At 34.1% G+C, this 70,501-nt stretch overlaps 8 protein-coding genes across 9 annotated transcripts; all 8 read right to left on the bottom strand.

Annotated features, from left to right (window-relative positions):
* Positions 1–5,781: 5,781 nt before the first annotated feature.
* On the bottom strand, positions 5,782–8,380 carry LOC123898805 (L-tryptophan--pyruvate aminotransferase 1-like). Its single transcript, XM_045949820.1, has 5 exons — positions 7,851–8,380; positions 7,409–7,715; positions 6,826–7,109; positions 6,351–6,655; positions 5,782–6,129 (listed from the first exon to the last, which is right to left on the bottom strand). Exons 1-5 carry the CDS (start codon positions 7,952–7,954, stop codon positions 5,942–5,944), a joined length of 1,188 nt encoding a protein of 395 aa, XP_045805776.1. The 5' UTR covers positions 7,955–8,380; the 3' UTR covers positions 5,782–5,941.
* Positions 8,381–10,222: 1,842 nt separating this feature from the next.
* LOC123898730 (L-tryptophan--pyruvate aminotransferase 1-like) lies at positions 10,223–12,730 on the bottom strand. The gene is made up of 5 exons (XM_045949745.1): positions 12,202–12,730; positions 11,735–12,041; positions 11,152–11,435; positions 10,677–10,981; positions 10,223–10,456 (listed from the first exon to the last, which is right to left on the bottom strand). Exons 1-5 carry the CDS (start codon positions 12,303–12,305, stop codon positions 10,269–10,271), a joined length of 1,188 nt encoding a protein of 395 aa, XP_045805701.1. The 5' UTR covers positions 12,306–12,730; the 3' UTR covers positions 10,223–10,268.
* Positions 12,731–14,205: 1,475 nt separating this feature from the next.
* On the bottom strand, positions 14,206–16,718 carry LOC123898719 (L-tryptophan--pyruvate aminotransferase 1-like). The gene is made up of 5 exons (XM_045949734.1): positions 16,433–16,718; positions 15,991–16,297; positions 15,408–15,691; positions 14,933–15,237; positions 14,206–14,713 (listed from the first exon to the last, which is right to left on the bottom strand). Exons 1-5 carry the CDS (start codon positions 16,534–16,536, stop codon positions 14,526–14,528), a joined length of 1,188 nt encoding a protein of 395 aa, XP_045805690.1. The 5' UTR covers positions 16,537–16,718; the 3' UTR covers positions 14,206–14,525.
* Positions 16,719–18,639: 1,921 nt separating this feature from the next.
* LOC123898778 (L-tryptophan--pyruvate aminotransferase 1-like) lies at positions 18,640–20,993 on the bottom strand. Its single transcript, XM_045949791.1, has 5 exons — positions 20,708–20,993; positions 20,266–20,572; positions 19,683–19,966; positions 19,208–19,512; positions 18,640–18,987 (listed from the first exon to the last, which is right to left on the bottom strand). The coding sequence occupies exons 1-5, from the start codon at positions 20,809–20,811 to the stop codon at positions 18,800–18,802; spliced, it is 1,188 nt and encodes a 395-aa protein (XP_045805747.1). The 5' UTR covers positions 20,812–20,993; the 3' UTR covers positions 18,640–18,799.
* Positions 20,994–22,866: 1,873 nt separating this feature from the next.
* Positions 22,867–25,473, bottom strand: LOC123898839 (L-tryptophan--pyruvate aminotransferase 1-like). The gene is made up of 5 exons (XM_045949861.1): positions 24,944–25,473; positions 24,493–24,799; positions 23,910–24,193; positions 23,435–23,739; positions 22,867–23,214 (listed from the first exon to the last, which is right to left on the bottom strand). The coding sequence occupies exons 1-5, from the start codon at positions 25,045–25,047 to the stop codon at positions 23,027–23,029; spliced, it is 1,188 nt and encodes a 395-aa protein (XP_045805817.1). The 5' UTR covers positions 25,048–25,473; the 3' UTR covers positions 22,867–23,026.
* Positions 25,474–38,207: 12,734 nt separating this feature from the next.
* Positions 38,208–40,719, bottom strand: LOC123898905 (L-tryptophan--pyruvate aminotransferase 1-like). The gene is made up of 5 exons (XM_045949943.1): positions 40,276–40,719; positions 39,835–40,140; positions 39,251–39,535; positions 38,776–39,080; positions 38,208–38,555 (listed from the first exon to the last, which is right to left on the bottom strand). The coding sequence occupies exons 1-5, from the start codon at positions 40,377–40,379 to the stop codon at positions 38,368–38,370; spliced, it is 1,188 nt and encodes a 395-aa protein (XP_045805899.1). The 5' UTR covers positions 40,380–40,719; the 3' UTR covers positions 38,208–38,367.
* A 1,868-nt stretch (positions 40,720–42,587) lies between these two features.
* Positions 42,588–43,128, bottom strand: LOC123894327 (L-tryptophan--pyruvate aminotransferase 1-like). Its single transcript, XM_045944295.1, has 2 exons — positions 42,999–43,128; positions 42,588–42,781 (listed from the first exon to the last, which is right to left on the bottom strand). Exons 1-2 carry the CDS (start codon positions 43,114–43,116, stop codon positions 42,594–42,596), a joined length of 306 nt encoding a protein of 101 aa, XP_045800251.1. The 5' UTR covers positions 43,117–43,128; the 3' UTR covers positions 42,588–42,593.
* A 16,865-nt stretch (positions 43,129–59,993) lies between these two features.
* LOC123898993 (kinesin-like protein KIN-14Q) lies at positions 59,994–65,687 on the bottom strand. 2 transcript variants are annotated; one of them, XM_045950048.1, is made up of 15 exons: positions 65,420–65,629; positions 65,207–65,287; positions 65,022–65,099; positions 64,597–64,929; positions 64,404–64,465; positions 64,106–64,316; positions 63,764–63,840; positions 63,573–63,672; positions 63,116–63,391; positions 62,732–63,017; positions 62,132–62,506; positions 61,815–61,852; positions 61,557–61,720; positions 61,321–61,446; positions 59,994–61,030 (listed from the first exon to the last, which is right to left on the bottom strand). In XM_045950048.1, the coding sequence occupies exons 1-15, from the start codon at positions 65,499–65,501 to the stop codon at positions 60,266–60,268; spliced, it is 3,054 nt and encodes a 1,017-aa protein (XP_045806004.1). In that variant the 5' UTR covers positions 65,502–65,629; the 3' UTR covers positions 59,994–60,265. The 2 variants fall into 2 exon arrangements, with proteins under 2 accessions (XP_045806004.1, XP_045806005.1); XM_045950049.1 differs by lacking the exon at positions 65,207–65,287 and having other exon boundaries at positions 65,420–65,687.
* Positions 65,688–70,501: the final 4,814 nt, after the last annotated feature.

The raw sequence follows: 70,501 nt of genomic DNA, 5'->3' as shown, positions 1-70,501 counted from the left end.
AAATGTTGTTACTCATGTTAAAGGTTTTGTCAGTTCAAATGTTGTGGGTAGTGTTGGAACATCTGTCAGATGTACCTCTGAAACTTTCAATCTGGTATGAATGTTGTTGTTGATGACACTATTGTTGAAATCGTGCATGTGTCATCTTCCAAGGTTGTTGGTTCTGACACTTTGTCATCCCTCACTAAAGTTGTGGTTGAGTCCCCCAAAGGAACCTAACATAAGTCTAATGTCATATCGGATGTTGAAACATCCTGGACCAACCAGTTAGTGTTGTTGAAACCTGTTCTGCAATCCCCCAAACTTATGCTGATATGGTTCTGAGAGTCCTCAATCTAATGAGGTTGAAGATCAACTAATGGTGGTTTGGAGTATTAAGGTTTTGAATTTGGTAGAAGAAACTGATCTTGAAGATCTTCCACTTGACCAAAGATGTTGCTGAAAGTGTGACTAAAAGAGAACTAGCATGGTACGATTGTTTGGATGTGCATTCTGCTGAGAAGTATTATATGTGTTCAAATGTGTTATGATCAGATGCGATAATGCTCAGATATGTGATGATCAAAGGTGATTACTACTATGGTAAGTGATTGTTTCAGACCTGTTTCTGAAACCTCTAGTTTGATGTTCTTATGTGATTGTTGAAGATGCTTTTGGTATATGTCTCTTGAGATTGACACTGAATAATACTCATCTGTGTTGAATAACTTGTCTGTTCTGGTACGAGATGTTGTAACATCTGTCTCAACATCGTGTTATCTCAAGTGTTCCAACATTGTGTACAACATCTGTCACCCAAATGCCAGAATGTGGTTGACTATGAGCCAAATATTGAGGATGATGTTCTGGGCATCATGTCACTTGACAGGAAGAAAGTTGACATCTCTTCTGTCCTCTTAGAGAATGTTTTATTCATTTTGAAGAAAATGTCTAGAAATAGAAACTTGTGTTTTAAAAGAGATAATGCTATGAGAAGCTGGATTTTTGGTAAGTATATTTTTAACTATGAAGCAAGCTACAACGTTTATGGTGAAGCTACCAATAACCTTTATGGGTGTAATCTCTAAGAGTATTATGAGACAACTCTTTGAGATTGAAAGATCAGAAGCACTCCAAAGCCAAAAAGGGAGTGTCTTTGTCTTCTGACTATAGATTTCTTTTGTCGGACCACATGTTCCTAACATTGTTTTCTCTGCCGGTTGGTACATGTTGTTTCCAAGAACAATGGTTTCTCATGCTCTTGTCATGTTGTGGAAACAAGGGGAAAATGTCTATTTTATGAGTGTTGACTATGGAGTTTGATGTGGTGGATATGATATGGTTCCTCCACTACTGATTTATATATGATAAGGTATGTATCCCATGGTGTTATCTTCAGTAGTAGTAGCTCTGTGCACTTTGTGGTTGATGTGATGAAGATAGTATAAGTTTATACCTTATGACTTATGATCTTCATGCTATACTGTTGGAGTTTGGTTATGGTATTGTGGATGAAAGTTCGCATGTTCTCTTTCCACTACTTTTGTTCTCCGTATCTTTTGTGGGCTAGGCCATGGATTTCTAGCACCTGTATGTGCCTATGGTCTGGAATATCTGCACTCTGGATATTTCTGTTTTTGCTACTCTGTGTTCTGATATGTATGATGTTTGTCAAAATTATGACTAAAAAGGGGGAGTAGTGTGTGTGTGTGACAAGTGTGTAAACAGATATTCTCACATCTGGTGACTGTTTCTGTGCTAATGCTTCTATGCTCGTATTGATGTTTTTATGCTTCTATGCTCGTATTGAGGGGGAGTGTGAGTTATATATATGCATATGTTGAGGGGGAGTAATGCTATTCAGGAGGAGTAGTAGTGTGTAGCTAGCCTGATAATGCTAGCTTATGCTCTGATAGTGTGCTTGATGGTTGTGGGAGTGTTATGTTCCTGATGTGTGATGTCATGTCTGATGTCTAGACATCCTGATCTGATGTGTGAGAATTTATTTTTCTCAGTATGTGGGAGTTTATTTCTCCCTGTGTGGTTCTTTTGTGAGAGTTTAGTTCTCTCTGTTATGTAACTTGCACTTCTGATACTGCTATGGTACCTCTTTGCCTCTATTCTTTTGTTTAATGCACACTGACTTTATTTGTCAGAATTTGTGGCTAAAAAGGGGGAGTAGTGATCTGTGATATATAAGATCTATCTGTGTGGACAGATGTGCTGACATCTGGTATCTGCGTGATGTGTGGACAGATGTGCTGACATCTGGTGTGTATGTTGTTGCGGTTCTTTCTGCGATGTGTTAATCTTCTAGGCCTATGTCTGAGTGGAGTAAATGTTACCTTCAGCTCTGTGTGATGTGTTGCAAGAATTCCAAAAAGCATTTAAATTTGTAGCATAGGGCATGATCATAATCATAGTCATAGAAATATGGATGATTCATCGTGCTTAGTCATAATCATAGAAATATGGATGACTTTTATGCTTAGGATCACAGTCATAGAAATATGGGTGATTTAGGTCACATTCATAGCAATATGGGTGACTTAGTTAGTTACATTCATAGAAATATGGGTAACTTGTACATGCTTATTTATGAATGCACACATGTGTGTCTACAACAACTATTAAGCGTTAATCACTCTGATTGAATGCTTCTGCTATTACAAGGATGTTGTAGTTCCTATGGTTGATTACATTGTATGCTTGTGCTCTGTCATGCATAAATTCAGGGGGAGTGGTAGTATGAATAAGTGACAAGTGTGATGCCAGATGCTGAGACATCTTGGCTTTATTCTCTGGTGGCTGGGAATTTATTTTTCCTAGTTCTATGTTTGTAGGAATTTATTTTTCCCTGGTGATCTTTTGTTGAATGGATGTACTCTGATTATAGGAGTTTATTTCTCCTATCTTTGAATCCACTATGAGAGTTTATTTCTCTCTATCTGCTCTGTGAGGCTATATGTGTTTATTCCTGCTATTGCATGCCTCTGATGGTACTCACCTCTCTTGGAAGTAGTCTTACTATGTGTTACTTTCTTTCCTAGTTGTGTGATCATGTTGACTCGAAGGAAAGGTAATACTGTATCTCTCTATATACTGGTCTAATATTGTTTTAGCCAAAATTTGCCAAAGGGGGAGATTGTTGGGTTTTTGTATGTTGGCTACATTTTGCAAAAACATCTTTTAGCCAAGTGTTGAGACATATGTGCTTACGCCAAGTGTTGCGACAGATGTAACAACACTTGTATGTCTGATTGTTCGCGCCAGCTAGCGGTTTTAATTTCTACTCAATCTTTTGAAGATTTGATTGAAGAATTGTTTCAAGGTTTCTTACAGAGGAAGGCGCACGTGTTTAATGTGTTTCAGGAGGCAGCCGAAACCCTAGTTATATTTTCTAAAGGAATTATATTTTTGGAAAATATATTCTTGTGTTTCAAAAATAGAACTATTATTTTCAAAAATATATCTTGTGAAGATTGCTGCAGAAAATATAAAAGATTTATTTCAAATAAATCTTTGTGCTTCCAGAAGATTAGAAGATTTAATTTTAAAATATATTTACAACAAATATATTTATGGGAGGAATATTTGATGCAAATAAAGATTTGGTAAAAATATATATTTTGCATCTAGAAGATTTATTGGAGCTGAAGCATTATGAAAAGCCCACGAGGCTCTGCTATTTAAAGGGTGCTGCTAACCCTTATTATTAACCGAAACTTGAAGCTAAAATAGAATATCAAAGATGTAGTCTTTTAAGGGTTTCGTGTCTTTAAGCCACTCTCTAGGAGAGTTGGTGTAAAGTGAACCACTCGGATTGTGAGATGGTCACTATGTCCTCACTCAGAAACCTGTAGGTAATGAGTTGAGTATTGTCTTGGAGGAAGATTTTAAGCAACTCCAAATTGTGAACTTAGTCGTTGGCTAGGTGGTGATGTTATTGAAGTGTGTCGACTTCATCTTTGTCAAGGAGAGTGTCTCCATTATGTTGTTATTGAAATCCTTACTGGTTGTAAGGTTGAGGGGAGTGAGAAGGGGTCTCATATCTAGGAGTTCCTAGGTAGAAGTTGCATTGGGTAGGGATTAAGTGAGGAGTTGTAAACGGGGGAGTTTAGCTCCGAATTAATACTGCTGATAGTGAATTTCCTCCTGGATTGGTATCCCCCAGATTAGGCTGTTAGGCTGAACTGGGTTAACAATTATGTGTGTCGTTTATGCTTTTCAGTATATGTTTTTAATGCTCTGTTTTATTGTTCTTACTGCTAAGACAAGTGTTGCGACAAGTGTCTGCACATCGTGGACAACACTTGTCTACTGTGTACCAGAATTTCATATATGATTAGCAACATCCCCTCTAATATGTTGATCCATCTTCTTCTTTAATAAGTAATTTTATTCAATTATATTAAATTAATTAAATTGTGGGCATTTAGAAGTATTTCTTAATTTATTAAAGAATTGTAAATTTCATTTAATGAATGTGTTTGGTTTTGTAAGAATATAAGTAGTAAAACATCATTAATTTCGTGTTGGTTTTTTAAAAGAATCAAAATTTTAGGATGGAATTAAAAAGTTAAAAGAACCAAAGATTAGAGACCGAGAGCAATATCTCGTCATTATCCCATCTCTATACCACTGCATACGACAGTTGGTATTGTAATCATTTTTTTTTTTTTGATAAGTTAAGAGCATCTAGGCTTCAAGAAATGAGTAGACGTCTCAACTAAGTTGGCACCCCCAAACATTCTTATACCAAACCTATAGCTCATAATAATATATATATATAAATAGAAAAAGATATTTACAAAAGAGGGGGGCTAGGCCTGACCCTAGAAGAAATAACTGAGACTAAGCAAAACGATAATGGGGGAGTCTGAATTTTTCATTGATGAAAGCTCCCCTGAGAAATTGTGGCAAAGAGTTCCACCAAGTAAAGTCTAAAATAGAATGTCCATGGTTAGCAAGTCGATCCGCACATGTGTTTTAATCAATCAAAATTAGACATAACATTATAATAACACTGTAGCATCATTCACTTTAATTTATAACTTATCTTGGCAACTCCTGTCGAGGCACTCTCTGGAAAACTCTTATTTGCCTTTGCTGACTAATAATCAAAAGTTTCTGCATAATTTGGTAGAGTTATTTGTGATAGATAGTGAATCATTTGCTATTGGGAGACATTGGTGATTGTAGAGCTTATTTTTTGGAGTAAAAGTGGGAAGGGTGATGAAGAAGTTTATAATGCATCAGTTGTTAGTAACATAGTGTAGCTAGATGAATCCATCGTTGTTGGTACTGCAAATGGGATTAGTTTGATTTTGTCTGTTACTGAGTGGACATATAGTATAATTATCTTAATTTTTAACTTTTTTTAAAATAAAATAAAAAATGGCTTTTTGAGTTTTCTAAGTTTGTAATGAATTATTTTAATATGTTAATTTACTAATTTTCAATGTGGCCAAATGAGATAATGCCACATTATAAAACTTTTAAGATCATTTGAGTATTAGTTATTGCAAAAATATAGAGGAATGCATCAGCAACACTTCGGAAGCTATTAATCTTTTTGATAGAAAATGTTTTTGGGGAAATTTTGCTCTTAAAATTGATTTCAATAATGTCATGTTATTAACAATTCAATATTCGGTAAAATTTTGTAAAGAAAACATAAACTATGAATTTAAAACATATAAATCATTCTTGTCAAAAAAAAGAAAGAAAAAAAAAACATATAAATCATTGACTATGAACTCACTTTAGGCCAAAATTAAATTCTATATAAATGATTTCTATCAAAATTGAACTAATAATTAAGATCCACGACTCCTATCTATGATGTTTAATCATCAAACATCCTCTATCTTAATAGCAGAAATGATGTATTTTTATATATTTTGATGAAACTCAAGCTATCTAGCTAACACTACATATGACATTTTTTATGGTTCCAACATCATTCCCTTTTAGCATTTGACAATCTTGTACATAATTCAATGAACTCGTCCTCTGTACCAATCATGCTAACCCTAACATACTTTGCATCGACACCAAATCTCCCCCCTCCTCTTGTACGAATCTTCAATTTTTCCAAATAACTCTCGCCATCTTTTATGCCCTCCAAGCACTTCAACCATGCAAAAGCTGTATAGGAATTTAAAAAAAAAAAAATTAGTGAAAAACAAAAATCAACAAAACACTAATAACTAGTGGAAATATGTAACTCATGCATTTTTAATCGAAAGTGTTGTCAGATGGCTAATATTGACATGACACAGAAACATGTAACACATTTAATAAATTCATTTTCAGATTTACTATTGGTGTCCATGTGTTTTCAGATTTCATAGGTGAAAATATATTACCTGGGTATTGCTCAGATAAGTCCTTGTTGAAGTGACAATAGGAAGTTGGGTATTTGGTCAAGGTAAAAACCTTGCTTTTCTCAATAGCTCCCTTAAATTTCTCCCACCTTTCTTTCATGAGTCTTTTGCTATAATCAAAAAAGAGGTGATCAGATTCAATGGACTTTAAATTTTTGTAACCATCACAAATCACTCCAATCATCTTAGCAGCTCGAATTTGGGATTCTCTTGACACGCCAATGGAGTTTAACTGTACGAATCTTATCATCTTTTTAGCAACTTCAATGTCTTTTACAAATGCCCACCTGCGTCACAAAATAAAATAAAATGAACCAATTAGCAAATACATTGCAATAGTAATTGTGGCTATATAGACCGTATTTTCTCCCATTTTATCTCGATATAAAAGTTTGTTGCAAGATTGCAAATGCAACAGCAAGCGTTACATAGAATATGGTCGATATCACGAACTCACCCGATACGCGAACCAGCATGACCGGTGCATTTGGAGAATGTGAAGACCATAACATCATGGTCAAGCTGATCAGTAATGGGAGTGTATTGCGGCCAGTAATAGGCCAAGTCATAAATGATTTTCCCTTCAACTCCAGAGTTCACTACCGGTACACGAAGAGTCCCATCAGGGTTGTTTGGGGAGGTCACAACCTCTACGTAAGGTTCATCTTTATCATACAGAGCAGCATCACCGGTCCATTGAAATAGCCTTGATTGCAAGATATCAGTTGCGTCTTTGTATTCCTGCAAATTAAACACAAGCGGCGTTCTTAGTAAACCTTTCAATCAAACACTAATAAGTCATGATTTATATGTAGGATTAGATCAAGCCATTTCATGAAGTAATTTCGAAATTGAAAAATATATTTTAAATATTTTTTATTCATAAAAAAATTCAGCGAGACTCAAACTACATATCTTTTGTATTTTCAAAGGACAAAGTGAAAAGTAGAATTTGTAGGAACAAATATTTTTTAAAATGAATAAATTGTTTGTAAATAAATCTTACTCAGCTAAAATAATTGAAACTAAAGAAAAATTACCGAATAATAAGGTGCAGCAGCAACAACATTAATGGGACGATGAGAGGATTCTGAAGGAGAGAGTGCATAAAGAAGAGCTTGGTAGAGTTGAGAAGAACCTGTCCCTAATACTAAGAACTTATCTTTTGTGACAGCATTACCGACCACATTGTGGAGCCTCAAAATTGCATCCCTCATTTGTGGCACCATATACCAACATAAGTTGTTTGTATCACCAAGGTAACTCATCCATTCGTCACCTTTGATCTCTACCGTACATTCATCTCTCACCTTCTCCCAATATGGCCGGAATGCCACTGGATCACCCCTGCCAAATTTTGCCCCTTAAATAATTAACTTGTGTCTAAAAATAAAAAAAACAATAATAATATATAATAATAATAATAATTGCATAGTAAAATAATACGACTTGTAAATGGAGGTGGAAATAAAGATAATTTACTTCTCAACATTGACAAAGGAATTGCGTGAGAAAGTAGAGAGGGGTATTGTTGTGCCATTGGAATGTGACAAAGGTGAAGTACCATTAATAGTAGAGACCACCATTCTTTAATATATTAATATGCTTTTTGTTTTGTTGATGACGATGTGTGTTTATATCTTTCACTCTTGGTTGTTTTTTGTTTTTATTTAGTTGTTATAGTTTGCATTCATATATATAGTGAGAGGAAAAACATTATGTGAAGGAGATGAATAATAATATCTCCTTTATTTGTCTCCCTAATTCATTCTCCCTTTTATATAATGTTATTCTTTTTTTGTTCTTAACATATTTAACCATTGCGATGGTTCATAAAAAAAAAAACTTGACTATTTTGTGTTCTTGCCATATTTGACCATTGCGTTGGTTCATAAAAAAATTGACATTTGCGTTGCAATGAGGATGAATCAACACGCCGACATCTAAGGTTTAAAAAACATCTAAATGCATTGAATGTGTATAGTAATATTCAGCAAAAAAAATATAGTGATAATATAAGCAAAAAACAATCAGATAAGCAAAATAAAAATTACATTAGCAGATAATATTCCTATATTTATTAACAAAATTCATTGTATATGATTAGGAACCTCCCCCTCTAATCCATCGTATATGATCCATTAGCAGATAATATTATTTTATATTTTTAACAGAATACGTGGTATATGATTAGCAACATCCCCTCTAATATGTTGATCCATCTTCTTCTTTAATAAGTAATTTTATTCAATTATATTAAATTAATTAAATTGTGGGCATTTAGAAGTATTTCTTAATTTATTAAAGAATTGTAAATTTCATTTAATGAATGTGTTTGGTTTTTGTAAGAATATAAGTAGTAAAACATCATTAATTTCGTGTTGGTTTTTTAAAAGAATCAAAATTTTAGGATGGAATTAAAAAGTTAAAAGAACCAAAGATTAGAGACCGAGAGCAATATCTCGTCATTATCCCATCTCTATACCACTGCATACGACAGTTGGTGTTGTAATCAATTTTTTTTTTTGATAAGTTAAGAGCATCTAGGCTTCAAGAAATGAGTAGACGTCTCAACTAAGTTGGCACCCCCAAACATTCTTATACCAAACCTATAGCTCATAATATATATATATATATATATATATATATATATATATATATATATATATATATATATATATATATATATATATATAAATAGAAAAAGATATTTACAAAAGAGGGGGGCTAGGCCTGACCCTAGAAGAAATAACTGAGACTAAGCAAAACGATAATGGGGGAGTCTGAATTTTTCATTGATGAAAGCTCCCCTGAGAAATTGTGGCAAAGAGTTCCACCAAGTAAAGTCTAAAATAGAATGTCCATGGTTAGCAAGTCGATCCGCACATGTGTTTTAATCAATCAAAATTAGACATAACATTATAATAACACTGTAGCATCGTTCACTTTAATTTATAACTTATCTTGGCAACTCCTGTCGAGGCACTCTCTGGAAAACTCTTATTTGCCTTTGCTGACTAATAATCAAAAGTTTCTGCATAATTTGGTAGAGTTATTTGTGATAGATAGTGAATCATTTGCTATTGGGAGACATTGGTGATTGCAGAGCTTATTTTTTGGAGTAAAAGTGGGAAGGGTGATGAAGAAGTTTATAATGCATCAGTTGTTAGTAACATAGTGTAGCTAGATGAATCCATCGTTGTTGGTACTGCAAATGGGATTAGTTTGATTTTGTCTGTTATTGAGTGGACATATAGTATAATTATCTTAATTTTTAACTTTTTTTAAAATAAAATAAAAAATGTCTTTTTGAGTTTTCTAAGTTTGTAATGAATTATTTTAATATGTTAATTTACTAATTTTCAATGTGGCCAAATGACATAATGCCACATTATAAAACTTTTAAGATCATTTGAGTATTAGTTATTGCAAAAATATAGAGGAATGCATCAGCAACACTTCGGAAGCTATTAATCTTTTTGATAGAAAATGTTTTTGGGGAAATTTTGCTCTTAAAATTGATTTCAATAATGTCATGTTATTAACAATTCAATATTCGGTAAAATTTTGTAAAGAAAACATAAACTATGAATTTAAAACATATAAATCATTCTTGTCAAAAAAAAAGAAAGAAAAAAAAACATATAAATCATTGACTATGAACTCACTTTAGGCCAAAATTAAATTCTATATAAATGATTTCTATCAAAATTGAACTAATAATTAAGATCCACGACTCCTATCTATGATGTTTAATCATCAAACATCCTCTATCTTAATAGCAGAAATGAAATGATGTATTTTTATATATTTTGACCAATTTTCCCTTATATTTTGGGACAGAGTGAAACTCAAGCTATCTAGCTAACACTACATATGACATTTTTTATGGTTCCAACATCATTCCCTTTTAGCATTTGACAATCTTGTACATAATTCAATGAACTCGTCCTCTGTACCAATCATGCTAACCCTAACATACTTTGCATCGACACCAAATCTCCCCCCTCCTCTTGTACGAATCTTCAATTTTTCCAAATAACTCTCGCCATCTTTTATGCCCTCCAAGCACTTCAACCATGCAAAAGCTGTATAGGAATTTTAAAAAAAAAAATTAGTGAAAAACAAAAATCAACAAAACACTAATAACTAGTGGAAATATGTAACTCATGCATTTTTAATCGAAAGTGTTGTCAGATGGCTAATATTGACATGACACAGAAACATGTAACACATTTAATAAATTCATTTTCAGATTTACTATTGGTGTCCATGTGTTTTCAGATTTCATAGGTGAAAATATATTACCTGGGTATTGCTCAGATAAGTCCTTGTTGAAGTGACAATAGGAAGTTGGGTATTTGGTCAAGGTAAAAACCTTGCTTTTCTCAATAGCTCCCTTAAATTTCTCCCACCTTTCTTTCATGAGTCTTTTGCTATAATCAAAAAAGAGGTGATCAGATTCAATGGACTTTAAATTTTTGTAACCATCACAAATCACTCCAATCATCTTAGCAGCTCGAATTTGGGATTCTCTTGACACGCCAATGGAGTTTAACTGTACGAATCTTATCATCTTTTTAGCAACTTCAATGTCTTTTACAAATGCCCACCTGCGTCACAAAATAAAATAAAATGAACCAATTAGCAAATACATTGCAATAGTAATTGTGGCTATATAGACCGTATTTTCTCCCATTTTATCTCGATATAAAAGTTTGTTGCAAGATTGCAAATGCAACAGCAAGCGTTACATAGAATATGGTCGATATCACGAACTCACCCGATACGCGAACCAGCATGACCGGTGCATTTGGAGAATGTGAAGACCATAACATCATGGTCAAGCTGATCAGTAATGGGAGTGTATTGCGGCCAGTAATAGGCCAAGTCATAAATGATTTTCCCTTCAACTCCAGAGTTCACTACCGGTACACGAAGAGTCCCATCAGGGTTGTTTGGGGAGGTCACAACCTCTATGTAAGGTTCATCTTTATCATACAGAGCAGCATCACCGGTCCATTGAAATAGCCTTGATTGCAAGATATCAGTTGCGTCTTTGTATTCCTGCAAATTAAACACAAGCGGCGTTCTTAGTAAACCTTTCAATCAAACACTAATAAGTCATGATTTATATGTAGGATTAGATCAAGCCATTTCATGAAGTAATTTCGAAATTGAAAAATATATTTTAAATATTTTTTATTCATAAAAAAATTCAGCGAGACTCAAACTACATATCTTTTGTATTTTCAAAGGACAAAGTGAAAAGTAGAATTTGTAGGAACAAATATTTTTTAAAATGAATAAATTGTTTGTAAATAAATCTTACTCAGCTAAAATAATTGAAACTAAAGAAAAATTACCGAATAATAAGGTGCAGCAGCAACAACATTAATGGGACGATGAGAGGATTCTGAAGGAGAGAGTGCATAAAGAAGAGCTTGGTAGAGTTGAGAAGAACCTGTCCCTAATACTAAGAACTTATCTTTTGTGACAGCATTACCGACCACATTGTGGAGCCTCAAAATTGCATCCCTCATTTGTGGCACCATATACCAACATAAGTTGTTTGTATCACCAAGGTAACTCATCCATTCGTCACCTTTGATCTCTACCGTACATTCATCTCTCACCTTCTCCCAATATGGCCGGAATGCCACTGGATCACCCCTGCCAAATTTTTGCCCCTTAAATAATTAACTTGTGTCTAAAAATAAAAATAACAATAATAATATATAATAATAATAATAATAATAATAATAATAATAATAATAATTGCATAGTAAAATAATACGACTTGTAAATGGAGGTGGAAATAAAGATAATTTACTTCTCAACATTGACAAAGGAATTGCGTGAGAAAGTAGAGAGGGGTATTGTTGTGCCATTGGAATGTGACAAAGGTGAAGTACCATTAATAGTAGAGACCACCATTCTTTAATATATTAATATGCTTTTTGTTTTGTTGATGACGATGTGTGTTTATATCTTTCACTCTTGGTTGTTTTTTGTTTTTATTTAGTTGTTATAGTTTGCATTCATATATATAGTGAGAGGAAAAACATTATGTGAAGGAGATGAATAATAATATCTCCTTTATTTGTCTCCCTAATTCATTCTCCCTTTTATATAATGTTATTCTTTTTTTGTTCTTAACATATTTAACCATTGCGATGGTTCATAAAAAAAAAACTTGACTATTTTGTGTTCTTGCCATATTTGACCATTGCGTTGGTTCATAAAAAAATTGACATTTGCGTTGCAATGAGGATGAATCAACACGCCGACATCTAAGGTTTAAAAAACATCTAAATGCATTGAATGTGTATAGTAATATTCAGCAAAAAAAATATAGTGATAATATAAGCAAAAAACAATCAGATAAGCAAAATAAAAATTACATTAGCAGATAATATTCCTATATTTATTAACAAAATTCATTGTATATGATTAGGAACCTCCCCCTCTAATCCATCGTATATGATCCATTAGCAGATAATATTATTTTATATTTTTAACAGAATACGTGGTATATGATTAGCAACATCCCCTCTAATATGTTGATCCATCTTCTTCTTTAATAAGTAATTTTATTCAATTATATTAAATTAATTAAATTGTGGGCATTTAGAAGTATTTCTTAATTTATTAAAGAATTGTAAATTTCATTTAATGAATGTGTTTGGTTTTTGTAAGAATATAAGTAGTAAAACATCATTAATTTCGTGTTGGTTTTTTAAAAGAATCAAAATTTTAGGATGGAATTAAAAAGTTAAAAGAACCAAAGATTAGAGACCGAGAGCAATATCTCGTCATTATCCCATCTCTATACCACTGCATACGACAGTTGGTGTTGTAATCAATTTTTTTTTTTGATAAGTTAAGAGCATCTAGGCTTCAAGAAATGAGTAGACGTCTCAACTAAGTTGGCACCCCCAAACATTCTTATACCAAACCTATAGCTCATAATAATATATATATATATAAATAGAAAAAGATATTTACAAAAGAGGGGGGCTAGGCCTGACCCTAGAAGAAATAACTGAGACTAAGCAAAACGATAATGGGGGAGTCTGAATTTTTCATTGATGAAAGCTCCCCTGAGAAATTGTGGCAAAGAGTTCCACCAAGTAAAGTCTAAAATAGAATGTCCATGGTTAGCAAGTCGATCCGCACATGTGTTTTAATCAATCAAAATTAGACATAACATTATAATAACACTGTAGCATCGTTCACTTTAATTTATAACTTATCTTGGCAACTCCTGTCGAGGCACTCTCTGGAAAACTCTTATTTGCCTTTGCTGACTAATAATCAAAAGTTTCTGCATAATTTGGTAGAGTTATTTGTGATAGATAGTGAATCATTTGCTATTGGGAGACATTGGTGATTGCAGAGCTTATTTTTTGGAGTAAAAGTGGGAAGGGTGATGAAGAAGTTTATAATGCATCAGTTGTTAGTAACATAGTGTAGCTAGATGAATCCATCGTTGTTGGTACTGCAAATGGGATTAGTTTGATTTTGTCTGTTATTGAGTGGACATATAGTATAATTATCTTAATTTTTAACTTTTTTTAAAATAAAATAAAAAATGTCTTTTTGAGTTTTCTAAGTTTGTAATGAATTATTTTAATATGTTAATTTACTAATTTTCAATGTGGCCAAATGACATAATGCCACATTATAAAACTTTTAAGATCATTTGAGTATTAGTTATTGCAAAAATATAGAGGAATGCATCAGCAACACTTCGGAAGCTATTAATCTTTTTGATAGAAAATGTTTTTGGGGAAATTTTGCTCTTAAAATTGATTTCAATAATGTCATGTTATTAACAATTCAATATTCGGTAAAATTTTGTAAAGAAAACATAAACTATGAATTTAAAACATATAAATCATTCTTGTCAAAAAAAAGAAAGAAAAAAAACATATAAATCATTGACTATGAACTCACTTTAGGCCAAAATTAAATTCTATATAAATGATTTCTATCAAAATTGAACTAATAATTAAGATCCACGACTCCTATCTATGATGTTTAATCATCAAACATCCTCTATCTTAATAGCATAAATGATGTATTTTTATATATTTTGATGAAACTCAAGCTATCTAGCTAACACTACATATGACATTTTTTATGGTTCCAACATCATTCCCTTTTAGCATTTGACAATCTTGTACATAATTCAATGAACTCGTCCTCTGTACCAATCATGCTAACCCTAACATACTTTGCATCGACACCAAATCTCCCCCCTCCTCTTGTACGAATCTTCAATTTTTCCAAATAACTCTCGCCATCTTTTATGCCCTCCAAGCACTTCAACCATGCAAAAGCTGTATAGGAATTTTAAAAAAAAAATTAGTGAAAAACAAAAATCAACAAAACACTAATAACTAGTGGAAATATGTAACTCATGCATTTTTAATCGAAAGTGTTGTCAGATGGCTAATATTGACATGACACGGAAACATGTAACACATTTAATAAATTCATTTTCAGATTTACTATTGGTGTCCATGTGTTTTCAGATTTCATAGGTGAAAATATATTACCTGGGTATTGCTCAGATAAGTCCTTGTTGAAGTGACAATAGGAAGTTGGGTATTTGGTCAAGGTAAAAACCTTGCTTTTCTCAATAGCTCCCTTAAATTTCTCCCACCTTTCTTTCATGAGTCTTTTGCTATAATCAAAAAAGAGGTGATCAGATTCAATGGACTTTAAATTTTTGTAACCATCACAAATCACTCCAATCATCTTAGCAGCTCGAATTTGGGATTCTCTTGACACGCCAATGGAGTTTAACTGTACGAATCTTATCATCTTTTTAGCAACTTCAATGTCTTTTACAAATGCCCACCTGCGTCACAAAATAAAATAAAATGAACCAATTAGCAAATACATTGCAATAGTAATTGTGGCTATATAGACCGTATTTTCTCCCATTTTATCTCGATATAAAAGTTTGTTGCAAGATTGCAAATGCAACAGCAAGCGTTACATAGAATATGGTCGATATCACGAACTCACCCGATACGCGAACCAGCATGACCGGTGCATTTGGAGAATGTGAAGACCATAACATCATGGTCAAGCTGATCAGTAATGGGAGTGTATTGCGGCCAGTAATAGGCCAAGTCATAAATGATTTTCCCTTCAACTCCAGAGTTCACTACCGGTACACGAAGAGTCCCATCAGGGTTGTTTGGGGAGGTCACAACCTCTATGTAAGGTTCATCTTTATCATACAGAGCAGCATCACCGGTCCATTGAAATAGCCTTGATTGCAAGATATCAGTTGCGTCTTTGTATTCCTGCAAATTAAACACAAGCGGCGTTCTTAGTAAACCTTTCAATCAAACACTAATAAGTCATGATTTATATGTAGGATTAGATCAAGCCATTTCATGAAGTAATTTCGAAATTGAAAAATATATTTTAAATATTTTTTATTCATAAAAAAATTCAGCGAGACTCAAACTACATATCTTTTGTATTTTCAAAGGACAAAGTGAAAAGTAGAATTTGTAGGAACAAATATTTTTTAAAATGAATAAATTGTTTGTAAATAAATCTTACTCAGCTAAAATAATTGAAACTAAAGAAAAATTACCGAATAATAAGGTGCAGCAGCAACAACATTAATGGGACGATGAGAGGATTCTGAAGGAGAGAGTGCATAAAGAAGAGCTTGGTAGAGTTGAGAAGAACCTGTCCCTAATACTAAGAACTTATCTTTTGTGACAGCATTACCGACCACATTGTGGAGCCTCAAAATTGCATCCCTCATTTGTGGCACCATATACCAACATAAGTTGTTTGTATCACCAAGGTAACTCATCCATTCGTCACCTTTGATCTCTACCGTACATTCATCTCTCACCTTCTCCCAATATGGCCGGAATGCCACTGGATCACCCCTGCCAAATTTTGCCCCTTAAATAATTAACTTGTGTCTAAAAATAAAAATAACAATAATAATATATAATAATAATAATAATTGCATAGTAAAATAATACGACTTGTAAATGGAGGTGGAAATAAAGATAATTTACTTCTCAACATTGACAAAGGAATTGCGTGAGAAAGTAGAGAGGGGTATTGTTGTGCCATTGGAATGTGACAAAGGTGAAGTACCATTAATAGTAGAGACCACCATTCTTTAATATATTAATATGCTTTTTGTTTTGTTGATGACGATGTGTGTTTATATCTTTCACTCTTGGTTGTTTTTTGTTTTTATTTAGTTGTTATAGTTTGCATTCATATATATAGTGAGAGGAAAAACATTATGTGAAGGAGATGAATAATAATATCTCCTTTATTTGTCTCCCTAATTCATTCTCCCTTTTATATAATGTTATTCTTTTTTTGATCTTAACATATTTAACCATTGCGATGGTTCATAAAAAAAAAACTTGACTATTTTGTGTTCTTGCCATATTTGACCATTGCGTTGGTTCATAAAAAAATTGACATTTGCGTTGCAATGAGGATGAATCAACACGCCGACATCTAAGGTTTAAAAAACATCTAAATGCATTGAATGTGTATAGTAATATTCAGCAAAAAAAAATATAGTGATAATATAAGCAAAAAACAATCAGATAAGCAAAATAAAAATTACATTAGCAGATAATATTCCTATATTTATTAACAAAATTCATTGTATATGATTAGGAACCTCCCCCCCTCTAATCCATCGTATATGATCCATTAGCAGATAATATTATTTTATATTTTTAACAGAATACGTGGTATATGATTAGCAACATCCCCTCTAATATGTTGATCCATCTTCTTCTTTAATAAGTAATTTTATTCAATTATATTAAATTAATTAAATTGTGGGCATTTAGAAGTATTTCTTAATTTATTAAAGAATTGTAAATTTCATTTAATGAATGTGTTTGGTTTTTGTAAGAATATAAGTAGTAAAACATCATTAATTTCGTGTTGGTTTTTTAAAAGAATCAAAATTTTAGGATGGAATTAAAAAGTTAAAAGAACCAAAGATTAGAGACCGAGAGCAATATCTCGTCATTATCCCATCTCTATACCACTGCATACGACAGTTGGTGTTGTAATCAATTTTTTTTTTTGATAAGTTAAGAGCATCTAGGCTTCAAGAAATGAGTAGACGTCTCAACTAAGTTGGCACCCCCAAACATTCTTATACCAAACCTATAGCTCATAATAATATATATATATATATATATATATATATATATATATATATATATATATATATATATATAGAAAAAGATATTTACAAAAGAGGGGGGCTAGGCCTGACCCTAGAAGAAATAACTGAGACTAAGCAAAACGATAATGGGGGAGTCTGAATTTTTCATTGATGAAAGCTCCCCTGAGAAATTGTGGCAAAGAGTTCCACCAAGTAAAGTCTAAAATAGAATGTCCATGGTTAGCAAGTCGATCCGCACATGTGTTTTAATCAATCAAAATTAGACATAACATTATAATAACACTGTAGCATCGTTCACTTTAATTTATAACTTATCTTGGCAACTCCTGTCGAGGCACTCTCTGGAAAACTCTTATTTGCCTTTGCTGACTAATAATCAAAAGTTTCTGCATAATTTGGTAGAGTTATTTGTGATAGATAGTGAATCATTTGCTATTGGGAGACATTGGTGATTGCAGAGCTTATTTTTTGGAGTAAAAGTGGGAAGGGTGATGAAGAAGTTTATAATGCATCAGTTGTTAGTAACATAGTGTAGCTAGATGAATCCATCGTTGTTGGTACTGCAAATGGGATTAGTTTGATTTTGTCTGTTATTGAGTGGACATATAGTATAATTATCTTAATTTTTAACTTTTTTTAAAATAAAATAAAAAATGTCTTTTTGAGTTTTCTAAGTTTGTAATGAATTATTTTAATATGTTAATTTACTAATTTTCAATGTGGCCAAATGACATAATGCCACATTATAAAACTTTTAAGATCATTTGAGTATTAGTTATTGCAAAAATATAGAGGAATGCATCAGCAACACTTCGGAAGCTATTAATCTTTTTGATAGAAAATGTTTTTGGGGAAATTTTGCTCTTAAAATTGATTTCAATAATGTCATGTTATTAACAATTCAATATTCGGTAAAATTTTGTAAAGAAAACATAAACTATGAATTTAAAACATATAAATCATTCTTGTCAAAAAAAAAAAAGAAAAAAAACATATAAATCATTGACTATGAACTCACTTTAGGCCAAAATTAAATTCTATATAAATGATTTCTATCAAAATTGAACTAATAATTAAGATCCACGACTCCTATCTATGATGTTTAATCATCAAACATCCTCTATCTTAATAGCAGAAATGATGTATTTTTATATATTTTGATGAAACTCAAGCTATCTAGCTAACACTACATATGACATTTTTTATGGTTCCAACATCATTCCCTTTTAGCATTTGACAATCTTGTACATAATTCAATGAACTCGTCCTCTGTACCAATCATGCTAACCCTAACATACTTTGCATCGACACCAAATCTCCCCCCTCCTCTTGTACGAATCTTCAATTTTTCCAAATAACTCTCGCCATCTTTTATGCCCTCCAAGCACTTCAACCATGCAAAAGCTGTATAGGAATTTTAAAAAAAAAAATTAGTGAAAAACAAAAATCAACAAAACACTAATAACTAGTGGAAATATGTAACTCATGCATTTTTAATCGAAAGTGTTGTCAGATGGCTAATATTGACATGACACGGAAACATGTAACACATTTAATAAATTCATTTTCAGATTTACTATTGGTGTCCATGTGTTTTCAGATTTCATAGGTGAAAATATATTACCTGGGTATTGCTCAGATAAGTCCTTGTTGAAGTGACAATAGGAAGTTGGGTATTTGGTCAAGGTAAAAACCTTGCTTTTCTCAATAGCTCCCTTAAATTTCTCCCACCTTTCTTTCATGAGTCTTTTGCTATAATCAAAAAAGAGGTGATCAGATTCAATGGACTTTAAATTTTTGTAACCATCACAAATCACTCCAATCATCTTAGCAGCTCGAATTTGGGATTCTCTTGACACGCCAATGGAGTTTAACTGTATGAATCTTATCATCTTTTTAGCAACTTCAATGTCTTTTACAAATGCCCACCTGCGTCACAAAATAAAATAAAATGAACCAATTAGCAAATACATTGCAATAGTAATTGTGGCTATATAGACCGTATTTTCTCCCATTTTATCTCGATATAAAAGTTTGTTGCAAGATTGCAAATGCAACAGCAAGCGTTACATAGAATATGGTCGATATCACGAACTCACCCGATACGCGAACCAGCATGACCGGTGCATTTGGAGAATGTGAAGACCATAACATCATGGTCAAGCTGATCAGTAATGGGAGTGTATTGCGGCCAGTAATAGGCCAAGTCATAAATGATTTTCCCTTCAACTCCAGAGTTCACTACCGGTACACGAAGAGTCCCATCAGGGTTGTTTGGGGAGGTCACAACCTCTATGTAAGGTTCATCTTTATCATACAGAGCAGCATCACCGGTCCATTGAAATAGCCTTGATTGCAAGATATCAGTTGCGTCTTTGTATTCCTGCAAATTAAACACAAGCGGCGTTCTTAGTAAACCTTTCAATCAAACACTAATAAGTCATGATTTATATGTAGGATTAGATCAAGCCATTTCATGAAGTAATTTCGAAATTGAAAAATATATTTTAAATATTTTTTATTCATAAAAAAATTCAGCGAGACTCAAACTACATATCTTTTGTATTTTCAAAGGACAAAGTGAAAAGTAGAATTTTTAGGAACAAATATTTTTTAAAATGAATAAATTGTTTGTAAATAAATCTTACTCAGCTAAAATAATTGAAACTAAAGAAAAATTACCGAATAATAAGGTGCAGCAGCAACAACATTAATGGGACGATGAGAGGATTCTGAAGGAGAGAGTGCATAAAGAAGAGCTTGGTAGAGTTGAGAAGAACCTGTCCCTAATACTAAGAACTTATCTTTTGTGACAGCATTACCGACCACATTGTGGAGCCTCAAAATTGCATCCCTCATTTGTGGCACCATATACCAACATAAGTTGTTTGTATCACCAAGGTAACTCATCCATTCGTCACCTTTGATCTCTACCGTACATTCATCTCTCACCTTCTCCCAATATGGCCGGAATGCCACTGGATCACCCCTGCCAAATTTTGCCCCTTAAATAATTAACTTGTGTCTAAAAATAAAAATAACAATAATAATATATAATAATAATAATAATTGCATAGTAAAATAATACGACTTGTAAATGGAGGTGGAAATAAAGATAATTTACTTCTCAACATTGACAAAGGAATTGCGTGAGAAAGTAGAGAGGGGTATTGTTGTGCCATTGGAATGTGACAAAGGTGAAGTACCATTAATAGTAGAGACCACCATTCTTTAATATATTAATATGCTTTTTGTTTTGTTGATGACGATGTGTGTTTATATCTTTCACTCTTGGTTGTTTTTTGTTTTTATTTAGTTGTTATAGTTTGCATTCATATATATAGTGAGAGGAAAAACATTATGTGAAGGAGATGAATAATAATATCTCCTTTATTTGTCTCCCTAATTCATTCTCCCTTTTATATAATGTTATTCTTTTTTTGTTCTTAACATATTTAACCATTGCGATGGTTCATAAAAAAAAACTTGACTATTTTGTGTTCTTGCCATATTTGACCATTGCGTTGGTTCATAAAAAAATTGACATTTGCGTTGCAATGAGGATGAATCAACACGCCGACATCTAAGGTTTAAAAAACATCTAAATGCATTGAATGTGTATAGTAATATTCAGCAAAAAAAAATATAGTGATAATATAAGCAAAAAACAATCAGATAAGCAAAATAAAAATTACATTAGCAGATAATATTCCTATATTTATTAACAAAATTCATTGTATATGATTAGGAACCTCCCCCTCTAATCCATCGTATATGATCCATTAGCAGATAATATTATTTTATATTTTTAATAGAATACGTGGTATATGATTAGCAACATCCCCTCTAATATGTTGATCCATCTTCTTCTTTAATAAGTAATTTTATTCAATTATATGAAATTAATTAAATTGTGGGCATTTAGAAGTATTTCTTAATTTATTAAAGAATTGTAAATTTCATTTAATGAATGTGTTTGGTTTTTGTAAGAATATAAGTAGTAAAACATCATTAATTTCGTGTTGGTTTTTTAAAAGAATCAAAATTTTAGGATGGAATTAAAAAGTTAAAAGAACCAAAGATTAGAGACCGAGAGCAATATCTCGTCATTATCCCATCTCTATACCACTGCATACGACAGTTGGTGTTGTAATCAATTTTTTTTTTTTGATAAGTTAAGAGCATCTAGGCTTCAAGAAATGAATAGACGTCTCAACTAAGTTGGCACCCCCAAACATTCTTATACCAAACCTATAGCTCATAATAATATATATAAATAGAAAAAGATATTTACAAAAGAGGGGGGCTAGGCCTGACCCTAGAAGAAATAACTGAGACTAAGCAAAACGATAATGGGGGAGTCTGAATTTTTCATTGATGAAAGCTCCCCTGAGAAATTGTGGCAAAGAGTTCCACCAAGTAAAGTCTAAAATAGAATGTCCATGGTTAGCAAGTCGATCCGCACATGTGTTTTAATCAATCAAAATTAGACATAACATTATAATAACACTGTAGCATCGTTCACTTTAATTTATAACTTATCTTGGCAACTCCTGTCGAGGCACTCTCTGGAAAACTCTTATTTGCCTTTGCTGCCTAATAATCAAAAGTTTCTGCATAATTTGGTAGAGTTATTTGTGATAGATAGTGAATCATTTGCTATTGGGAGACATTGGTGATTGCAGAGCTTATTTTTTGGAGTAAAAGTGGGAAGGGTGATGAAGAAGTTTATAATGCATCAGTTGTTAGTAACATAGTGTAGCTAGATGAATCCATCGTTGTTGGTACTGCAAATGGGATTAGTTTGATTTTGTCTGTTATTGAGTGGACATATAGTATAATTATCTTAATTTTTAACTTTTTTTAAAATAAAATAAAAAATGTCTTTTTGAGTTTTCTAAGTTTGTAATGAATTATTTTAATATGTTAATTTACTAATTTTCAATGTGGCCAAATGACATAATGCCACATTATAAAACTTTTAAGATCATTTGAGTATTAGTTATTGCAAAAATATAGAGGAATGCATCAGCAACACTTCGGAAGCTATTAATCTTTTTGATAGAAAATGTTTTTGGGGAAATTTTGCTCTTAAAATTGATTTCAATAATGTCATGTTATTAACAATTCAATATTCGGTAAAATTTTGTAAAGAAAACATAAACTATGAATTTAAAACATATAAATCATTCTTGTCAAAAAAAAAAAAGAAAAAAAACATATAAATCATTGACTATGAACTCACTTTAGGCCAAAATTAAATTCTATATAAATGATTTCTATCAAAATTGAACTAATAATTAAGATCCACGACTCCTATCTATGATGTTTAATCATCAAACATCCTCTATCTTAATAGCAGAAATGATGTATTTTTATATATTTTGATGAAACTCAAGCTATCTAGCTAACACTACATATGACATTTTTTATGGTTCCAACATCATTCCCTTTTAGCATTTGACAATCTTGTACATAATTCAATGAACTCGTCCTCTGTACCAATCATGCTAACCCTAACATACTTTGCATCGACACCAAATCTCCCCCCTCCTCTTGTACGAATCTTCAATTTTTCCAAATAACTCTCGCCATCTTTTATGCCCTCCAAGCACTTCAACCATGCAAAAGCTGTATAGGAATTTTAAAAAAAAAAATTAGTGAAAAACAAAAATCAACAAAACACTAATAACTAGTGGAAATATGTAACTCATGCATTTTTAATCGAAAGTGTTGTCAGATGGCTAATATTGACATGACACGGAAACATGTAACACATTTAGTAAATTCATTTTCAGATTTACTATTGGTGTCCATGTGTTTTCAGATTTCATAGGTGAAAATATATTACCTGGGTATTGCTCAGATAAGTCCTTATTGAAGTGACAATAGGAAGTTGGGTATTTGGTCAAGGTAAAAACCTTGCTTTTCTCAATAGCTCCCTTAAATTTCTCCCACCTTTCTTTCATGAGTCTTTTGCTATAATCAAAAAAGAGGTGATCAGATTCAATGGACTTCAAATTTTTGTAACCATCACAAATCACTCCAATCATCTTAGCAGCTCGAATTTGGGATTCTCTTGACACGCCAATGGAGTTTAACTGTACGAATCTTATCATCTTTTTAGCAACTTCAATGTCTTTTACAAATGCCCACCTGCGTCACAAAATAAAATAAAATGAACCAATTAGCAAATACATTGCAATAGTAATTGTGGCTATATAGACCGTATTTTCTCCCATTTTATCTCGATATAAAAGTTTGTTGCAAGATTGCAAATGCAACAGCAAGCATTACATAGCATATGGTCGATATCACGAACTCACCCGATACGCGAACCAGCATGACCGGTGCATTTGGAGAATGTGAAGACCATAACATCATGGTCAAGCTGATCAGTAATGGGAGTGTATTGCGGCCAGTAATAGGCCAAGTCATAAATGATTTTCCCTTCAACTCCAGAGTTCACTACCGGTACACGAAGAGTCCCATCAGGGTTGTTTGGGGAGGTCACAACCTCTATGTAAGGTTCATCTTTATCATACAGAGCAGCATCACCGGTCCATTGAAATAGCCTTGATTGCAAGATATCAGTTGCGTCTTTGTATTCCTGCAAATTAAACACAAGCGGCGTTCTTAGTAAACCTTTCAATCAAACACTAATAAGTCATGATTTATATGTAGGATTAGATCAAGCCATTTCATGAAGTAATTTCGAAATTGAAAAATATATTTTAAATATTTTTTATTCATAAAAAAATTCAGCGAGACTCAAACTACATATCTTTTGTATTTTCAAAGGACAAAGTGAAAAGTAGAATTTGTAGGAACAAATATTTTTTAAAATGAATAAATTGTTTGTAAATAAATCTTACTCAGCTAAAATAATTGAAACTAAAGAAAAATTACCGAATAATAAGGTGCAGCAGCAACAACATTAATGGGACGATGAGAGGATTTTGAAGGAGAGAGTGCATAAAGAAGAGCTTGGTAGAGTTGAGAAGAACCTGTCCCTAATACTAAGAACTTATCTTTTGTGACAGCATTACCGACCACATTGTGGAGCCTCAAAATTGCATCCCTCATTTGTGGCACCATATACCAACATAAGTTGTTTGTATCACCAAGGTAACTCATCCATTCGTCACCTTTGATCTCTACCGTACATTCATCTCTCACCTTCTCCCAATATGGCCGGAATGCCACTGGATCACCCCTGCCAAATTTTTCCCCTTAAATAATTAACTTGTGTCTAAAAATAAAAATAACAATAATAATATATAATAATAATAATAATAATAATAATTGCATAGTAAAATAATACGACTTGTAAATGGAGGTGGAAATAAAGATAATTTACTTCTCAACATTGACAAAGGAATTGCGTGAGAAAGTAGAGAGGGGTATTGTTGTGCCATTGGAATGTGACAAAGGTGAAGTACCATTAATAGTAGAGACCACCATTCTTTAATATATTAATATGCTTTTTGTTTTGTTGATGACGATGTGTGTTTATATCTTTCACTCTTGGTTGTTTTTTGTTTTTATTTAGTTGTTATAGTTTGCATTCATATATATAGTGAGAGGAAAAACATTATGTGAAGGAGATGAATAATAATATCTCCTTTATTTGTCTCCCTAATTCATTCTCCCTTTTATATAATGTTATTCTTTTTTTGTTCTTAACATATTTAACCATTGCGATGGTTCATAAAAAAAAAAACTTGACTATTTTGTGTTCTTGCCATATTTGACCATTGCGTTGGTTCATAAAAAAATTGACATTTGCGTTGCAATGAGGATGAATCAACACGCCGACATCTAAGGTTTAAAAAACATCTAAATGCATTGAATGTGTATAGTAATATTCAGCAAAAAAAATATAGTGATAATATAAGCAAAAAACAATCAGATAAGCAAAATAAAAATTACATTAGCAGATAATATTCCTATATTTATTAACAAAATTCATTGTATATGATTAGGAACCTCCCCCTCTAATCCATCGTATATGATCCATTAGCAGATAATATTATTTTATATTTTTAACAGAATACGTGGTATATGATTAGCAACATCCCCTCTAATATGTTGATCCATCTGTTGGAACAAAATTGATTTAAAAATGTTTGCCCCTAAATCTATAAAGGTTTTGATGATAACAAAGTATTAATAAACAATTGGAAGGACTAAAAAATTTATTTTAAGTGCGCAGATATAAGCATCATATAAGTCCTGAGTGAAGTTCAGAGGATGTGAATTCAGAAGTTCACAAGCGCTCAGAAGATGTTGGACTTCAGAGGTTACAACGTTCAGAGGATGAAGACTTCAGAACTTCATGTCTGTCTATAAGCTTCATCAAACTCTGAAGATCTCTTTGAAAGCTGTAAAGATTCCTTCGTTAGTCAACTCTTCTACCAATGAAGAAAAGGACCTTTCAAGTCTGATCAGCTCAGCTAGCTCTGTTTTGTCTGTCCTATCTTGAGAACGTGGGTCTTCAGTTTTGTTAGCTGAATAAGGAAAGTCCACTCTGCAGTAGTCAAAGTAACTGAAACTCTTTCTTAGTTTTGGATACAACCAAACTGCATCAAGACAGACTGCTTGAAGACAAAAGGTTATCAACTCCAACGGCTCCTTTTGCAACGACTCTTTTCTAGTGGTATATATATACTAGAAGGATCAGCTGCAAATTAGGAATACACTTATCAAGAATTGAACGTGCGCTGAACAAACTCTGAACTCTCTGATATACAAGCTCTGAACCTCTGTCAAGTGTTTTTGCACTTTAGCCAAATACTCTGTAATACTTGTATTTGCTCTCTTTAGGTTCATCTAAGAGCACTTGTATATTTTTATATACTTTATTGTTACGTGTGTAACTTAAGCTTGTGTGCTTAAGTGTGAGACTTAAGCTTGTGTGCTTAAGTGTGAAGTCTTAAGCTTGTGTGCTTGAGCATTGTTGTGAAGTCTTAAGCTTGTGTGCTTGAGCATTGTTGAGAAGTCTCTTGCTTGTGTGCTTGAGCAGGTGTAATCTTGTGTGATTATAGTGAAATCCCTTGGAAGTGCAAGGGGACTGGACTACTCTCGTTTGTGAGAGGAACCAGTATAAATTGCTTGTGTGATTTCTCTCTCTCTATCTTATTATTTGTGTGTTATTTATCCGCTGCGAACGTAGCTGAGTTAAGAACTTGAAAAAGTTTTAACTTAGCTAAAACACAATTCAACCCCCCCCTTCTTGTGTTTTCACACCTTCAATTGGCATCAGAGCACCTGGTCTGTTACTTTCACTTAACAGTGAGACAGTAAAGATCTTGTGAGAACACTATGTCTGGAGGAGACGATAGTAGCACTAGAACTGGTGAGGCCAGTGGTGCTGGTGGTGGTCCTAGAAATGCTTTTGGTTATGACTACTTAAGTAATGAATCACATGAACATAGTGGCAACAGAAAAGCCCCTATATTCAATGGTGATGCTTCATTATTTGAGTGGTGGAAAGAGAGACTGTATAGCAATATTACTGCTATTGATCATGAGTTGTGGGATTTGGTTGAGTTGGGAGTAACTTTTGAAAACTTGAATGAACATGGTAGGTTGTCCATGGAGAATAGAAAGTTACTCACACCAGCTAACCTAAAAATCTACACAAAACATCATAGAGTAAAGGACATTGTTGTTGGTGCTATTAGACATGAGGATTATGTCAGAATAGAGAACAAGTCTACTGCTAAATCTATCTTTGATTCTATGTGTGCTACCTATGATGGTAATGAAAAGGTTCAAGAGGCTAAAGCTAGTCTTTTGATAAGGCAATATGAACTTTTCACTATGCAACAAGATGAAAACATTGAGACTATGTTTACAAGGTTTCAAATCCTTGTATCTGGTCTTAAAGCTCTTAAGAGAAGTTATTCAACCTATGACCATGTTCAGAAGATTCTGAGAAGTCTTCCTATTGCTTGGAGACCTAAGGTCACTGCAATAGAGGAAGCTCAAAATCTCAAGACTCTGAGTCTTGAAGCTCTGATAAGCAATCTCAGAAGCCATGAGATGGTTCTGGATGCTGACTCAGAAACTAAGAAGAAGTCTAAGTCAGTGGCTTTACAGTCAACTAAGACTACTTCTAAGGCTCTTAAGACTCACCTTCTTGATATTGAAGAAGAATCTTCTGCTGATGGTCAAGAGGATGAGATGAATGAGGATGAGTTTGCTTTATTCACCAAGTTTCAACAATGGAACAGATTTAACAAAAGAAATTTCAGAGGAGGTAACAGCTCTAGAAATTTTGTCAACAAAAAGGATGATCAGAAGAACTGCTTCAACTGTAAGAAGCCAGGACACTTTATTGCTGATTGTCCAGAAATATCTGCTAAAGACAAAAGCAAAAGATACAGCTCAAAGAAGCAACAATTCAAGAGCAGATTGAAAAAGAGTCTGATGGCTACTTTTGAAGAGCTATCATCTGAGGAAGAAGTTGAGGAAGAAGAAGAAGCAAATCTAGCCCTAATGGCTTCAACTGACTCAGATGTAGAATCAGACGATGAATCAGAATCAGATTCAGAAGCAACTGATGAGGTATTTTCCGACTGCTCTAAATCTCAACTCATAACTGCACTTAACAAGGTCATTGAGAAACATCTCAGAGTGTTAAGTAAACAAAAAGTTTTACAAGAAAACCTTAACACTCTGACTGAACAAGCAGAACATTTTCAAGGTCTATATCAAGAAACTCTGAATAGAGTAAATGATCTTGAAAAGGGTTGTGCTGTGTGTCACAAACCTACTGATGAGCAAGAAATGGCTCTTCAACAGTTTGTGCATCTCAACCTTGGTAAGAGCAAAGCTGCTAATCTTGTTTATAATGTCATGAGACATAGAGGAGAGGGACTTGGCTATGAATATGGTAGAACATATTCAAAGCTAAAGACCTATCCCAAAAAGGTTGGAAAATCTTGGGTTTACTATGTTGTACCTCAGAATGAAGAAGGAAAGAAATTTGGTACTCTGGAAGATGAGGATAATAATCTGAGAGATTTGGGAAATGACAACTCAGAGGAACCAAGTTCCTCAGGATCTGGGAAGAAAAGCTCAGAAGATAAAAGCTGTTCAGAACTTGACAGTATTAGTTCAGATGTTCTGAAAGTTTCAAAATCTGATGCTTCAACTTCTGGAACCAGAGGAATTCTAGTTCATGAGAAAAGTCAACCTAAAAGCTCAGAGGTTTTTAAAAGAAAGTCAAACCTCAAATCTCAGAGGCAACATAGGACTAAGGTTATTTATGATTCTAGAGTCAGTAAGTATAACCAGTCAAATCAATGGACTGGTGATAAATACAAACTCTGGGAGCATAAACAATCCAAGTCCTGGAATAATAACAGAACTCAAACTAAGAACCATTTTCAAAAGAGTTATTATTCCAAACCAAAATCTTTCTCTCACACTCAACAACACAGTAAACATTTGTGGACTAACAAGCGTGGACCCAGAAGATGGGTACCAAAAGCTGAAATTATGTATCATTCAGATTTACCAACTAGGAAAGGATATGTCCTACCTAGAGTTTGGAAACAAGTTCTATGCAAAGGAAGAAGGGCTTATGTCCTTGACCAATGGCTGACAAGTTCTCAAGTTAACAATCAGAACTTGATAAATGAAGAGGAAGAATATTGGGATGACTTTATCATTAACTGTGATAAAGAGTTCCACCGTAGTGATTAAAGTTGTTTCTCATACAGCCTATCACTCAAAGAAGTATCATGAATCATTCATGGTATCTGGATAGTGGGTGTTCAAGGCACATGACTGGTGACAAGCAACTGTTTTCTAAGCTAACCATGAAAGAAGGAGGTTCTGTTGGCTTTGGAGGAAATCAGAAAGGAAAGATAATAGGTACAGGTACAGTAGGTAATTCCTCCCTATCTATTAATGATGTTTGGTTAGTTGATGGACTTAAACATAATCTATTGAGCATAAGTCAATTTTGCGACAATGGTTATGTAGTTGTCTTTAATAAGGAATCATGTACTGTGTCTAAACAATCTGATAACTCCATTATATTCAAAGGTCTGAGAAAGAACAATGTTTATAAAGTTAATCTTTCTGATTTGAATGAACAAAAAGTGATGTGTCTTTTGACCTTGAGTGAAGAAAAATGGATCTGGCATAAGAGGTTAGGCCATGCTAACTGGAGGTTAATCTCTAAGCTTAGCAAGCTTGACCTTGTCAGAGGATTACCTAAAATCAAATATCACTCAAACACACTTTGTGGTTCATGTCAAAAAGGAAAGATTACAAAATCATCTTTTAAACCTAAGAACATTGTCTCTACCTCAAGACCATTGGAACTTCTTCACATTGATCTCTTTGGACCAGTTAACACTGCTTCAATCAATGGAAAGAAGTATGGATTAGTAATTGTTGATGATTACAGTAGATGGACTTGGGTAAAATTCCTTAGAACAAAAGATGAAGCTTATGATGAGTTTAGCATCTTCTGCAAACAAATTCAAAATGAAAAAGGCTACACTATTTTAAAAGTTAGAAGTGATCATGGTGGAGAATTTGAAAATGAACCTTTTGAAAACTTTTGTGAAAAATATGGCATTCTGCATGAATTCTCTTCTCCTAGAACTCCTCAACAAAATGGGGTTGTTGAAAGGAAGAATAGAACTCTGCAAGAAATGGCCAGAACCATGATGCATGAAACAAATGTAGCAAAGTTTTTATGGGCAGAAGCTGTAAACACAGCATGTTATGTTCAAAATAGAATCTATATCAGATCTAAGTTGAACAAAACTGCTTATGAATTGTTCAAAGGAAGAAAACCTGATATTTCTTATTTTCATCAGTTTGGATGTACATGTTACATCTTAAACAACAAAGTCCATCTAAAGAAATTTGATGCTAGAGGTTATAAGGGTATCTTCATAGGATATTCTGAACGCTCAAAAGCATACAGACTGTATATTTCTGAAACACACACTGTGGAAGAAAGTATGCATGTCAAATTTGATGACAAAGAGCCTGACCAAGTGTCAGAGCTTGTGGAAGGTTTGTCTAGATTTCAGGTATCAGAGGATCAATATTCAGATATTCCAAACTACTCAGAACATCCATTCTCTGAAGTACCTCTGAACACAATAGTTCCTACAGACTCTGAACAACCAAGAACAGAAGCATCTGCTGAACCTGATGTTGATGAGTCTGAAGATGATGAGCCCCCAAGAAATACTTTCAAATACAAGTCATCACATCCAGAGGAACTGATCTTAGGCAACAAGGATAGTCCAAGAAAGACAAGATCTCAACTGAGAAATGAGGAATCATTAGTTGGTCTTATCTCAATGATGGAACCTTCAAAGATTGATGAAGCTCTGAAGGATGATGCTTGGATTGTAGCAATGCAAGAAGAGCTGAATCAATTCCAAAGAAATGATGTATGGACTCTAGTGCCTAAACCTTCACACAAGAACATTATTGGAACAAAATGGGTATTCAGAAACAAGCTGAATGAACAAGGTGAAGTGGTAAGAAACAAGGCTAGATTGGTTGCACAAGGTTATAGTCAACAAGAGGGGATTGACTATACTGAAACCTTTGCACCAGTTGCTAGACTTGAAGCAATCAGGTTACTTCTATCTTATGCTGTTAATCATGGAATAACCTTATATCAAATGGATGTTAAAAGTGCCTTCTTAAATGGTTTCATTTCTGAAGAAGTGTATGTTAAGCAACCTCCTGGTTTTGAAGATGTCTCAAACCCTGAACATGTTTTTAAACTGAAGAAATCACTGTATGGTCTGAAACAAGCTCCAAGAGCTTGGTATGATAGACTCAGTAATTTTCTTCTTGAAAAAGGTTTTGAAAAAGGAAAGGTTGACTGCACACTCTTTAGAAAAACAACCAAAGAAGATATTTTAATCATTCAAATTTATGTTGATGATATTATTTTTGGTTCAACTAATGCTGCCTTGTGCAAGAATTTTTCTAAGATAATGCAGGATGAATTTGAAATGAGCATGATGGGAGAGTTGAAATTCTTTCTTGGAATACAAATCAATCAGAAGAAGGAAGGAACTTATGTTCATCAATCAAAATACACTAAAGAACTTCTGAAGAAATTCAATCTAGATGACTGCAAGATTATGAATACTCCTATGCATCCAACTACCAACATGGGCAAGTCAGATGATGAAGGAAAGGTAGATCAGAAGATCTACAGAGAGAAGATGGTTGATTTCGATGGTCTACAAGCAAATGGGTTTGATGTTAAAAAGTACTTTATCGCTCAGGGATGGGATAAGTACTTCGACATGCTTAATGGTCCCATTTATCCAGATTTGTTGAAGAAATTTTGGATGAAAGCAAAGGTATTTGATAAGCATGAAGCTAAGAAGGAAGAGCTTGCTGCTATTGAGAGGAATCCTAGTCTGAAGGGTAAACCTAGGAAGGAAATGGGTTTGCTGGATTACACAGGTGTACAGATTAGGTCAAATATCTGTGGGATGAACATGGCAATCTCGCCTATCCATCTCAATGCTCTTCTTGGTCTACCTAACTCTGGGATAGAGTTAGATGTGTTTGAAAAGGATACAAGATACAGGGATGATCTTCTGCATCTCATTTGCACAGATTTCTCTTTAAAAGGGAAAGTAAAGGGTTTGACTGATGAATGTAGAGTTCTCTTCAAGATCATCCTAGCAGCTATCAGTCCAAGGGTTGGTGGGACTGATACAATCTCCTGGACTCATCGTCATCTGCTGTATTTTCTTCTGACTGAAAAGAAGGTTAATCTTGGAGATTATTTCTTTGAACGTATTTGTGAAGCCATTTTTGCAAGTAAATCTCAGAGGAAAACTACTATAGTTTATCCTAGGCTGTTGTCTGACCTTCTGCATCAAGGTCATGTTGTTCAGAACTTGAGGAAATTCCACCCTGAATTGGTTGAGAAGAGGTTCTATCCAGAAATTCTGAATGCCAACTTTCTGTCCAAGATGCGTTTGATTGCATCTAAGCCTGTTGCTCCCCCACAAGAGTTCACTGTTAGGCTTGAGGATCGTCTGTATGTGGATGGCTACCCACTTATATCTGAAGCTGATGCTGAGCATGTAATTCAAGGCTACTTGGAAGTGCTCAGAGAAGAAGGATTTGTTGTTGATAGAAGTATGATTCCTCCTGCTCCTGTCAATCTGTATAACCCTAAGAGGAAACCAAAGAGAAAGGCTGAAGCTCAAGCTGATCTTCCTAAGCCAGATCTTCTGGTTCAGAAGAAGATTAAGGTAGAAAAAGCTATTGTTGAGCAAAGGACTAAGAGGAAGCATGAAGAATCTGCTAACAAGGCTGCTGAAAGAGCTTCCAAAAAGCCTATTGTTATTGAGGAAGATAGTTCAGACAGTTCATCTGAAGGATCTACATCAGAAGATGAGACTGAATCTGATGAGGAGACTCTTGCTGCTCGTTTGAGGAAAAGACCTGCTCCTATTTCCAAAGATAAAGGTAAGTCTTCTGAGTATGTCTTCAATGAAAATGAGATTGGATTAGGTTACACCAAACCTCTCAGAACTGTTTTACCAACCTCTGATAATCCAACCTCTGATAACCCCCTATCTGAACTAGAAAAACATCTAAGTCCAGACCCTCTTAACAATCAAACTTTCACCCAGAAGCCTTCATCACCTCCCAAATCTAGCTCACCTCCAAAACCTTCATCACCTCAACCTGAACCTCAACCTGATATTCCACCATCTGACCCTCAACCAGATATTCCTGTCACTAAACCAACCTCTCCCACAAAACAACCTTCTCCACATAAATCTCCTGAACCAAACCCTGAACAAATTGCTCCTGAACCAACACCTGAACCTAAATCCCCTGAACCATCTCCTGAGCATATCTACCCTGAATCAACCTCTGACATTTCATCATCTGAACCAACCCCTGAACCCCATCCTAACCCAAGTGCTGAACATGCTTCTCCTGAGCATATTCACACTTGTGCTCCCAAGCCTTCAGAAGAAGAAGTTGTGATTTTTGATAACCCTACTTCTGAAATACCTACTCTCTCTACCATTCCCAATCCTTCACCCTCATCATCCAACACTTTTAGAAATCTATCCACTCAATTTCATGAAGACTTGCTTAGATTATCTACAATAAAGGACAGGTTCTTAGTTTGTCCTTCTGATGTGGACCTGGAAGTATCAAGCATTAAGGCAAGGATTTGCAATGCTTTGGATGTTGCTGCTGCAAAGGTTAAGGCTGTTATTAGTAAGCGGGATCTGGAAGGTATAAGCTTGATGAAGAACAATCTGGCTAGGGCTGAGTTGAAACGGTTAACGCCATTCAATCATGAAGAGCATGAGCGTGCTAAGCTTGTTGCTATAGCTGCTGCTGTGAGGCGTATGTCTGAATTCAAAGATTGCTGGGTTGATTCTACTCTTCTGCAACGTCTTGAGGATCAGAGGATTGAGACTGAACGTCTGGAAGAAGCTGCTGCTAGAGTTGCTGAGTTGGCCAATGAGCTACATCATGAGGATGCCATAGAAGATGATGTACTGGATGTGCTTCCTTCTCAGGATCAAGAGGATGTGCTGATGATAGACTATCCAGAGGAAGGTGAACCCTCTGATAAAGGCAAGGCACCTTTAGTTGAAGAACCAGAACCTATGATTGAAGATCAAGCTCCTGCTATGGCAGATCAGTTGAGAATATTTCAAGAAGCCCTGAGGGAACAGCAAGAAGGTCTAGAACGTCAAAGAGCTGCTCAAGAGACATTGGAAACCAAGGTGGATGGTTTAGTTTCCAATGTGGGATCTTTGAATGACAAATTCGACCGACTCCTAGCCTATCTTAAGAAACCCTAGGATTCTATGCACTTGTTCTTAAATTTTCTTTATTTCCTTGTTTCCTTATTTATCTTCTGAACAATTTTTTTGGGTTTATCTATTTCAAGTTGTTTTGTTTATGTTTTGCTTGATTACTTTTTCATGATCACTTGTTATTTATTTTATAGGATCATAAGGACACAAGAACACACAATGCTTTTAAAAACGAAAATTTTTATTAATGTTAACCATGTTGAGTACATTGGTAAAAAGAAAAAGAAAAAGACAACCTAATCCTAATCAGATGGATAAAACTCAGAAGAAATCTCTGATTTCTCCTCAGCATCCTCTGATGATATTTCGATGGGATCTGGGTTTTGCTCTTGTTCTTCTTCTTCTTGTTCCTCTTCTGGAACATAGCCAGCCAAGAACTCCACATAGTCAGCATCATCTTCATTCTCTTCAGCTTCGGAGTCTGATGAGATGATTATTATCTCAGCATCTTGTGGTATCTTTTTGTCTTCTTTATCCTTCTCTTCGTCTTCACGTTTCTCTTCGTTCTTCTTTCTCTTAAACTCTGCGATGCGTAAACTAAATCTTTTCATTATTCCTACCTTCTCTTGCTTCACTTGTTTCTTCTTGTTTTTACGTGAAGCAGGCATGCTAAATTGCTCCTTTTTATAAACCCTTGAGCGCGTTGGTTTTTGATTTTTAAAATTAATTCACCTTTGTAACTACCACTCTTTTTTCTTTGACTGTCTTGGTTATATAACTTTGTTTTACTTTTTGATAATGACAAAAGGGGGAGTAGTTACGCATTAATTGATATGTTCCAAAACTGAAACCACGCCTTTTATCTCGCTTTTATCTGTTAAATTAAAAGTTGTTGCTTTACGTATTTCAAGGCGGAGACTAAGTTAGTTGAAACTGAAATAAATTTCATAAGTAAGGATAAGTTAAGAGTGCAATTTTAACTTAGCCTTATGAGACTTAGGGGGAGAGCTTGCAAACCTCTCACTCTGAAGAAAGATATGAAATTTGTTTTATTTCAAACATCTTAATCTTATACTAAATTAAAATATCATGGATAAAACATAAAGTTCAGACTTTATGGAGTATCAATCTTAGGGGGAGCTTGCAAACCTCATAAACCTAAGAGAAACATGATAAGTTAATTTAACAACAATTGTCAATTAATACTTATGTTTGTCATCATCAAAAAGGGGGAGATTGTTGGAACAAAATTGATTTAAAAATGTTTGCCCCTAAATCTATAAAGGTTTTGATGATAACAAAGTATTAATAAACAATTGGAAGGACTAAAAAATTTATTTTAAGTGCGCAGATATAAGCATCATATAAGTCCTGAGTGAAGTTCAGAGGATGTGAATTCAGAAGTTCACAAGCGCTCAGAAGATGTTGGACTTCAGAGGTTACAACGTTCAGAGGATGAAGACTTCAGAACTTCATGTCTGTCTATAAGCTTCATCAAACTCTGAAGATCTCTTTGAAAGCTGTAAAGATTCCTTCGTTAGTCAACTCTTCTACCAATGAAGAAAAGGACCTTTCAAGTCTGATCAGCTCAGCTAGCTCTGTTTTGTCTGTCCTATCTTGAGAACGTGGGTCTTCAGTTTTGTTAGCTGAATAAGGAAAGTCCACTCTGCAGTAGTCAAAGTAACTGAAACTCTTTCTTAGTTTTGGATACAACCAAACTGCATCAAGACAGACTGCTTGAAGACAAAAGGTTATCAACTCCAACGGCTCCTTTTGCAACGACTCTTTTCTAGTGGTATATATATACTAGAAGGATCAGCTGCAAATTAGGAATACACTTATCAAGAATTGAACGTGCGCTGAACAAACTCTGAACTCTCTGATATACAAGCTCTGAACCTCTGTCAAGTGTTTTTGCACTTTAGCCAAATACTCTGTAATACTTGTATTTGCTCTCTTTAGGTTCATCTAAGAGCACTTGTATATTTTTATATACTTTATTGTTACGTGTGTAACTTAAGCTTGTGTGCTTAAGTGTGAGACTTAAGCTTGTGTGCTTAAGTGTGAAGTCTTAAGCTTGTGTGCTTGAGCATTGTTGTGAAGTCTTAAGCTTGTGTGCTTGAGCATTGTTGAGAAGTCTCTTGCTTGTGTGCTTGAGCAGGTGTAATCTTGTGTGATTATAGTGAAATCCCTTGGAAGTGCAAGGGGACTGGACTACTCTCGTTTGTGAGAGGAACCAGTATAAATTGCTTGTGTGATTTCTCTCTCTCTATCTTATTATTTGTGTGTTATTTATCCGCTGCGAACGTAGCTGAGTTAAGAACTTGAAAAAGTTTTAACTTAGCTAAAACACAATTCAACCCCCCCCTTCTTGTGTTTTCACACCTTCACCATCTTCTTCTTTAATAAGTAATTTTATTCAATTATATTAAATTAATTAAATTGTGGGCATTTAGAAGTATTTCTTAATTTATTAAAGAATTGTAAATTTCATTTAATGAATGTGTTTGGTTTTTGTAAGAATATAAGTAGTAAAACATCATTAATTTCGTGTTGGTTTTTTAAAAGAATCAAAATTTTAGGATGGAATTAAAAAGTTAAAAGAACCAAAGATTAGAGACCGAGAGCAATATCTCGTCATTATCCCATCTCTATACCACTGCATACGACAGTTGGTGTTGTAATCAATTTTTTTTTTGATAAGTTAAGAGCATCTAGGCTTCAAGAAATGAGTAGACGTCTCAACTAAGTTGGCACCCCCAAACATTCTTATACCAAACCTATAGCTCATAATAATATATATAAATAGAAAAAGATATTTACAAAAGAGGGGGGCTAGGCCTGACCCTAGAAGAAATAACTGAGACTAAGCAAAACGATAATGGGGGAGTCTGATTTTTTCATTGATGAAAGCTCCCCTGAGAAATTGTGGCAAAGAGTTCCACCAAGTAAAGTCTAAAATAGAATGTCCATGGTTAGCAAGTCGATCCGCACATGTGTTTTAATCAATCAAAATTAGACATAACATTATAATAACACTGTAGCATCGTTCACTTTAATTTATAACTTATCTTGGCAACTCCTGTCGAGGCACTCTCTGGAAAACTCTTATTTGCCTTTGCTGCCTTTAATCAAAAGTTTCTGCATAATTTGGTAGAGTTATTTGTGATAGATAGTGAATCATTTGCTATTGGGAGACATTGGTGATTGCAGAGCTTATTTTTTGGAGTAAAAGTGGGAAGGGTGATGAAGAAGTTTATAATGCATCAGTTGTTAGTAACATAGTGTAGCTAGATGAATCCATCGTTGTTGGTACTGCAAATGGCATTAGTTTGATTTTGTCTGTTATTGAGTGGACATATAGTATAATTATCTTAATTTTTAACTTTTTTTAAAATAAAATAAAAAATGTCTTTTTGAGTTTTATAAGTTTGTAATGAATTATTTTAATATGTTAATTTACTAATTTTCAATGTGGCCAAATGACATAATGCCACATTATAAAACTTTTAAGATCATTTGAGTATTAGTTATTGCAAAAATATAGAGGAATGCATCAGCAACACTTCGGAAGCTATTAATCTTTTTGATAGAAAATGTTTTTGGGGAAATTTTGCTCTTAAAATTGATTTCAATAATGTCATGTTATTAACAATTCAATATTCGGTAAAATTTTGTAAAGAAAACATAAACTATGAATTTAAAACATATAAATCATTCTTGTCAAAAAAAAAAAGAAAAAAAACATATAAATCATTGACTATGAACTCACTTTAGGCCAAAATTAAATTCTATATAAATGATTTCTATCAAAATTGAACTAATAATTAAGATCCACGACTCCTATCTATGATGTTTAATCATCAAACATCCTCTATCTTAATAGCAGAAATGATGTATTTTTATATATTTTGATGAAACTCAAGCTATCTAGCTAACACTACATATGACATTTTTTATGGTTCCAACATCATTCCCTTTTAGCATTTGACAATCTTGTACATAATTCAATGAACTCGTCCTCTGTACCAATCATGCTAACCCTAACATACTTTGCATCGACACCAAATCTCCCCCCTCCTCTTGTACGAATCTTCAATTTTTCCAAATAACTCTCGCCATCTTTTATGCCCTCCAAGCACTTCAACCATGCAAAAGCTGTATAGGAATTTTAAAAAAAAAAATTAGTGAAAAACAAAAATCAACAAAACACTAATAACTAGTGGAAATATGTAACTCATGCATTTTTAATCGAAAGTGTTGTCAGATGGCTAATATTGACATGACACGAAAACATGTAACACATTTAATAAATTCATTTTCAGATTTACTATTGGTGTCCATGTGTTTTCAGATTTCATAGGTGAAAATATATTACCTGGGTATTGCTCAGATAAGTCCTTGTTGAAGTGACAATAGGAAGTTGGGTATTTGGTCAAGGTAAAAACCTTGCTTTTCTCAATAGCTCCCTTAAATTTCTCCCACCTTTCTTTCATGAGTCTTTTGCTATAATCAAAAAAGAGGTGATCAGATTCAATGGACTTTAAATTTTTGTAACCATCACAAATCACTCCAATCATCTTAGCAGCTCGAATTTGGGATTCTCTTGACACGCCAATGGAGTTTAACTGTACGAATCTTATCATCTTTTTAGCAACTTCAATGTCTTTTACAAATGCCCACCTGCGTCACAAAATAAAATAAAATGAACCAATTAGCAAATACATTGCAATAGTAATTGTGGCTATATAGACCGTATTTTCTCCCATTTTATCTCGATATAAAAGTTTGTTGCAAGATTGCAAATGCAACAGCAAGCGTTACATAGAATATGGTCGATATTACGAACTCACCCGATACGCGAACCAGCATGACCGGTGCATTTGGAGAATGTGAAGACCATAACATCATGGTCAAGCTGATCAGTAATGGGAGTGTATTGCGGCCAGTAATAGGCCAAGTCATAAATGATTTTCCCTTCAACTCCAGAGTTCACTACCGGTACACGAAGAGTCCCATCAGGGTTGTTTGGGGAGGTCACAACCTCTATGTAAGGTTCATCTTTATCATACAGAGCAGCATCACCGGTCCATTGAAATAGCCTTGATTGCAAGATATCAGTTGCGTCTTTGTATTCCTGCAAATTAAACACAAGCGGCGTTCTTAGTAAACCTTTCAATCAAACACTAATAAGTCATGATTTATATGTAGGATTAGATCAAGCCATTTCATGAAGTAATTTCGAAATTGAAAAATATTTTTTAAATATTTTTTATTCATAAAAAAATTCAGCGAGACTCAAACTACATATCTTTTGTATTTTCAAAGGACAAAGTGAAAAGTAGAATTTGTAGGAACAAATATTTTTTAAAATGAATAAATTGTTTGTAAATAAATCTTACTCAGCTAAAATAATTGAAACTAAAGAAAAATTATCGAATAATAAGGTGCAGCAGCAACAACATTAATGGGATGATGAGAGGATTCTGAAGGAGAGAGTGCATAAAGAAGAGCTTGGTAGAGTTGAGAAGAACCTGTCCCTAATACTAAGAACTTATCTTTTGTGACAGCATCACCGACCACATTGTGGAGCCTCAAAATTGCATCCCTCATTTGTGGCACCATATACCAACATAAGTTGTTTGTATCACCAAGGTAACTCATCCATTCGTCACTTTTGATCTCTACCGTACATTCATCTCTCACCTTCTCCCAATATGGCCGGAATGCCACTGGATCACCCCTGCCAAATTTTGCCCCTTAAATAATTAACTTGTGTCTAAAAATAAAAATAACAATAATAATATATAATAATAATAATAATTGCATAGTAAAATAATACGACTTGTAAATGGAGGTGGAAATAAAGATAATTTACTTCTCAACATTGACAAAGGAATTGCGTGAGAAAGTAGAGAGGGGTATTGTTGTGCCATTGGAATGTGACAAAGGTGAAGTACCATTAATAGTAGAGACCACCATTCTTTAATATATTAATATGCTTTTTGTTTTGTTGATGACGATGTGTGTTTATATCTTTCACTCTTGGTTGTTTTTTGTTTTTATTTAGTTGTTATAGTTTGCATTCATATATATAGTGAGAGGAAAAACATTATGTGAAGGAGATGAATAATAATATCTCCTTTATTTGTCTCCCTAATTCATTCTCCCTTTTATATAATGTTATTCTTTTTTTGTTCTTAACATATTTAACCATTGCGATGGTTCATAAAAAAAAAACTTGACTATTTTGTGTTCTTGCCATATTTGACCATTGCGTTGGTTCATAAAAAAATTGACATTTGCGTTGCAATGAGGATGAATCAACACGCCGACATTTAAGCTTTAAAAAACATCTAAATGCATTGAATGTGTATAGTAATATTCAGCAAAAAAAATATAGTGATAATATAAGCAAAAAACAATCAGATAAGCAAAATAAAAATTACATTAGTAGATAATATTCCTATATTTATTAACAAAATTCATTGTATATGATTAGGAACCTCCCCCTCTAATCCATCGTATATGATCCATTAGAAGATAATATTATTTTATATTTTTAACAGAATACGTGGTATATGATTAGCAACATCCCCTCTAATATGTTGATCCGTCTTCTTCTTTAATAAGTAATTTTATTCGATTATATTAAATTAATTAAATTGTGGGCATTTAGAAGTATTTCTTAATTTATTAAAGAATTGTAAATTTCATTTAATGAATGTTTTTGGTTTTTGTAAGAATATAAGTAGTAAAACATCATTAATTTCGTGTTGGTTTTTTAAAAGAATCAAAATTTTAGGACGGAATTAAAAAGTTAAAAGAACCAAAGATTAGAGACCGAGAGCAATATCTCGTCATTATCCCATCTCTATACCACTGCATACGACTGTTGGTGTTGTAATCAATTTTTTTTTATAAGTTAAGAGCATCTAGGCTTCAAGCAATGAGTAGACATCTCAACTAAGTTGGTACCCCCAAACATTCTTATACCGAACCTATAGCTCGTAATAATATATATAAATAGAAAATGATATTTACAAAAGAGGGGGGGCTAGGTCTGACCCCAGAAGAAATAACTGAGACTAAGCAAAACGATAATTGGGGAGTCTGAATTTTTCATTGATGAAAGCTCCCCAGAGAAATTGTGGCATAGAGTTCCACCAAGTAAAGTCTAAAATAGAATGGCAATGGTTAGCAAGTCGATCCGCACATCTGTTTTAATCAATCAAAATTAGACATAACATTATAATAACATTGTAGCATCGTTCACTTTAATTTATAACTTATCTTGGCAACTCCTGTCGAGGCACTCTCTGGAAAACTCTTATATGCCTTTGCTGACTGATAATCAAAAGTTTCTGCATAATTTGGTAGAGTTGTTTGTGATAGATAGTGAATCATTTGCTATTGGGAGACATTGGTGATTGCAGAGCTTATTTTTTGGAGTAAAAGTGGGAAGGGTGATGAAGAAGTTTATAATGCATCAGTTGTTAGGAACATAGTGTGGCTAGATGAATCCATCGTTGTTGGTACTGCAAATGGGATTAGTTTGATTTTGTCTGTTATTGAGTGGACATATAGTATAATTATCTTAATTTTTAACTTTTTTTAAAATAAAATAAAAAATGTCTTTTTGAGTTTTCTAAGTTTGTAATGAATTATTTTAATATGTTAATTTACTAATTTTCAATGTGGCAAAATGACATAATGCCACATTATAAAACTTTTAAGATCATTTGTGTATTAGTTATTGCAAAAATATAGAGGAATGCATCAGCAACACATCGGAAGCTATTAATCTTTTTGATAGAAAATGTTTTTGGGGAAATTTTGCTCTTAAAATTGATTTCAATAATGTCATGTTATTAACAATTCAATATTCGGTAAAAAAATTTAAAGAAAACATAAACTATGAATTTAAAACATATAAATCATTCTTGTCAAAAAAAAAGAAAGAAAAAAAACATATAAATCGTTGACTATGAACTCACTTGAGGCCAAAATTAAATTCTATATCAATGATTACTATCAAAATTGAACTAATAATTAAAGATCCACGACTCCTATCTATGATGTTTAATCATCAAGCATCCCCTATCTTAATAGCAGAAATGATGTATTTTTATATATTTTGATGAAACTCAAGCTATCTAGCTAACACTACATATGATAGTTTTTATGGTTCCAACATCATTCCCTTTTAGCATTTGACAATCTTGTACATAATTCAATGAACTCGTCCTCTGTACCAATCATGCTAACCCTAACATACTTTGCATCGACACCAAATCTCTCCCCTCCTCTTGTACGAATCTTCAATTTTTCCAAATAACTCTCGCCATCTTTTATGCCCTCCAAGCAGTTCAACCAAGCAAAAGCTGTATAGGAATTTTAAAAAAAAATAGTGAAAAACAAAAATCAACAAAACAATAATAACTAGTGGAAATATGTAAGTCATGCATATTTAATCGAAAGTGTTGTCAGATGGCTAATATTGACATGACACGGAAACATGTAACACATTTAATTAATTCATTTTCAGATTTACAATTGGTGTCCATGTGTTTTCAGATTTCATAGGTGAAAATATATTACCTGGGTATTGCTCAGATAAGTCCTTGTTGAAGTGACAATAGGAAGTTGGGTATTTGGTCAAGGTAAAAACCTTGCTTTTCTCAATAGCTCCCTTAAATTTCTCCCACCTTTCTTTCATGAGTCTTTTGCTATAATCAATAAAAAGAGGTGATCAGATTCAATGGACTTTAAATTTTTGTAACCATCACAAATCACTCCAATCATCTTAGCAGCTCAAATTTGGGATTCTCTTGACATGCCAATGGAGTTTAACTGTACGAATCTTATCATCTTTTTAGCAACTTCAATGTCTTACAAATGTCCACCTGCGTCATAAAATAAAATAAAATGAACCAATTAGCAAAAACATTGCAATAGTAATTGTGGCTATATAGACCATATTTTCTCCCATTTTATCACGAACTCACCCGATACGCGAACCAGCATGACCGGTGCATTTGGAGAATGTGAAGACCATAACATCATGGTCAAGCTGATAAGTAATGGGAGTGTATTGCGGCCAGTAATAGGCCAAGTCATAAATGATTTTCCCTTCAACTCCAGAGTTCACTACCGGTACACGAAGAGTCCCATCAGGGTTGTTTGGGGAGGTCACAACCTCTATGTAAGGTTCATCTTTATCATACAGAGCAGCATCATCGGTCCATTGAAATAGCCTTGATTGCAAGATATCAGTTGCGTCTTTGTATTCCTGCAAATTAAACACAAGCGGCGTTCTTAGTAAACCTTTCAATCAAACACTAATAAGTCATGATTTATATGTAGGATTAGATCAAGCCATTTCAAGAAGTAATTTTCGAAATTGAAAAATATATTTTAAATATTTGTTATTCATAAAAAAATTCAGCGAGACTCAAACTACATATCTTTTGTATTTTCAAGGGACAAAGTGAAAACTAGAATTTGTAGGAACAAATATTTTTTAAAATGAATAAATTGTTTGTAAATAAATCTTACTCAGCTAAAATAATTGAAACTAAAGAAAAATTACCGAATAATAAGGTGCAGCAGCAACAACATTAATGGGACGATGAGAGGATTCTGAAGGAGAGAGTGCATAAAGAAGAGCTTGGTAGAGTTGAGAAGAACCTGTCCCTAATACTAAGAACTTATCTTTTGTGACAGCATTACCGACCACATTGTGGAGCCTCATTGTTTGCATCCCTCATTTGTGGCACCATATACCAACATAAGTTGTTTGTATCACCAAGGTAACTCATCCATTCATCACATTTGATCTCTACCGTACATTCATCTCTCACCTTCTCCCAATATGGCCGGAATGCCACTGGATCACCCCTACCAAATTTTGCCCCTTAAATAATTAACTTGTGTCTAAAAATAAAAATAACAATAATAATAATAATAATAGTAATAATAATAATAATAATAATAATAATGGCATAGGAAAATAATATGACGTGTAAATGGAGGTGGAAATAAAGATAATTTACTTCTCAACATTGACAAAGGAATTGCGTGAGAAAATAAAGAGGGGTATTGTTTTTCCATTGGAATGTGACAAAGGTGAAGTACCATTAATAGTAGAGACCATCATACATGGCTCAAATCCATACATGGCTCAAATCCATTTCGTATACTTGATCAACTTATTTATATATATATATATATATATATATATATATATATATATATATATATATATATATATATATATATATATATATATATATATATATATATATATATATATATATAATAAACATACATTCAGGTAGTATCATGAATATTTAGATGCTACCATACTTCTTTATCACGGCCGTATCCGAGAATTTAGAGGTCCCGGGCAAATTATAAAAATGGGCCCCTTATAGAAAACATATATTTTAAAAAAAAAAAAAAAAAGAAAGAACATAAATATTTAAATTGTAAACAATTTTCAATAACAACAAAAGTAATCATTCATTCTTGTGACTAACAAAAAATGTCATATTGTAGCATTTTCTGAAGCAAATTCATCAACCAAGTTCTTACCTTGTTCCTTATGTTCAATGAAAGGATTTTCAGTTTGCATGTGGGTTTTGAGCTAGAGAAATTGATGAATGGTTGGAGGGTGACAAGGATTTGGCGTGAGAGAGAGAGACAAGGAAATTGTAAAAAAAAAAAGTTTTTGCTGATAAATATGGAAGAGAGAATGAAAGGATGCAATATTTTGTCTTATGTATACTCATTAAAGGACTATTACCAAACTGCCCTCTTGTTCATTTCTTTTTCTATCCTTTAATAATAATTCTATTAAAGTTTAAAATGTGGGTTGTTACACCACATGCGTCACAAAATAAAATAAAATGAACCAATTAGCAAAAATATTGCAATAGTAATTGCGGCTATATAGACCGTATTTTCTCCCATTTTATCTCAATATAAAAGTTTGTTGCAAGATTGCAAATGCAACAGCAAGTGTAACATAGAATATGGTCGATATCACGAACTCACCCTATACGCGAACCAGCATGACCGGTGCATTTGGAGAATGTGAAGACCACAACATCATGGCCAAGCTGATAAGTAATGGGAGTGTATTGCGGCCAGTAATAGTGTAAGACCCGTAATTCCACAGTACCTTTTGCGTGAAGAAAATAAGTAATGGCTAAGGAATTTAGGGTTTTTGGTTAAGTGTTTTTGTGAGTATCGTCGCAATAATAGGATTTTTGCTGAGATGGAGTCTGTTTTGTGCTCGTGCGCTGGAAAGGCACAGACTTTTGGGCTGTAATCCTCTTTTATGTATGAGAAGGTTTATGCAAATTCAGAATGACGAGTTTTGGATTATTCTCGCTTTTGGAAAAACGAGTAGAAATTTTACCCGCTGACGTAAAATTTTACGGTTTCTGAATTCAGTAGAATTTTGGGTGGAAGTTTTATATATCTGCGCGAGTTAGGATATGTCCTGAGAATAATTTTCGAGAGTGTGGAAGAAAATTACAGTCGCGGAAAAAGATTCGGCGATAAGTTTTGGAATTATTTTGAGACGGACTTCCGTTCCGTAAGTTTTCTGTTTTTACGAGTTTTGCTCGTCGCGGCGCGCGAGAGCTGTGGGGCGTGAGAGAAAATATCTAGATATTTGTTAAAGTAAAATGGATGGCTAGGATTTGATCTAGAGAAAGTGCTTTTGATCCAATGGCTAGGAATGACCAAGACCAATGTATAGTAAGGAGGTTTAGATTTTTTGGGGACTTAGAAAAATCTGAATTTTTCCATTTCTCTTCCTCTCCAAACCGTGAAGCCATCCCCCATTTTCATACCTTCACCAATTTTTCATTTCATCACCAAATCATCTCATTCCAAGCTAGGGAAATCCATAGAACTTGCAAGGAAATCACTTCTCTTAAGGTAACTAGCCTTCTCCTTGTTTTTGCTTGGTAGAAACTCATGATTCTAGGAATTTTTGGGTTATGTTCTTGAGAATTATTTTTCTAGAAATTAGTTTTGGTTGTTTGTGGTTCTAAGGAAGTGTTTAGGAGTAGTATTTAAGCTTGTTTAAGCTTGGCATGTTGTGATTTCCATGGTGATTAAGATTTTCATAAAATCTTTTGTTAGGGTTTGAAAAACTTATTTGAAATGCTCATAACTTTGGAAAATTGTGTTGTGCTTTTATTTTTGAAGTTGTTTATGAGCTTTGTAGGGAAATGGATGTTAGGAAATGGTTTTGTTTTTGTGAAACAAGAAAATTTATTTTTTATGTGTGTTCTTGAGGTGTTCATGAACAAATTTTTGGAAATCCTTGCTTTGGCCCTCAAAATGATTTGGTTGATCAATTTCAAAGACTTGTGGACTCATAGATACATGCTAGGTATTAGTATTGGAAAAATTTTGAGTGTGGTCCTTATTTTGAAAACTTTTGGTCATGAGAAATTTCGGAAAAGTGTGGTAGAGGTTTCAAAATTAGTTAGGGCTTTGAGGGAGGCACAATGGTGGCCTAGGGCGAATTACCATGCAAAAAAATTTTGGGAAAAAAATGGTTTTAGTGTTGTATGTGTGTTAAAGAACCTAAAATTGAATTTTCGAAATTTGAGGCTTTGCCCGGAAAATTTTTTGGGGCTTGGATTAGTAACTCGGGGGTATTATGGGATATTACCATGCCCTCGGAAGCGAAAAATTTTGAGCGGAAGTGCCACTTCCATTTTGGAGGGCAGAACCTAGAGCTTGTGTGGGGGGGGGGGAAATTTGTGAAATTTTTCTAAGTCCACAATTTTGTGAAAAATGAGCATGCTTTGATGAAATGATCATAGGTGGGTCAAAGTTTGATTATAGGATTGTATTTGGAAAGAAAAACTTGAAACTTGCGACGCAAGAAAAACTCGATTATTTTGTCGAGATATTTTCGTAAAATTTTTAGGTTGTTTTCAAGTGTTTTGGTAGTGTATGAAAGTGTCCTTTGAAGTTTAAAACCATAGAGAGCAATGGTATGCTTTGAAAATGAAAATTTGTGGGAGAATGCCTTGATTTCTCAATTCTGGACGAACTGTGCAGGGGCATTTTCGTCCATTTAAAATTGTTTCAGTTCCCTCAAAACTTAACCATTTGATCCGTCTTTTCGAGACGAAGAGTTTGGCGTATGGTTCGTCTCGAGTGGACAAGAGTTGAATTAGTTATGGTCATTTTAGTTTGAAAACTATTTTGTCGAAAATGTGTTTGTTTTGTGAAAAATAGTGTATTTAACTTCGGGAATTTTTAATCACTATGGGGAGGACTCGAATATAATATCCGAGAGTGTTAGGAAGTGCCTTAGATGCCTCTAGACCTTTGTTGATAGGTTTAGTTTCATTATAATACTTTGGGCGTGACTTATGGATTGTACGCTCCACTATTTTAGGGCGCACGAATTGTTGCATAACTCGGAATCGTTTGTAATTGGAAGTTTCGCCGAGGTAAGGGCACCTTTTTATTTCCGTCAATAGCATTAGGGTATGCTTGTGGTTATGCTTGTTTTGGTTCCATGCTTGTGTGCTTGGTTGTTTTCGATGTTATTTGTCTTACGTATATGTGGGAAATATATGTGTTGACATGTGGTTATGAATAGGTGTATGTTTGTTGCATTAGTATATGTAGGGACGTATGCTCATGCAAACATTGTCGGTATTTGATCTGGGTGATTGTACCGGGTGATACTTCCGCCTTTAACGGAGACGGTATTTGATCTGGGTGATTGTACCGCCGTTAATGGAGCCGGTATTTGATCTGGGTGATTGTACTCCGGAGTTATCCACCAATTGAGTTGGCATTTGATCTGGGTGATTGTGCCGGGTGTAATCCACCTTTTTCCGGAATTCATGCATGTGGCATTCGATCTGGGTGATTGTGCCACAACCATTCATTAGAGGTCTTGCATTAGGGTATGTGTGCACTTTATTTATTCTTCTTGGTGTGAGGATGTGATAAGTGTTTACCGCTTTCTATTCTGGTATGTGTATTCGGTATTTTATTACTTGTTTCCAGTTGGTGACCCTTATTTTGCATGCCATATCGCGGGCTCCTCCCACCCCCAGACGATGGAGCGCCATCTGAGACCGTAGGCCATGTGGACGGCGAGGACTTCGTGGACTATCCCGGAGTGTAGAGAGTAGCGCTTGTTAGGCTACATTTTGGTAGGCTTAGGTCCTAGGTTATATTTTGGGATGACTGTATGTTTTATACATTATACTCAGACATGTTAGTGCCGTTGGGCCTTGTGATATATTCGGTTCATGACTCGTGTCTTTTTGGTTGATGAACTTGCTATATCCGTTGTATGTAAATTATTCAGGTACACACTTTGCTTCGAGGAAGCCCTGTAATATAATGTGTTGATGTTATATTTATTTTCTATTGAATGACGAATTGCCGAGATAGCTGCGGGCGTTCACGCGCGCCATTTTATTTAAGCGTGTTGTTTTAAAAAAAAAAAATAATACCCCTTTTTATGCTTTGAAAAACGGGGTGTTACAAATAGGCCAAGTCATAAATGATTTTCCCTTCAACTCCAGAGTTCACTACCAGTACACGAAGAGTCTCAGTAGGGTTGTTTGGGAAGGTCACAACCTCTATGTAAGGTTCATCTTTATCATACAACATTGATGGGACGATGAGAGGATTCTGAAGGAGAGAGTGCATATAGAAGAGCTTGGTAGAGTTGAGAAGAACTTGTGCCTAATACTAAGAACCATGGTTGTCAAACTCGTGATTAGACTCTTAAACTCGTACGAGTTTACGTATCTTGGAAGCAAAAACGAATTGAATCGCTCATAGAATCGATTTTTGATAAACTCGATTAGATTCGAATAGACTCGCATAGACTCGTATAAACTCGCGAGTTTATGGCGAGTTTACGAGTCTATAAATCTTTCTAAAAAAGATTTAATTTTTTTTATTAAAAAATCCCCATCCAAAACACAAAATAAAAAAAAAAAAAATTGAAAACCCTTAATGAAGAAAATAATGAGCAAACTGAAGTTAATGTTGAGCAAGTTGATGTTACTGCTAACAATGTTGAGGAACCTGATGTTATTATTACCAATGTATGTAATGGTGGCGACAATGTTGAATTAAGTGGAAATTCAAGCAATCCAACCTTGGTTAGTGTCGAAGAAAGTGTTTTATCTAGGGCAGAGTTTGATGATGATGGTGAAGATAATGATGATGATTATATTGGTGGTGATGATGTCACCAGAGCTTTTGATCTTTGAAGCCATTATCATATATATATATATATATATATATATATATATATATATATATATATATATATATTCACCGGAGCTTTGCTATTTTGTTTGTTTTATTATGAAGCTTTTTTGTTGACAAATTTGTTTGGAGTTTGAAATTTGAATTTTTATTTGAAAATTGAATTTTATGTTAATTGGTGTTCCATTATATATATATATATATATATATATATATATATATATATATATATATATATATATATATATATATATATATATGTCATTTATGAGTAACTTATAGGCTTTTTAAACTCATTTTTAAGTTTCCATAAACTCGTACGAGTCTACGAATCGAGTCTACGAGTCGAGTCTACGACCCTTTTCGAGTCTGAGTAGACTCTCGAGTCTGACAACCTTGCTAAGAACTTATCTTTTGTGATAGCATTACCGACCACATTGTGGAGCCTCAAAATTGCATCCCTCATTTGTGGCATCATATACCAACATAATTTGTTTGTACCACCAAGGTAATTCATCCATTTGTCACATTTGATTTCTACCGTACATTCATCTCTCACCTTCTGCCAATATGGCCGGAATGCTGTAACACCCTAACCCAAACTACCCTTAAAAACGTAATTTTAAAAACTTTTTAACAAGCGTAAAGGCAGAGTGCCACGCGGTAATTAAAACACAAGCATACACACAGAGCATCATGAAATTTAACATGAAAAGCAACAGCGGATTCCCATCAAACCAAGCATGCATATATATACATATATATATATACATAAGCCATATTCATCCCCAAGGATGTCACTTATACAAGAACTAGCATATCAAAAGGTAACACCGATATACGATGAAATCCAAGCGTAACCCCGACTCGATGTTACATTACCAGAGCATTCACTATTTACAAACTCTAGTCAAAAGCTAGTACTAAGAGGAGTAATCTATGCTAAGTCTCCTCACCAAAAGGTATCTTCAACACCCAGCTAATACCGCAGTCTAAACGTCGGCACAATCCTCAGCCTGAATATCTGAACCCCCAAAGGTCCAGCAAATAACACAAAGCAGAGAGTTAGAAAACATAATCGCATATCATACGAGCATAAGAAAGACCTTACACTTTCGAACTACATCATACATATTCTAACTCACGTCAAAACATCGCACCAAACAGTTATCAATTAATAAAGTTTAGCACAGTTCAACCAGATAATGTCACTTACCATTTATCAAATATATGCGCATTTACCCTAAGGTATCTAATGCCAATTAATTCACTGTCATGCCATCCCTAGACATAACTAAATGCATGTGGTACCAAGATGTCTCACCAACGGTGGACCAAGAACAGTTTTATATCATGCTGGATATGTCGGAACTTACCGAACCATCTTATCTCCCTTGGATAAGCCAAAACAGTTTTATATCCTGTTGGATAGCAGCTCTGGACTCATGGATTCATCTAATCCGATCCTCGGCTTCATTATGGACACATAATCCATTTTCGTTATTGGAACCCAAGTTTCCAATGTTCACATACAATCATGAATGCATGATTACTTTTAAACACATCAAATACATGACGCTATCTAGCTCGAAGCTATTCATTCACTGATGCGGAAACACAATTCCAACATCTAACACATTAGGATAACACAATATCCTATCACTCAATTCATAATTATTCACATGATAATTATCTGCATACTCATTTTTATACACACAAGGTTTCATTTACACTTATGTCATAAAACATACATCATTCTCTTATCATTGCAATTTAATGCCAAAACATATACATTGCTCACTTTAAGCTACAACTTATTGCACACACGTTTATCATTCAAATAACGATTAACAATAAGCATTAACAGTATCAACATGTATCAACAATCATGTAAGGATACTCTTAAACCATGATACAAGTGCCTAATCACACTTAGAAACATCAACAAAAGTTGCAGGTTCAGTACTGTTCGCTGAGCGAATCCAAAGCGAACAGGTAGCGAACTCATTCGCTAAGCGAATCTCAATTCGCTGTAGCGAACTACATCAGAGGATTACAGGTACATGGCGAACAGGTAGCGAGCTTGTAGCGAGCTTATTCGCTGTAGCGAACTACTATTCGCTAAGCGAACTACACCAGAAAGAAAATCTGTTCTTGAGTTATCTAAGGCGGTTTAACACTAAATCAACTCAAAAATTCATCCAAACATGTTATAAATTCATATAAACAGCCATTCTAAACATATATGGTATCAATGAACATTAATCATCCCTTCCAAACATCCAAATACCTCTAATAATCAAAATCATGGCAATTACTTGAGTTTTAAGCAACTTTCATAAACTTTCCAAAAATGATCCAAACACATACATATTCATCATGGAATCAAGCTAGTGATTAACACATACAAAGTGATGATGAAGAACATCATACTCACATACAAAAGCTTAATCAAAAGTCTAAAAGAAATTGAGTGGGAGAGTTCGGGAACGGAGACATAGACAATCTCCCCCCTCCTTGTCACTCAAGAATCATGAATTCTAATCTCTTACCTTAAGTTTGGTGATGATCCAAGCCTTCTCTTGCTCAAGCTTTCTCTTAGCCAAAACCCTAGCTCTTGCTCTAACTTGCTTCTACTCACTCAACTCAAAGAAATGAAGTTATGAGACTATTCATAAGTTGGACTTGCTACTTATACTACTTCTCATGAGTCATGAACCAAGCCCAAATGACTTAGGCCCATGCCTCTCACGCCCCATTAAGCCCAAAACAAGGTTCTCGCGCCTAATAACTTACGATCGGCTAAATAATTATTCGTCGCTCACTAAAATAATAAAAGCCAATTAATAAATAAAATAACATTTAATAAAATATACGAATACGAAAAACGGGTCGTTACAATCCTACCCCCCTTAAAAGAATTTCGCCCTCGAAATTACCTAGAAACAGATCGGGATAAGAATCTCTCATCTTGCTTTCCAACTCCCACGTTGCATTCTCACCAGCCGGTCCTCCCCACACGACTTTCACGGATGCAATCTCTTTGTTTCTCAACCTCTTCACTTCTCTTCCTTCTATCCTCAAGGGTACAGTCTCAATGGTCAAGTCATCCCTTACTTGAACATCGTCCGATTCAATTACGTGTGTCGGATCAGACACATACTTGCGCAACTGTGATACATGAAAAACATCGTGCAAATTCGCCAATGATGGCGGTAATGCAATCCTATACGCAACTTTCCCAACTCGCTTCAAAATCTCAAACGGTCCAATAAACCTCGATGTCAACTTCCTTGACTTCAATGCACGTCCTACTCCAGTAGTCGATTTAACTCGTAGGAATACATGATCCCCCTCTTGGAATTCAATATCCTTCCTCCTCTTATCATGATAACTCTTCTGTCGACTCTGAGACGCTTTCATCTTCTCACGAATCATCCGAATCTTCTCTGTTGTCTCTTGTACAATCTCTGGTCCAAGAATTGCACCTTCTCCAGTTTCATACCAACACAGAGGTGTCCTACACCTTCTCCCATACAAAGCCTCAAACGGTGCCATTCCGATACTAGAATGGTAACTGTTGTTGTATGTAAACTCTACCAACGGTAAACAAGAATCCCAACTCACGTTTTGCTCCAAAACACAAGCCCTCAACAAATCCTCTAAGGATTGTATCGTCCTCTCCGACTGACCATCTGTCTGAGGGTGATAAGCTGAACTCAACCTCAACTTCGTTCCTAAAGCTTCTTGCAAGCTCTCCCAAAATCTAGAAGTAAATCTCGGATCTCTATCCGAAATAATACTTGTTGGAATACCATGTAGCTTCACAATCTGCTCCACATAAATCTCGGCCAACTTAGGCACCAAAGTACCTTTCCTGATAGCAATGAAGTGAGCACACTTCGTCAAACGATCTACCACTACCCAAATCACCTCGTTACCTTTCTTGGTCTTCGGTAAACCTCCCACAAAATCCATTGCAATGCTATCCCATTTCCATTCGGGTATAAACATTGGTTGCAACAAACCAAACGGCTTCTGATGTTCAATTTTCGATTTCTGACAAGTCAAGCATGAATAAACAAATTCAGAAATTTGCCTCTTCATTCCCGGCCACCAAAACAACTTCCTCAAATCCTGATACATCTTGGTTACTCCAGGATGAATACTCAAACCACTTCTGTGACCTTCTTCCATGATCATTCTTTTCAATTCGGGTACATCCGGTACACAAACTCTTCCGTGAAATCTCATGACTCCACTTTCATCAATCTTGATATTGGTCTCCTTACCTTCATTGATGAGTACCAACTTCTCCATCAATTTCTTATCCGATTTCTGACGTTCTTTAATATCTTCGAGAAAAGGATTCGTCAACTTTAACATTCCAAGCTTCACACTTGAAGAAGTAACCTCACACACAAGACTCAAGTCTCGGAATTCTTCAATCAACTCTAACTCTCTCACCATCAATGATGACATATGCAAAGTTTTCCTACTTAAAGCATCGGCCACTACATTGGCTTTTCCAGGGTGATAACTCAATTCAAAATCGTAGTCCTTTAAGAATTCGAGCCATCTCCGTTGCCTCATATTCAACTCCTTCTGGTCGAATAAGTATCTCAGACTCTTGTGATCACTAAACACTTCAAACCTCGATCCATACAAGTAGTGTCTCCACACTTTCAAAGCAAACACCACTGCGGCTAACTCCAAATCATGCGTTGGATAGTTCCTCTCGTGAACCTTCAGTTGCCTTGAAGTATATGCTACCACATTACCCCCTTGCATAAGCACTCCGCCAAGTCCTAACTTCGAAGCATTGCAATACACGACGAACGACTCTTTGGCATCAGGTAAAATCAACACGGGTGCAGTAGTCAATCTTCTCTTGAGCTCTTGGAAACTCTTCTCACAAATACCATCCCAAACAAACGCTTGATCTTTCCTCGTTAACTTGGTTAACGGTAAAGCCAACTTCGAAAAGCCTTCGATGAATCTTCTATAATAACCGGCCAAACCAAGGAAACTTCTAATCTCTGAAACAGATTCCGGCGTTCCCCACTGTGACACAGCGTCAACCTTCGCAGGATCTACCGCGATTCCTCCACTTGAAATTATATGCCCTAAGAAACTCACCTCTTTCATCCAAAACTCACACTTCGACAACTTGGCATACAACTTCTTCTCCTTCAAGACTTGCAAAACAATCCTCAAGTGCTCTTCGTGCTCTTCCTCGGATTTTGAGTAAATCAAAATGTCGTCAATGAACACCACCACGAATCTATCCAAAAATGAATGGAAAATTCGGTTCATATACTCCATGAAAACTCCAGGTGCATTAGTCACACCAAACGGCATAACTGAATACTCATAGTGCCCATACCTCGTCCTAAATGCAGTCTTAGGTATGTCTTCCGTCTTTACTCTAATCTGATGGTATCCAGATCTCAAATCGATCTTACTAAACACACAAGCTCCAACTAGTTGATCCATCAAATCATCTATCCTCGGAAGTGGATATTTATTCTTGATCGTCACTTTGTTCAACTGACGATAGTCTATACATAGTCTCATGCTTCCATCTTTCTTCTTTACAAGCAATACCGGCGCTCCCCATGGCGAAACACTCGGTCGAACAAACCTCTTCTCAAGCAGCTCTTCAAGTTGCTTCTTCAACTCATTCAACTCTGACGCTGACATTCGATACGGCGCCATCGATATCGGACTAGTTCCAGGTACTAGGTCGATAGAAAACTCTACCTCTCGCTTTGGAGGCACGTCAGATATATCATCTGGAAATACATCTGGGAATTCACAAACGATCGGTAACTCTTCTATCTTAACTCCTCCCTCGAGTTTCAATGATGCAAACATCATGAACATCTCGGCATGTTCTTTCAACGCTTCCGATACTTCCTTCCCGCTCATCAAATGCAAGTTCTCCTCCGGCTTCGGAAAAACAACGGCCTTCTCACGACAGTTGATATGAATTCGGTTGAAGATTAACCAATTCATACCAAAAATTACATCCATACCACTAAGTGGAATACACACTAAATCCATACCAAAATGCCTACCAAAAATGGTTACGGGGCAGTTACGACATACTTGTCGAGTAATCACTGAACCATTAGCAGGAGTTTCTATTTCCATCCTACCCATCATATCCGTTAAAGGAATACTAAGACGCTTCGCACAATCCAAAGAAATAAAAGAATGCGTCGCTCCCGTATCTATAATCGCAATTAAAGGAGTGTCATAGATGAAACACGTACCTCTAATGAGATTGTCCTCAAGGCTAGCATCCTCTCCACTCAAAGCAAACACCTTGCCCATCACCTTCTTGGGCTTCTTACAAGTTATACTCTTGTGGCCTTCATCTCCACAGTTGAAACACACCACCTTTGTCCTACAAACCTCGGTCTTGTGGCCCAGCTTTCCACAATTCTTACACCTATCTCCTTTCTTAGGGCAATCATAAGACATATGACCCCTTTCTCCACAGTTGTAACAACTTCCATTCACCGGCTTCTTACCACCACTTGTATTACCCCTACCGCGGTTATCATAAGGTTTTCCGCGCTCTTGTCCTTTCCCTTTTCGGTCATTCGCAGCCTTGTAGTAGTTCACCTTAGCTCTACCATCTTCATCACAGATCCTACTCTTGTTCACAAGGGTCGCAAAATCCCTTATCTGTGAAAATCCAATCATATGCTTAATGTCTGGACGTAGACCACTTTCAAACTTCACACACTTGTCGTTCTCCGCTTCCATAGTGTTGTAATGCGGGCTAAACGCACACAAAGTCTCAAACTTGACGGCATAGTCAGCCACCGTCATATTCCCCTGTTTCAACTCCATGAATTCCACCACTTTCTTGTTCTTCACATCAACAGGAAAATACTTAACCAAAAATTCTCTTTTAAACATTGCCCATGGTATAGCCATACCACCGGGCCCTAGCCTCAACTTAGCATTCTTCCACCACACATTCGCTTCCTCGCGCAACACATATGTCCCAAGGGTTGTCTTCCCTTCCTCGGAACAATCCATTGCTTCAAAAATTATCTCAAGTTCCTCCAGCCACTTGTGAGCTCCTTCCGGGTTGTAACCTCCGGTAAATGTTGGCGGTTTCTGCTTCATGAACCTTTCCAACCTCATCTCTACCTCTCTTCCAGGTTGATGATCTCTAACCACAATGTTGGTGAGTGCGGCCAAAGCCTCCGCAATCTGAGCATTCGTCCTCGCAGCAGCCATGATTCCTGAACGAATCACAACTAGACGTTAGAAAGTACTAACAGTGTTCCCTACACATGCTCATACGGGGAAAAGAAAAGTCCTAATTGGTTCACACGAACCGACCTGCTCTGATACCACTATTGTAACACCCTAACCCAAACTACCCTTAAAAACGTAATTTTAAAAACTTTTTAACAAGCGTAAAGGCAGAGTGCCACGCGGTAATTAAAACACAAGCATACACACAGAGCATCATGAAATTTAACATGAAAAGCAACAGCGGATTCCCATCAAACCAAGCATGCATATATATACATATATATATATACATAAGCCATATTCATCCCCAAGGATGTCACTTATACAAGAACTAGCATATCAAAAGGTAACACCGATATACGATGAAATCCAAGCGTAACCCCGACTCGATGTTACATTACCAGAGCATTCACTATTTACAAACTCTAGTCAAAAGCTAGTACTAAGAGGAGTAATCTATGCTAAGTCTCCTCACCAAAAGGTATCTTCAACACCCAGCTAATACCGCAGTCTAAACGTCGGCACAATCCTCAGCCTGAATATCTGAACCCCCAAAGGTCCAGCAAATAACACAAAGCAGAGAGTTAGAAAACATAATCGCATATCATACGAGCATAAGAAAGACCTTACACTTTCGAACTACATCATACATATTCTAACTCACGTCAAAACATCGCACCAAACAGTTATCAATTAATAAAGTTTAGCACAGTTCAACCAGATAATGTCACTTACCATTTATCAAATATATGCGCATTTACCCTAAGGTATCTAATGCCAATTAATTCACTGTCATGCCATCCCTAGACATAACTAAATGCATGTGGTACCAAGATGTCTCACCAACGGTGGACCAAGAACAGTTTTATATCATGCTGGATATGTCGGAACTTACCGAACCATCTTATCTCCCTTGGATAAGCCAAAACAGTTTTATATCCTGTTGGATAGCAGCTCTGGACTCATGGATTCATCTAATCCGATCCTCGGCTTCATTATGGACACATAATCCATTTTCGTTATTGGAACCCAAGTTTCCAATGTTCACATACAATCATGAATGCATGATTACTTTTAAACACATCAAATACATGACGCTATCTAGCTCGAAGCTATTCATTCACTGATGCGGAAACACAATTCCAACATCTAACACATTAGGATAACACAATATCCTATCACTCAATTCATAATTATTCACATGATAATTATCTGCATACTCATTTTTATACACACAAGGTTTCATTTACACTTATGTCATAAAACATACATCATTCTCTTATCATTGCAATTTAATGCCAAAACATATACATTGCTCACTTTAAGCTACAACTTATTGCACACACGTTTATCATTCAAATAACGATTAACAATAAGCATTAACAGTATCAACATGTATCAACAATCATGTAAGGATACTCTTAAACCATGATACAAGTGCCTAATCACACTTAGAAACATCAACAAAAGTTGCAGGTTCAGTACTGTTCGCTGAGCGAATCCAAAGCGAACAGGTAGCGAACTCATTCGCTAAGCGAATCTCAATTCGCTGTAGCGAACTACATCAGAGGATTACAGGTACATGGCGAACAGGTAGCGAGCTTGTAGCGAGCTTATTCGCTGTAGCGAACTACTATTCGCTAAGCGAACTACACCAGAAAGAAAATCTGTTCTTGAGTTATCTAAGGCGGTTTAACACTAAATCAACTCAAAAATTCATCCAAACATGTTATAAATTCATATAAACAGCCATTCTAAACATATATGGTATCAATGAACATTAATCATCCCTTCCAAACATCCAAATACCTCTAATAATCAAAATCATGGCAATTACTTGAGTTTTAAGCAACTTTCATAAACTTTCCAAAAATGATCCAAACACATACATATTCATCATGGAATCAAGCTAGTGATTAACACATACAAAGTGATGATGAAGAACATCATACTCACATACAAAAGCTTAATCAAAAGTCTAAAAGAAATTGAGTGGGAGAGTTCGGGAACGGAGACATAGACAATCTCCCCCCTCCTTGTCACTCAAGAATCATGAATTCTAATCTCTTACCTTAAGTTTGGTGATGATCCAAGCCTTCTCTTGCTCAAGCTTTCTCTTAGCCAAAACCCTAGCTCTTGCTCTAACTTGCTTCTACTCACTCAACTCAAAGAAATGAAGTTATGAGACTATTCATAAGTTGGACTTGCTACTTATACTACTTCTCATGAGTCATGAACCAAGCCCAAATGACTTAGGCCCATGCCTCTCACGCCCCATTAAGCCCAAAACAAGGTTCTCGCGCCTAATAACTTACGATCGGCTAAATAATTATTCGTCGCTCACTAAAATAATAAAAGCCAATTAATAAATAAAATAACATTTAATAAAATATACGAATACGAAAAACGGGTCGTTACAAATGCCACTGGACTGGATCACCCCTGCCAAATTTTTCCCCTTAAATAATTAACTTGTGTCTAAAAATAAAAATAACAATAATAATAATAATAATGGCATAGGAAAATCATATGACTTGTAAAAGGAGGTGGAAATAAAGATAATTTACTTCTTAACATTGCGTGAGAAAGTAGAGAGGAGTAGTGTTGTGTCATTGGAATTTGACCAAGGTGAAGACCCATTAATAGTATAGACCGCCATACTTTAATATATTAATATATTCTTTATTTTATTGATGACGAAGGGTGTTTATATCTGTCACTCTTGGTTGATTTTTGTTTTTATTTTAGTTGTTATTGTTTGCTTTATATATAGCAAGAGGAAATATATTATGTGAAAGAGATGACTAATAATATCTCCTTTATTTTCCCTTATTTATCTCATTTATTTGTCTCCCAAATTCATTCTCCCTTATTTATCTCATTTATTTGTCTCCCAAATTCATTCTCCCTTTCATTCTCCCTGCAAGTTGTTTCACATCTCAGCCATTAATTAAAGATCGAAGGGTTCATATTACTTACTAGCAAAATCAATTGAAAATGATCGAGACCATTGATTCAAAATTGAACGGCGTGTGTGCGTCAAATCCAAATCTCACATTGTATTCCGATTTCCGAGTGTTTCTTGTCACAATTTAAAATTATAGAAAAACTAAACACCGCCATGCATAATTTACAAGAGACTTGCTCCATTCTCCCATAAAAGTTTTTAAAAAATAAAAATAAAAAAATTAATCCATTGTCCCATTTCACATGAAAAATGATACATTTTTCATACCTTAAAAACACACAAATCAACGTTATCTATCCACACATTGCAAAAAAAAAAATCTAGATCAACTCATCTTTTATATCCATGCCCTTTCCTTGTCCTTATGACTATTCTTCTGTTGAATCTCTTTTGCACCCCCACCTCTTCTCCCATTTCCAACTTGCACCCCTCTTTGTGCCAATTTCCCTCTACTTCCAATAGAAACTCTCACTTTCTCCATCCCTACATTTACACCACCAACTTTTCTCATATGTTGTTGTAATGGAGACCTCACTTGTCCTTTCTTATGTATGCTTCTTCTTAGTATGCTACCTATCTTCTTAACACCACTTTTAACTTCTTTAGGACTCTCTTGTAAGGTTTCTGATTCCTCGTTTACTTCTTGGTTTGTTAACTTTGGTATGAACGGTGATGATTGAAAATGTGTTAAGTTTGGGAGTGGAATCAAAGAGTTTCTCCTTGAAATAGCTGTCGAAGGAACACCGCGCGGTGTCATTGTGCATAATGAAGCTCTTGATGTCTTCTTTGGAAGTAGTGATTTGATATCGGCCATGTCGGGGTTGTTTTCTTTCTCATTGTGATCAATACACTCGATGGAGCTTTCTATTGTAGAAAAGGGTATATTGTAAGGTTTTAAGATGTTGTTCTCGGTTAAAGGTTTAGCAGGATCATTAAAATTTTTGAGAGTTGCTAATGGTCTATTTGCAAGTGGTGTTGCTCTCCAAATTGGATTGTTTTGCTCTTCTTGATGCTTCATTTGATGTTGCTCAGCTATCTTCGAGTCTACATGTTGACGCGCTAACTTTCTCTCAATCATAAGTTGCGATTCCAGTTCCTTGACCTTCAAGTTTGCAAGGTTAAACAATTGTGAGGATAAAAATTGTAATATGTACAAGATAAAGCACCCTCAATCATAAGTTGTAGTGTTTGGATTGGTTTATTTGAGTTTATCTACTGACATAAATACTTATGGGACAATTTGGAAGAGCTTTGAAAATAGCTTATGACATGTCTATAAGCTCTTCGGGATAACTTGAAAACAGCTTATAGCTTATATGAAAACATTGAATTTATTTTATATAAAAAGTGTCTAATTAAGTTGTTTATCCAGATAGGGACTTCATCTGATACCTTATCTTGAAGAGCTTTGTTTTTATGATCTTTTTCCTTCATTTTGGACTCGAAGCCATGGATTGTTTCCTCCATCTTCTTGATTTGAAAGTCCTTCAGCTTTAGCTCTTGTTTAGTTTTCTCAGCCTAAACATCAAGAGTCAACATAAATTGAAAAACAAATATACAATGAAACAAACTATATATCACAGTTAAGACGTAAAATCATGATAATCAAAATATTACAATAATCATACCATCTGTTTATGTTTCAGAAGTTCAATAGTGTCCCACTGTTTTTTTGGAGGGCCCAATTCTATCCCCCTTACTCTACTAGCAAAGTTTAGAGAGCAAATTGTCTCGCCCAAATCGTTTTCATTAGGACTGATCTGTACAAACATGAGTGTCTTTGAGTCTCCTCCTAGAAAAAACAAGTTTGTTCATCAAATTCTATAATCACATTTGCATACATGCAGAGAGATAGAACTTAATTAAGCAAATGGAGAAATATTTACCTAATGAGTCTTGTAACAAGTGTGTAAGCTTAGAGTTCCTGCATAATGAAGAGCAATAGAATCAATGTTTGTTTGGATAAACAACTTAATTAAGCGATGAGTGCTTTACGTATAAACTATTTTTATGGCAAAAGATAAAATAAAGTCAAATTGTTTTCATATAAGTTATAAGTTATTCTCATAAGCTATCCAAGATAAAATAATCTCATAAGATATTCCAGAAGTTCACTCAGACAGTCTCACAAGTACTTATGTCAGGGGATAAGCTCAAATAAGCCAATCCAAATTTATGATTGAAAAATAAAATGGATAATAACCTGAAAGGGATGTGAGAACTTTTAGTTGCAAGAGCTGAAATGACATCACCAAGTGCAGAAAGAGATCTATTAATATTCTGTGTCTCCTTCAATCTATCACCTTGAACTTCTGTCTTTGCAACTCTTTCACTGCCTGCTAAGTCCACAAGCCATAACTTGCTTCTAGTGTGTTCTCCATTCAACAGATTTTCTCCCTTAACCATGACACAGTGAATGCAGTGAGATCGGCTACTGTGCTCGTTCGCATTAGTTGAGCTTACGGCCCTTGCATTGCTACCAGTTTGTAGGACTTCCCACACTTCATTCATGTTGTTCACATGTGCCTCAACCAACCCCGGAATATGCATTCCATCACCAGATTGCCTTATCTCCAATCTACAATTAACCACATTTAGTTACTATTATGAAAAACTGCAACAATAAGATAAGCTAAAGTATAGTTTTCCTTAAAAATTGTATTTAATTGATATATGTAACAACAGTGTAAAGATAATTGACGGTCTAAATTATTTTTACACTGACAGGTGCGTCCAAACTAATCTCGTAAATATTCCATTGAAAATAGGATATGAAAATAACCGAATGGTTTTGTTAGTTTACCTTTTTCCAGACATTCCTGGATGATTTCCTGAAACCAGCAAATCTCTTATTTGCTCATTGTACACTTCTAAGACACTTACGGAAACATCATAACGATAGAGGGATTGTCTTTCCTTGATTATATCAAACATTTTCTCAAGAGTCCTGAAATTAACTCCACGAGCGTCTTCTGTGCCCTCCATTGTGAAGGTTTTTCCTGTACCAGTTTGTCCGTATGCAAAAATGCATACATTGTATCCATCTAAAACCGAGGTTGCAAATGGTACAGTGTCCACAAAGATATCAGCTGTAAAGAAAGTAAACGAAAATCTGTCAAAATATGCATTTAACTTCAATTTAGAACCAAATTAAATTGACACTTATGTCATTAAAATGCTTAATTACCTTGTTCAACTTGAGGGCTAAACACAGCATCAAACTTAAAAGTCTTTTTTGGAGATCCATTTGACATTACAGTAAGCTCACCATCTCTAGCAGAATCAAAATCTAAGGCCATTGCGGCTCCTCCTTTTATCTCTTCAGCATTGAGCGGCCTACACCGGCAAAAGACCCTTATGTTTCCTCTCAACTCCAATACCTTATTGTAAAGCTCTTTTTGAACCTTAGCCCCTTCAATATATTTGGACTTGAGATCTTCATGTGACGCTAGTTGTTCATTCACTATAAAAACGAAAGTGCATTTTAGAGTCTTGGTTCTCCCCTTTCCGATTTATTCAGTAACCATCTAAATAACATAACTGCCTTAACTGCTTAATAATATAATAACTGCAACATATATAATATAATAACAATACTAATAAGAGGTCTAACCGAGATTCATTACGCAACAATGTCTACTTACTTTTAGACTTGATGATGAGTCCCAATTCACTTATATCAGCTTCATATTTCTTGTATGCTTCTGCTTCCTCTAATAGCTTCATGTGTTCCATTTTCATAATCTATACAATGAAATTCACTACCAAATTATAACTATAATTTTACCTTTTAAATTTTCTTGTCATACATTCAACATTTTTAGGATATCAGTACCTTCAATTTCCTCGTCAAGTCTCTTAGTGAAATAAACCACTTGCTTTTCTCTTTCACTTGCCCTTCAATAGCAAATGCTGCAAAGCCAAAAGTATCGGTGGATATTAAATTAACATATCTTAACTATATGGATTTAATTCATATACACTATTAGTGTAAAGATTTTACACAATCAATCAATCGTAATTCTCAGATCATTAATAATGTTTGCCTTTAATCACAATAGCTTTTAAAGTCACACATATGTTGATAGTATGAAACCATTTACACTAACGGTATATCAAAATTAAAAACTCTTAAGTATATTGGTTATGTATTAACTTCATAAAGGTAAATGCTTACCTAAAGATCCTACGTGCATCGACTTGCGCATTAGCTCATTCTGAAGCTCTTTTAAGGACTTCAAAGCTTCTTGACATTCACTACTTTTCTGCTGATTCTCCCTCTTGAGCTCCCCCAACTCCCTCCTAGTTACTGCCAGCTCTTTTCTCTGACACTCAAAATCTCTTTTCAGCTTCAGAAACTTCTCTTCTACCCCGATATCCTCAGCATCCTACAACGTTATCAATTTATCATTGTGATCATAAGCATTTTGCTACTAAGTAAGAAAAATTAACTCTATTCGTATAAAGAACCATACTTCTGAGCATTCCAATTCTTCCTCCTGAGACACTCTAGCATCTTCTAACATTTCATTATCTCCTGAATTTAACGGAAAATTTTGTTGGTAAGTAATAATTTAGACTATAACCAGAAACATCACGATATTTAGACCTTATGTTCAAATTTCAAAACCATTGTTCACAATTAGAGATATCAAGAATTAAACTCACTAAGCGAGTAATCTCGAGGCGACTCGTCGTTTGTTATCGGTGGCGGATGAAGCTCAAATGAGGCTTCAGGTGATAGTAACTCTTCTTCCGGTTCAATAGTTTGACACAAATTGGAAAATTTAACAGTTGGAGTCTTATGGACATTGCAAACTTCAACTTCAGATGCATTGATTCCATTCTCAAGAGAAAGTTCCATTGATGTATCCAAATTGAAGCAATTTTTGCTCTTCGATATCTCAGGAGAATCACAATAACTCATTCCTGCAATATCTGGTGAGCCAGCACAGATCACTAAATCCGGCGAATTCATTGAAAACCCTAATACCGATCGTCCTGAAACAAAATCAGATCTTCAGACACACAAACACACATAAATACAATCAAAAAATTCTTGAATTGTGCAAGAAATCTCAAAAAAAAATTACCATCAACTAAATTTTTCGCAATTGGGTCATCAAATTGCAAACTGTTCCTTTCAAAGCTTTCATTTTCCCGAGACAATCCTACATCATCAACAACATAAAAATCTTGGTAACCCATCAAAATCAAGAACATGGGGTTCATCAAAAGCAAGAAAAGATTCAATTTTTTAAATTTTTTTCATCCTAACCATAACTAGGGTTTCCACCACAAGATTGGGGATCTGCATCCATAGCTGAATTCAGAGAGCTAAGAGATAATTGTGAAACACCTAGATGAAATTAAAGCAAAAGGGTACACAAATTTAATCATCAAATTAAGAATTTTGAAATAAAAATTCAATTTTTATTGCTTGTATCAAAAAAAAAAAATGAATTATGAATGAATAGTTGAAGAGTCTTACTAGTGGAAATGGTTTTTTGTTGTTGAAAAGAAACGTCAGTGAGAAGAAGAGGATCATAGTGATTCCATTCATTATCTTCCATTGATAAAATAAAGTCACAAACCGTTTGAACTTTTGAAAACTGAAATAATAAAAATAATAATAATGATGATGATTAAATAAAATGAAATAAAGGGTTGTGTTTTGCTTTTTAAGAAGGTTATGATTATGATGAAAAAGGGGGAAATTTTGCTGTGAAATGGGTTTTATTTGATTTTGGAAACTTGCCTTACTGAGAAAATTTGACCGTTGGAGGGTTTGAAATTTGAATGGTGACAAGCGGAATTTGCATGGATTTTGTGCTTTGGATTCTGACTTTGGATAAAACCAAGTTATTGGAGTACAAAGTACACGTGACGTTACACTTTTTATACACTTTGGATTTGATTTTAGGGTAATAATAATTTCGATTGACTCACTAAATAGAGAAAGTGTCCTTTGTCCTTTGGTGCAAACTGCAAAATATATATTTCCTCCGGCAAATTTTTACTTTTTAGATTCATTCAATAATTGAATGAATTTAGTTATTGAATGAATTTAAAATTTGAAAATTTGCTTATAATTAATGTTGGATGGAATATTCAATTCGGTCACTATTATAAATAAATTTGACTTTTTTTATACATTAAAAAATTGATGTATTTAGTCATTATGGATTAAATACATTTTAATATACCAAAAAAGTCAAATATACTTATAATAATGGTAGGAGGGAGTATGAAATATGAGCATAGATTCACGAGTTTTGTGGTATAGTTTAGTTGGTAGAGACATTGAACATAATAATATGTAGAATCGGGGTTATAATTCAAGTACACTATTTATTTTTAGCTAAAATTCTAGTCATTATAGGTTATTTGATTAAAAAAAAATTGGTTTGAGAGAAAGTTTCATGTGATCACAAAGTCACATAATTTGAAAAAATATTTTCATTTTGATAAAATTTAGACACAAACATAAAAAACAAATAGAAGAATTAAGAATCAAATAATTTGTATCTTTAAAATAATGAGATGAATTAAATATGTATTTTTTTCTTTTTGTGCTCAAATAATTTCTCATGATTCAATTAAGATGCAATTAAATGGGTGTTTTATTGTCAATTAAATGGTTATTTTTATAAAACACGAAAAGTATAATAAGTAGTTATAAGGTTTTTTATTATCTATTTACATATTATGGCAAAGATATAAATGGATATTTATGAAGATAGATAATATGATATTCGTGTCTGACCCGTTAAATAAATATGAATTTGTCTCATATCTTTACGGCTATCTATAAAACGGGTAAATCACAAATTTTGAAATATTTGTAGATATTTTAAAATATCCATGGATAATAATATATTTTTGTAAAAAAAAATTTAATTACCTGGAATCTATTCAACGTCTTTTTAACGAAATAAAAAAAAAATTAACACATAGTATTAATACATTTTTTTTTAATAAAGAAGATGGCCTAAGCCTAACGGAAAAAAGATTATAAGCGAACTAAACAAATGGTAGCAATCTTCATTACATGAGCAATCAATAAGTGACTAAACTTTGAAGGACACCCCACAAAGAAAACACTCCCATGGTTAGTCAAAGCATTTGCACAAAAATTTACCTCACGACAAGAATGACGAACTACCACTTCTCAATCAAGTTATAGCAGTCTTCGGATTCGCTCCACAAGAGATTTCCCAATAATGCTACTGCTCCTGTTATCATCAGTAATGTTCCTCACAACAACTAATGAATCAATATGAAGCTCCACAGCTCGAAAAGTTAAACGCCTCACATGTTTGAGACCCTTTATCGGACAATCACGCATGAGATGCAATAATGTTTCAGCTCCCATTTTGCTGTTATTATAATAATAATTACTCAAATAATCTATTACTAGTATGATTCATCAACCAAACAAAATACCTGACTCGCTCCGGAACTCGCAATTTCCAAATACTAATCCAAACGCTTTCATTATTTCATCTTCAAAATCACATAGAGTTTGTTACATACCGTTTAGCCCAACTTTTTTTTAGGCGTAAAAGTTATCTATTCTATACTAAAGAAAATACATTAGTTTTGGTGTAGATTTTTTATAATATTAACAATACCCTTATTTTTTTAGTAACAACAAAAATCTTTTATTAACAAACTCATCATAACATAAGACACATTGCGTCAAAAAAAAAGACATTTTTTTTTAGCAGCAAAAATTATTTATTAACAAACTCACTATATACATAAGTTAGACACAACAGGAAGGTGTTTCTCGTACCTGTCTGACCCGCTAGTTCTAACTATAAAGCTAGAAGTAATAGCTTTAAAACTAAAATAAAAGTTGTTTGGTAAATCTTACTTTAAATAAAAATAGGTTAAAAGTTTTTTTTATTATAATAAGGTTAAAAGATATGTTTGATTTTTTTTTTAGCAAATATTATAATTTTTTAAAAAAAAATTGTTGTTTGACCTAACTTCTTACTTCTAAAAAAAAAGTATCATACATTTTATTAACACTCTCAAATTAACAAATAACAACATAAAAACATTTATTTTCTTTTTTTTATTAAAACATAATAATATTCATACATTTTCGTCCTACATCTTTTATCTTTTACTAGTAAAAGGAAGGTTGGGTTGCTCACAATCAAGCATTGTGATGATATGGCACTCTATAAGAAAAGTTTACAATCTCTATTAAAAAACTTTTTCATCATCTCCTTTAATTAAATCATTTTAATTTTAATTATCTTTAATTAAATCATTTTAATTTTAATTATCAAATTATCACTATATAACTTCTTACAAGGGACCAACTAACTAAAATGAAAAATTAAATTAAAATGAACCAACTAATATATAAGATTTATATAACCACAAAATATTCATGACTATTGGAATTCTTTCAATACTAATAAAAAAAAGTGTGTCTAATACTATTGGAATTCTCTTCATTGTATAGTTAATAGTTAATTGGTTCCTAAATGAAAAATGAAAAATTTAATTAAAAGGGACCAACTAATATATAAGACTTATATAACCACAAAATATATTCTTTCAATACTAATAAAAAAAAATGTGTGTCTAAGACTATTGGAATTCTCTTCATTGCATAGTTAATTGGTCCTTAAATGAAAAATGAAAAATTTAATTAAAAGGGACCAACTAATATATAAGACTTATATAACCACAAAATATATTCTTTCAATACTAATAAAAACAAACGTTTGTCTAAGATTATTGGAATTCTCTTCATTTCATAGTTAATTGGTTCATATATAAATGTGTCAATCCTTCTAGGCATTTCTTCACCTTTCACACCTGATAAATATTTTGATCAAGCATCTAAGAGTGTTACCACAATATGTCTGCTTCTCAGGATGGTGCCAACAAGTAAGTGTATTGCTTTTGCATTTCATACATTCATGTGCACTGTTTTTGTTTGCAATAGATTTAAGCTATTCTTTTCCTTACAAGGCAAGGAAAGCTGGAGATCATGCCGCATATAGTCTTTTAAACAACCTCAGCAATGCGACAAATGATAGTAGTATTAAAGTGTGCATTGCTCGAATGTGGGACAATTTGCATGTATATGACAAAAAACAGTTGATTAGTATTGACATGGTGTTGATTGATGAAGAGGTATTACTTTGTATGGTATTTTCGTAAAAATTCTGTTTCTAAGTATAGTATCTTATAATAACTTATTGGTTTTCTTTACGGTACAATTGTATCCATGCAACGCTACCTAAGTCATTTGTAGCTGAGTTCAGGGAAAAAAAATGCAACGAGGAAAGATATATGTCATCACGAAATTTGAGGTGTCGTCCAATAAAAAAAGGTATGCGGTGGTTGAAAAAAACTCTTCAATGTTGCATTTCAATGGTACTAGTGACCCAAATACACTAATTAGCGTTTTCCTTCCGAGATAATTAATTCCATGTCAACTTTCAACCAAACATCATGCCAAAATAGAAAAGATATTTAATGTATATTAAAATATTAAAGTGTATGGGAAAATACTTATATGTAAAAATATTTGCTTCTTATCTATATTAAATTCATATTATAAATTAGTATCAATTTTTTTTCTATGTAGTCCAAATACATTAACGAGAGAGTACATTTTTAAAATAAAAAAAATGGTTATGAACAAACAAAAGAAGAATACGAAAAGGTGTTGACAAAGTTATAGTTTAACAGACAAATATTAATATATTACTCCACCCGTTCTTTTTTAATTGTCGTTTGAGAATCATGCGCATTATTAATATATAAAAATAAATATTAGCATGTAAGATGTTGTTCTATTTTTCTCGACGAATATTTTCAAATTATAAATTTTCATAATTTTTTATAATAGATAATTAAATATATTAGTGATCAATCAAGCATTACTAGTAAAAGGAAGGTTGGGTTGCTCACAATCAAGCATTGTGATGATATGGCACTCTATAAGAAAAGTTTACAATCTCTATTAAAAAACTTTTTCATCATCTCCTTTAATTAAATCATTTTAATTTTAATTATCTTTAATTAAATCATTTTAATTTTAATTATCAAATTATCACTATATAACTTCTTACAAGGGACCAACTAACTAAAATGAAAAATTAAATTAAAATGAACCAACTAATATATAAGATTTATATAACCACAAAATATTCATGACTATTGGAATTCTTTCAATACTAATAAAAAAAAGTGTGTCTAATACTATTGGAATTCTCTTCATTGTATAGTTAATAGTTAATTGGTTCCTAAATGAAAAATGAAACATTTAATTAAAAGGGACCAACTAATATATAAGACTTATATAACCACAAAATATATTCTTTCAATACTAATAAAAAAAAATGTGTGTCTAAGACTATTGGAATTCTCTTCATTGCATAGTTAATTGGTCCTTAAATGAAAAATGAAAAATTTAATTAAAAGGGACCAACTAATATATAAGACTTATATAACCACAAAATATATTCTTTCAATACTAATAAAAACAAACGTTTGTCTAAGATTATTGGAATTCTCTTCATTTCATAGTTAATTGGTT

The sequence above is a fragment of the Trifolium pratense genome, linkage group LG7, assembly GCF_020283565.1.
Source record: "Trifolium pratense cultivar HEN17-A07 linkage group LG7, ARS_RC_1.1, whole genome shotgun sequence".
NCBI lineage: Eukaryota > Viridiplantae > Streptophyta > Magnoliopsida > Fabales > Fabaceae > Trifolium > Trifolium pratense.
The sequence above is the reverse complement of the archived record's forward strand: the minus strand, read 5'-3'. Positions and strand labels throughout refer to the sequence as shown.

Bases quoted from the DNA above. Each gene is read 5' to 3' on its own strand.
- LOC123898805 (XM_045949820.1), bottom strand. From the start codon at position 7,954: ATGGTGGTCTCTACTATTAATGGTACTTCACCTTTGTCACATTCCAAT. The intron at 7,110-7,408 runs GTAATTTTTCTT...TTTAATTTGCAG, and splicing joins CTGCTGCACCTTATTATTCG to GAATACAAAGACGCAACTGA. The intron at 6,130-6,350 runs GTAATATATTTT...ATTCCTATACAG, and splicing joins CTTATCTGAGCAATACCCAG to CTTTTGCATGGTTGAAGTGC.
- LOC123898730 (XM_045949745.1), bottom strand. From the start codon at position 12,305: ATGGTGGTCTCTACTATTAATGGTACTTCACCTTTGTCACATTCCAAT. The intron at 11,436-11,734 runs GTAATTTTTCTT...TTTAATTTGCAG, and splicing joins CTGCTGCACCTTATTATTCG to GAATACAAAGACGCAACTGA. The intron at 10,457-10,676 runs GTAATATATTTT...ATTCCTATACAG, and splicing joins CTTATCTGAGCAATACCCAG to CTTTTGCATGGTTGAAGTGC.
- LOC123898719 (XM_045949734.1), bottom strand. From the start codon at position 16,536: ATGGTGGTCTCTACTATTAATGGTACTTCACCTTTGTCACATTCCAAT. The intron at 16,298-16,432 runs GTAAATTATCTT...AAAATTTGGCAG, and splicing joins TCCTTTGTCAATGTTGAGAA to GGGTGATCCAGTGGCATTCC. The intron at 14,714-14,932 runs GTAATATATTTT...ATTCCTATACAG, and splicing joins CTTATCTGAGCAATACCCAG to CTTTTGCATGGTTGAAGTGC.
- LOC123898778 (XM_045949791.1), bottom strand. From the start codon at position 20,811: ATGGTGGTCTCTACTATTAATGGTACTTCACCTTTGTCACATTCCAAT. The intron at 19,967-20,265 runs GTAATTTTTCTT...TTTAATTTGCAG, and splicing joins CTGCTGCACCTTATTATTCG to GAATACAAAGACGCAACTGA. The intron at 18,988-19,207 runs GTAATATATTTT...ATTCCTATACAG, and splicing joins CTTATCTGAGCAATACCCAG to CTTTTGCATGGTTGAAGTGC.
- LOC123898839 (XM_045949861.1), bottom strand. From the start codon at position 25,047: ATGGTGGTCTCTACTATTAATGGTACTTCACCTTTGTCACATTCCAAT. The intron at 24,800-24,943 runs GTAAATTATCTT...AAAATTTGGCAG, and splicing joins TCCTTTGTCAATGTTGAGAA to GGGTGATCCAGTGGCATTCC. The intron at 23,215-23,434 runs GTAATATATTTT...ATTCCTATACAG, and splicing joins CTTATCTGAGCAATACCCAG to CTTTTGCATGGTTGAAGTGC.
- LOC123898905 (XM_045949943.1), bottom strand. From the start codon at position 40,379: ATGGTGGTCTCTACTATTAATGGTACTTCACCTTTGTCACATTCCAAT. The intron at 40,141-40,275 runs GTAAATTATCTT...AAAATTTGGCAG, and splicing joins TCCTTTGTCAATGTTGAGAA to GGGTGATCCAGTGGCATTCC. The intron at 39,536-39,834 runs GATAATTTTTCT...GTTTAATTTGCA, and splicing joins GCTGCTGCACCTTATTATTC to GGAATACAAAGACGCAACTG.
- LOC123894327 (XM_045944295.1), bottom strand. From the start codon at position 43,116: ATGAAAGAAAGGTGGGAGAAATTTAAGGGAGCTATTGAGAAAAGCAAG. The intron at 42,782-42,998 runs GTAATATATTTT...ATTCCTATACAG, and splicing joins CTTATCTGAGCAATACCCAG to CTTTTGCTTGGTTGAACTGC.
- LOC123898993 (XM_045950048.1), bottom strand. From the start codon at position 65,501: ATGGAAGATAATGAATGGAATCACTATGATCCTCTTCTTCTCACTGAC. The intron at 63,392-63,572 runs GTAAGTAGACAT...TCGTTTTTATAG, and splicing joins ACTCATCATCAAGTCTAAAA to TGAATGAACAACTAGCGTCA. The intron at 61,031-61,320 runs GTATCAGATGAA...GCAAACTTGAAG, and splicing joins ACAAAGCTCTTCAAGATAAG to GTCAAGGAACTGGAATCGCA.